This window comes from Dama dama, chromosome 4, assembly GCF_033118175.1.
Source record: "Dama dama isolate Ldn47 chromosome 4, ASM3311817v1, whole genome shotgun sequence".
In the NCBI taxonomy this organism is placed as follows: Eukaryota; Metazoa; Chordata; class Mammalia; order Artiodactyla; family Cervidae; genus Dama; species Dama dama.
Genome location: NC_083684.1, coordinates 65849072 through 65921160, shown reverse-complemented (window position 1 = coordinate 65921160; position 72089 = coordinate 65849072). Strand labels below are relative to the sequence as shown.

The window sequence follows — 72089 nt, the reverse complement described above, 5'->3', positions numbered from 1 at the left end:
ATGAATTTCAGATGCACATGAACTGGGAAATACTCAACATTAAATATCTAGTAAAAACGTTTGTTTGCTCATCTAAGTAAGACATGAGTTGAGTCATCAAATTGTGTAATGCTTTTATTGTATTACAGTAATTACTGAGAGTTCAATCCCTGCATCAGAAAGATCCCTGGAGAAGTAAATGGCAACCCACTTCAGTATTCTTGCCTGGAGAATCCCATGGACGGAGGAGCTGGCAGGCTACAGTCCATCAGTTTGCAAAGAGTCGTACATGCCTGAATTGACTTAGCACACACATAGGCACTGATAACTGACAATTTCTTCTCATAGAGAAACTAAAGGGATTTTGGATTATTAATGAATATGTTTGCTGCTACCCTGAGATGTTCTCCATAAGGAAGCAAGTGTTTTTAGAAGTTATCAGTGGTATTTATGGTCACCAGTCCAAAAAATGCTAATATAAAGGATAGTTCATGGTTGCTTAAGGAAAGTAGGATCCGTGTTTTTAGTAACAAAAGCTATGAGAAAGGAAATTGCTTTGGAATGCTCAAAGAAGTGAGTGGGAGTGAGCAGAAGCTGGAAGCAAGTTCTTAATTTCCTAGATCGAGACTCCTAACCCCTGGACCACAGGAGCCAACATTTAGGGCTACGGGCCCTAGTCTGGCCTGCCTCGTCAAGGACAAATTCAGATGATGAGGCAGAAGATAAAGAGTAAAGAAAAAAGTTTATTGAAAGGAAAAGTACATGTGGCAAGGCACATGGGCAACCTCAGGGAGAGAGAGAGACGCCTTTGGGAAGTGTAAATTCTTTACAAAGGTGCAGTTTTCTGAGTCTTCATCTTCCCTCAGGCCAATCACCTTGTTTATTCGCCCTGGTTCATTAGTCTCAGGACCCTTCCTGGAGTGTGCATGCACACCTTAGCCAAGTTGGATCTCAAAGTGAAGGCTTCTGGGAGGAGCAAGACTCATTATGGCCTGGAATAATCCTGTGAGTTTTGGCTCCAAACAGCCTTTCTGGGCGTGTATAGTGTCTCCCTTAACAAACAGGGTTTTATCCTTTCTTTGTCCTTGCCATAATTATTCCCTGAGATTAGCGAATGACTGTCTATTTACCCTGTTTTTGTTGGGTGTAAATTCCTCAACTGGAGCCCACATATCTCTTATCCCAGGGAATGCAAAGGGGAAGATGACAACATTCAAGACATTTAACATGGAGCCCATCAGTCTCCTCCCAGAAAATTACATTTTATTATATCATGAGAAATGCTGGGCTGGAAGAAGCACAAGCTGGAATCAAGATTGCTGGGAGAAATATCAATAACCTCAGATATGCAGATGACACCACCCTTATGGCAGAAAGTGAAGATGAACTAAAAACCTACTGATGAAAGTGAAAGAGGAGAGTGAGAAAGTTGGCTTAAAGCTTAACATTCAGAAAACTAATTTCATGGCATCTGGTCCCAACACCTCATGGGAAATAGATGGGGAAACAGTGGAAACAGTGGCTGACTCTATTTTTTGGGGCTCCAAAATCACTGCAGATGGTGACTGCAGCCATGAAATTAAAAGATGCTTTCTCCTTGGAAGGAAACTTATGGCCAACCTAGAGAGCATGTTAAAAAGCAGAGACATTACTTTGTCAGCAAAGGTCCATCTGGTCAAGGCCATGGTTTTTCCAGTGGTCATGTATGGATGTGAGAGTTGGATTGTGAAAAAAGCTGAGCGCCGACAAATTGATGCTTTTGAACTGTGGTGTTGGAGAAGACTCTTGAGAGTCCCTTGGATTTCAACTAGATCCAACCAGTCCATCCTAAAGAAGATCAGTGCTGGGTGTTCATTGGAAGGACTGATGCTGAAGCTGAAACTCCAGTACTTTGGCCACCTCATGCAAAGAGTTGACTCGTTGGAAAAGACCCTGATACTGGGAGGGGCTGGGGGCAGGAGGAGAAGGGGACGACAGAGCATGAGATGGCTGGATGGCACCACCGACTGATGGGCATGAGTTTGAGTAAATCCGGGAATTTGTGGTGGATAGGGAGGCCTGGCGTGCTGTGATTCATGGGGTCGCAAAGAGTCGGACACGACTAGTGACTGAACTGAGTGACTGAGGGAGAAAGAAAGTAGGTCTGACTTACAGGTGACTGTTTCTCAATGAGGACAATGATTTGATTAGGAGGAAAAAAAGAAAGCGTTTTTATTCAAAGTGGACCCCCGAGAAAAGAGGTCCCAAAAGGCAAAGTCTTTATGTGATCTGTAACAATCTGTCATTTGACTCCTGTCAGTGTTGTTGCTTGACTATGGGAAGCATGTGATGAGGTGTTTCAAAGGGATCTATTTCCTCTTTGTCCCCTTTCTGGTCTGGATTCCATTGGATGCCTGCTTTTTGGTCCACGTGTAAGAGCGCTGACACCTCCAGAGATTATTTCGGACCCAGCCTGGTTCTCTTCCTATTTGCTGCACTTGAAAGACCTCATTGGAAGAAGGGGAAAGACTGGCAGCTCTTCGATTGCATTTGGTTAAGATCCTACACAGAGCTGTCTTCAGCCTGTCTTCTTGTTCAGAGCCCTCAGCTGTTCCTGTTGTGACTTCTTTTGCCACATCCTTCAGGGGTGTGTGTAACAGGAATGCGGTTTGGATCTTCTGTGATTGTAACTCAGGAAACCTGGAAGGACAGTGGACATTGAGGTCCTCTCTTGGACAGGACCTGAATTGATGTGTTGTTGGGGCCTTGGAAACCATTTCCAGGAGTAAGACAGTTACACAGGTCAGTTCTGCATCTGATCTGAAGTTTCCTTTTTACTCTCCTGGAGTTCACTGTAGCTTTTTCTCCTCTGTTCTGCCCTGGTGGGCCCTGGTGGTTCAGAGCGTGTATGAATCTGTAAGTCTCGGTTTCAGTCCTGCTTTTGCTCATTTATTTTCATGTTCCATGGAGCTGTGTTCAGGAACCCTGTGAATCCACTGCCTTTATTTATAAAATTGAGGTAATTAGTGCTGTTAGGTGGCATAGAATGTTTCCTGTTTTACAGAAAAGGGCTGAAGTTACTGTTTTGGGTTTTTTTTTTCCTGTGCCATGAGGCAGGTGGTATCTTAGTTCCCCATTCCTGGATGGAATCTGTGCCCCCTCCAGTGTATGTACATAGTCCTAACGACTGGACCACCAAGGAATTTGCCTCAAGATTACTTTTGCTTAAAGAATGTATTTACTTCCTGTCTTGCTTATTGTGACATCTCTTTGTCTACTTTACATCTTGTATGTTTTTATTTTACTTTTCATTTTTATGAGTGTTGTCTCTGACTCTGATTAATATGTTTTCTTTTTTTTCTTCTTCTTTTTATTTCTTTTTTTTTTTTTTTATTAGTTGGAGGCTAATTACTTCACAACATTTCAGTGGGTTTTGTCATACATTGATATGAATCAGCCCTGATTAATATGTTTTCAACTAATATTGGTTTTTCTTTATACGAATACATTACATTTTTAAAGCGTTTTTTTTTTTTGTTGTTGTTTGTTTGCACTGAGTCTTTGTTGCTTCAGGGGCTTTTCACTACTTGTGGCAAGCAAAGGCGACTCTACTTGCAGTGCACGGGCTTCACATTCTAATGCCTTCTCTTGTTACAGTGTACGGGCTCTCTGCCTGTGCTCAGTAGTTGTGACTCCCGAACTCTGGAACACGGAGTTGTGGCCTACAGGCTTAGCTCCTCCAAGGTATGTGGGAACTTCCCGGATGAGGGATGGAACCCTTGTGCCCTGCGTTAATTCCCAGGTGGATTCTTTACCTCTGAGCCAGAAGGGAGGCCCCAAAGCTTGTTCCTTGACATGTATCTTGGAACCAATGAACTGAGTAAGTTAAAGTTGCTGTATAGATAGGGACTTGATGTACTGAATGACTGTCCTTTAAGTAGAGAATGTTTCATTTATGAATATTTTGTTATTTAAAGATGATGGTCTTTATGTATTACACAATGTAACTGACATGAACCACTTGTCAATGTCATAAAATGCCCATATGTTTATCTACTGATAGATTTATAAGAGGTATTTAGAAGTTTTCTTTTCTTCCCCCCATTATTGTAGGGAATTTCCTGAACAGTTGTCAACTGCTATTTATGTTTTCCATTATTCATTAAAGTGCTTCTTTTGGATTATTTACCATTACAGTGTATTGCCTGTTAATGAATGCTTGTTCAGTCGACCGTTCTGTCTGACTCTTTGTGATCTCATGTGCTGGGAGCCAACACACGAGACCCTACCCCTAACAAGGCCACAAGGGAAAAAACCTGACGGGCAAGGCGGATCAGGTTTTCAGGGGTTTTTGAAAAGGCCAGCTCACGAGATCCCACCCATGACAAGGTCACGAGGAGAAAGCCTGACAGGCAAGGCAGATCAGGTTTTCAGGGATTTCGAAAAGCTGCCCCCGGCTCTCACCTTAAAGATGCTATCTGTCTTTCTGATGCCTGCCTCAATGGACTACTCCCTAATTTCTTTGACACGGGCAGGAAGGCCTTCCCCAATCTCTTCCCAAATAAGAATCAATTTAGAACTTTAATCAATAAGTTTCCCAGGCGGTGGTATTTTATGAGATTATTCAGGGTGAAAGGAGTGTTTTAACTTAAACTCCTTTGCTGGTAGTTTGTTAGCCAAATGCATTTATGCGCTTGGTACTAATATGCATGATTGCTTATAGTATCCTAATCATAAAATAGCATAAAGAACCTGATTATATAAAAGCCCTAATAGATATAGAGCCCTTTTAAGGGGTAAAGGAGTCCTATTAGAAAACATAAGAAAAATTATTCTATAGATGGTTATTGGGTTGTGATTTGCTTGCTGTGTTTTTGCTTGCTGTATTTTTGCCTTTAATGTGCTAAGGTTGTGTTAGAGAAACCATTGTTAATATAGTTAAAGATGTAGAGAAATAAGAACTTAGCCCTAGTGTGGTAACAAAGAGATGGTTGTTAATTGTCAGTCAGGAGTGCTAGGCAGAAGCTGCCTCACCAAAGTTGCAGAGTCAGTATGGGGTAAACTTCTTAGATAAACGCAACTGACAACTTTTGCATAAAGATTCATTTTTGTATTAACAAGAATATAATTCTACTCTGTACTATTTCCCTATGACACTGTTACATTTAAGTTAAGGTCACCATAGAAACAGAAAATAGGTTTACAATCACCTGACCTGCATAAAATGTTAATAGCCCCAAGGCCAGAAGATCATGGGCTAAGAATTACTATAAAATTAAAAAGCAAAAAAACCCTGCTTTTCCTAAAAATCAAAGTGATGTAATGCTAATCCTGTGTAATCATGAGTAAGCATCTTGTACCTTGAAACCGTTCTCTGAAAGGGTATAAAGCCAGTTGTCAAAAAGTAAAACATAGACTTGGCCCTATCAAGGCTGGTCTCACATGTCTTCTCTCTCTCTCTATCTCTCGCTGACACCGTTCATCCTGAGGGTATCCCCTGGATCCTGCCGAGGCTGGATCCCGGCACTCATGGACAGTAGCCTGCTAAGCTCCTCATCCATGGAACTTTTTTCAGGCAAGAATAGTTCAGTGGGTGGCATTTCCTCCTCCAGGGGATCTTCCCCACCTAGGGGTTGAAGCTCCCTATCCTACGTCTCCTGCATTGGCAGGCTAATTCTTTACTACCAAGTCACCTACGTAGCCGTGTCTGTCCTTTACCGTTTACTTACGTATAAGTATGTATAAAGTGTGTACAATATGCTATATTTTCTCCTCAATTATGGGACAGCAGTGTGTTTACTACCAAGGAGAATGAGTTTAGAAGTCATAGTGCGAAAATACCCTTTTCTTTGAGAACTGACATGAGTTTCGAAGAAATGAATATGTTCTGACTGTATCTTTGAAGCTAGGCTACCCTAAAATTAATTTGGATGACATGTGATTGGTCTTTCATTTTTATTTTTATTTTTTATTTTTTTATTTATTTTTTTCCTCTTTCATTTTTAAACAGTTCTATTTGTTTAGCGTTTCAAATATTTTTAAGATCATGATTGGGAAGATGCGTAATTCTGTTCAGCATGGATATGCCATTTGGTATAATACCATGTATTCAGCATGAAACAATTTATTTATGAATTTCAATTGATAGAATGCATACGGTTTTTATATTTTGTAGATGTGTCTCAAATACGTATGATCAAGAAATTACAGGCAAAAGGAAACAGTGGTAAAGAAGAAATTTTTCAAAGAGTGGTGTTTCAAAGAGCCAAAAGCCATGAAATCTAAGATTTTTGCTCAGAAAGATAGAGGAAAATATGCATGATTTTGAATGTCTGTGGACAGTTGATGAAAGAAATGACAGAGGAACCTCTATATCCAACAGCAAAAATCTCACCGATAGAAGAGATCATGATAGTAGAAGTGATGCAGGAAATAAGCCTGTTGAAAGGCATGGATCAAGCTTTCAAGATCAGTTGCAGATACTGGAATCTGAAGGGACAGTTTCTGAATGTAGTCAGGTTGTGGCGAATATCAACAGTAGCACCTCAGATTTGCCACCTCTGAGAACTCGTAGTGTCCGTAAAGGCAATTCTCATAAACGTAAGAGTGCTGTTATGCATCCCTCAGAACTGGGACCAGACCAGAAAGCACACAAGAAAAAAACTTACAGTTGTAAGAAGTGTAACATGACTTTTCTTCAGGACTCAGAACTCACTAGACATCAAAGAATCCATACAGGAAGAAAAGCATATAAATGTAACATATGTTGTAAGGCTTTTAATGATAAATTGACCTTGGAGTTCATCAGAGAAATCATCCTGGAGAGAAACCATATAAATGTGATGTCTGTGGCCACTGCTTTAAGCTTCAACATCATCGGCGAGTTCATACCGGAGATAAACCATATAAATGTGATGTGTGTGGAGAGGCCTTTAGTCACAATGCAAGGCGTACAGTTCATCAGACCCTTCATAGTGGAGAGAAACCTTATACATGTGAAGTATGTGGCCGTGGCTCTACTCGAAAGTCACACCTTGGAATTCATTGGAGAGTTCATACCGGAGAGAAACCATATAAATGTGATGTATGAGGCAAGGCCTTTAGTGTAAATTCAAGGCTTGTAGTTCATCGGAGAGTTCATACTGGAGAGAAACCATGTAAAATGTGATGTGTGGCAAGGCCTTTAGTGTAAATGCAAGGCTTGTAGTTCATTGGCGAGTTCATACTGAAGAGAAACCATATAAATGTGATGTGTGTGGAAAGGCCTTTAGTTGAAAAGCAAGGCGTACAGTTCTTCAGACCCTTCATTCTGGAGCGAAACTATATACATGTGAAGTATGTGGCCGTGGCTATACTCGAAAGTCAATACTTGTAATTCATTTGAGAATGCATACCGGAGAGAAACCATATAAATGTGATCTATGTGGCAAAGCCTTTAGTCTAAATTCAAGGCTTGTAGTTCATCGGAGAGTACACACTGTAGAGAAGCCATATAAATGTGATATGTGTGGAAAGGCCTTTGGTCGAAATTCAGGCCTTGTAGTTCATCAGAGAGTTCATACTGGAGAGAAACCGTGTAAATGTGATGTATGTGGACAGGCCTTTAGTAGAAATTCAGTCCTTGCAATTCATCAGAGAATTCATACTGGAGAGAATCCTTATAAATATCACAATTGGGATAAACATTTTAGTGCACAGTCATCCTTAAATTGCCATCAGGCAGTTCATACAGGAGGAAAAGTATAGAAAGGTAATTTATGTGGTAAAGTCTTCAGTTCCAGGTCTTTGCAGTTCATGGAAACATATTGGAGAGAAGCCATAAAAATAATGAACTATGTGGCAAGGCCTTTAGTCAAACTGCAAACCTTGCATTTCATCAGAGAATTAATACAGGAGGGAAACCGTGTAAATCTGTTGTGTGTGGCTGATGCTTTACTGGAAACGCACAGCTTGGAATTCATCAGAGAATTCATACTGGAGAGAAACCATATAAATGTGATCTCAGTGGCAAGGCCTTTAAACGCAAACCTCGCAGTTTGTTGGAGAATTCATACTGGAGAGAAACCTTACAAACGTAACCATTCTGACAAACGTTTTACTGCACAGCTAGCCTCACCATTGTGCAGTTCATACAGGATAGACAGCATAGAAATGTCACGTATGTGGGCAGTGCTTGAAATGACCATCTAAGAAATCAGATAATTCATAGTGGAGGAAAATGTTACAAAGACAGCAATGATGAGAAACATTTCAGTGCAGATGTAATGAGTGTAGCAAAGCCTTTAGTCAGAGTTCAGGCCTTATAATTAATCAAAGAATTCATACTGTAGAAACCATACCAATGAAAGAAATCTGGTATAGCTTCTAGTGCATGTTCAGCCTCAACTGACCGTTGGGCAGCTCATATAGGAGGGAAGCCACATAAAGGGAATTTATATGACAAACCCTTCAGTCATAAAATATATCAACTTTTTGACCCTCAGAAAAGTCAAACTAGAGGAAACCGCAGGAATGTGGTTGGTGGGGCAAAGCTTTGGTTCTGTGTTCAGACGTAACTAACCATCATGTAGTTAATTCTGAATGGAAATCTTACCCACATATTGTGTGGGGTAAGTCTTTTGGAAGGCATTCAGTTATTTACAAAACATGAGAAAATTCATACTGATGAGAATCCATACAATTTATAGCACAGTCTGTCCCTCCAATCTTAACATTAAGATTGGAGGAAATCATGTAAATATACTGTGTGTGGCCAGGGCTTCAATAACAGGTCTCACCTTTCCCATCAGCAGAGAATTCATAATGCAGAGACACAAATGTAAGAGTGTGGCAAATCCTTCAGGTGGCATTCATGCCTCAAAAGACATCAGTTGATGGACTGGAGAGACCATCCGAATGTAATCAGTGTGTCCAAGCTTTTGTCAGGTGTTTACACCATAGGCTTCTTGAGAATATTCACACTGGATAGAAACTATGTTGCCGGTGTCCAGCCCCAGCAGGATCAAGGGGTAACCTCAGGATGAAGGGTCTCGGCGAGAGACAGAGAGAGAAAGAGAGAGGGAGCTACCAGACTGGGGGTGTGCAGCAGAGTCTGGCCATGCTTTATTTTTTACTGTAGCTTTTTTTTTTTTTTTTTTTACTGTAGCTTTTATACCCTTAATTCGTACATTTCTAAGAGGAAGATAGTTTAACATGACATCAGCTTGTCCTTCACGAAACCAGGCTGTATTCTGCATGTTTTTGTTTATGAGATTCTTGTACATTATCTTCTGGCCTTGGGGGTCTATTAACATTTTATGCAAGTCAGGTGAATGTAAACCTATTTTCCATTTCTGTGGTGATCTTAACAGAAAAGTTACAGTCTCATATGGCAACAGTACAGCATGTCACAACATAGTAGAAGTTTAACCTTGTTAACACAAAAGTCAATTCTTCTGCAGAAGTTGTCAGTTGAATTCATCTAAGAGGTTTACCCCACACAGACTCAGTTTCAGCATCAGTTTCACTGTGAATATTCACGGTTGGTCTCCTTTCAGATTGACTGGCTTGATATCCTTGCTCTCCCAGGGACTCTCAAGACTGATCTCCAGCACCACAATCCAAAAGCATTGATTTTTCTATGCTCAGCCTTCTTTATGGACCAACTCTGACATCACTTTTTAAATCACATCGGGGGGGGGAGGAGTCAAGATGGCGGAGGAATAGGACGGGGAGACCACTTTCTCTCCTACAAATTCATCAAAAGAATAACTGAACACAGAGCAAACTTCACAAAACAACTTCTGATTGCTAGCTGAGATCATCAGGCGCCCAGAAAAGCAACCCATTGTCTTCTAAAGGCAGTAGGACAAAATATAAAAGATAAAAAGAGAGACAAAAGAGCTAAGGACGGAGATCCGCCCCGGGAAGGGAGTCTTAATAGAGGAAGTTTCCAGACACCAGGAAACCCTCGCACTGGTGGCTCGGGGGGAAGTGTTTGAATCTTGGAGGGCAACCTGATTGGGAGGGGAACAATAAATATAACCCACAGATAACAAGCCTAAAAGCAACTCCCAGCAGAAAAGTACCCCAGATGCCCGCATCCGCCACCAGCAAGTGGGGGCGGAACGGAGAGGAGCGGGCGGCATTGCTTAGGGTAAGGACCAGGCCAGAGTGCCCTGAGGACAATCGGAGGGAGCTTTTGTGAGTTACCAACTGAAACTGTGGGATAGCAAAAGAGAGAGAGAAAATTAACCGGCCCGAACACACTGCCGGCCGTGCGCAGAACAAAGGGACCGAGCAAGTCCAGAGAAGAGCTCCCAGGCTTCGGACCGGCCCAGCCCCACCGGAGGCTGGAGGCAGGGGGGAAGGGAAAGGGGCAGGCTCGGCCCCAAGGACCGCATCCCCTATCGCACTGCAAACAGACCTCCAGTTTCTAATCAAAGACCTCCTGAGATTCTGGATGGTCGGTGTCCGCCAGGAGGGTTGCGGCGAGACAGAGAGCGCAGGCACCCGATCCGCGCGGGCGGGGGCTGGGGCTGGGGACGTGGAGGGCAGAAGGCGCACGCACCCGACTGGCACCGGTGGAAACTGAGGCTGGGACCGCGGAAGGGAGCAGGCGCGCCGCACCCGGGGGACAGTGCGTCCGTCAAGCCCCTGGCTTCCTGAACCGCTCTGACGGGGAAGACACAAAAAGCAGGCGCAGCTTTGTGTTCCGCGCTTTTGTGGAACACCCGAGGGCTGGAACCGCGCGCAGCGCAGGGCACGCTCCATATAGAGCAGCCGGGAGCCCGAGCAGCGCAGACGGAGAAAGCAACGCCAGCCCCTCCCCGCAGCGCGACGGGACTAGCTACCTGAATAAGAGACCACCTCCGCCCGCCTGTGTCAGGGCAGAAATGAGGCACTGAAGAGACCGGCAAACAGAAGCCAAATAAACAAAGGGAACCGCTTCAGAAGGGACTGGTGCAACAAATTAAAATCCCTGTAGAAAACACCGACTACACCAGAAGGGGCCTGTAGATACGGAGAAGTGTAAGCTGGAATGAGGAGCTATCTGAAACTGAGCCGAACCCACACTGACCGCAACAGCTCCAGAGAAATTCCTAGATATATTTTTACTTTTTTTTTTTTAAGTAAGGAAAAAAAATTTTTTTTCTTTTTTATTTTTTCTCTTTTATTTTCTTTTAAAATTCCCTATTACTCCCCCATTACTCCTGAACTTTCATTTTCATAGATTTTTATGATTTTTTTTAATTAGGGAAAATTATTTTTCTTTTTTTTTCTTCTTTTTTTTTTCCTTTTTCTCTTCTATTTTCTATTTTTCTTTTTCTCTTATTTCTTTCTAAAGTCCTCTGTTACTCCTCTACTACTCCTTAATTTTCATTTTCAATACACTATAACCTTACAAAAAAATAAAAGAAGAGAAGCCCTATTTTTAAACTGAGCTTCATATATATTTCTAATTTTTTGTGTGTGTTTTGGTTTTTGTTTTTAATATAGTATTTTTAAGAGTCTAACCTCTACTCTAGATTTTTAATTTTTGTTTTTCAGTATATGATATAAATTGTGAACATTTAAGAATCCAATATTCAGTTCTGATTTTTATTCAGGAGTATGTTGATTATTCTCTCCCAATCTTGACTCTCTGTTTTCTACCTCAGAACACCTCTATTTCCTCCTTTCCCCTTCTCTTCCCAATCCAATTCTGTGAATCTTTGTGGGTGTCTGGGCTACAGAGAACACTCTAGGAACAGACGACTGTGTAGATCTGTCTCTCTCCTCTTGAGTCCCCCTTTTTCTCCTCCTGCTCATCTCTATCTCCCTCCTCCCTCTCCTCTTCTTCATGTAACTCTGTGAACCTCTCTGGGTGTCCCTAACGGGGGAGAATCTTTTCGCCATTAACCTAGGAGTTTTATTATCAGTGCTGTATAGTTGGAGAAGTCATGAGACTACTGGAAGAATAAAATTGAAATCCAGAGGCAGGAGACTTAAGCCCAAAACCTGAGAACACCAGAAAACTCCTGACTACATGGAACTTTAAGTAATAAGTGACTGTCCAAAAGCCTCCATACCTACACTGAAACCAACCACCACCCAAGAACCAATAAGTTTTAGAGCAAAACATACCACGCAAATTCTCCAGCAACGCAGGAACATAGCCCTGAACGTCAACATACAGGCTGCCCAAGGTCACACCTAACACATAGACCCATCTCAAAACTCATTACTGGGCACTCCATTGCTCTCCAGAGAGAAGAAATCAAGTTCCATGCACCAGAACACTGACGCAAGCTTCCCTGACCAGAAAACCTTGACAAGCCAATCGTCCAACCCCACCCACTGGGTAAAACCTCCACAATAAAAAGGAACCACAGACCTCCAGAATAGAGAAAGCCCACTCCAGACACAGCAATCTAAACAAGATGAAAAGGCAGAGAAATACCCAATAGGTAAAGGAACATGAAAAATGCCCACCAAGTCAAACAAAAGAGGAGGAGATAGGGAATCTACCTGAAAATGAATTTAGAATAATGATAATAAAAATGATCCAAAATCTTGAAAACAAAATGGAGTTACAGATAAATAGCCGTGAGACAAAGATTGAAAAGATACAAGAAATGTTTAATAAAGACCTAGAAGAAGTAAAAAAGAGTCAATTAAAAATGAATAATGCAATGAATGAGATCAAAAACACTCTGGAGGGAACCAAGAGTAGAATAACGGAGGCAGAAGATAGGATAAGTGAGGTAGAAGATAAAATGGTAGAAATAAATGAAGCAGAGAGGAAAAAAGAAAAAAGAATCAAAAGAAATGAGGACAACCTCAGGGACCTCTGGGACACTGTGAAATGCCCCAACATTCGAATCATAGGAGTCCCAGAAGAAGAAGACAAAAAGAAAGGCCATGAGAAGATACTCGAGGAGATAATAGCTGAAAACTTCCCTAAAATGGGGAAGGAAATAGCCACCCAAGCCCAAGAAACCCAGAAAGTCCGCAACAGGATAAACCCAAGGCGAAACACCCCAAGACACATGTTAATCAAATTAACAAAGATCAAACACAAAGAACAAATATTAAAAGCAGCAAGGGAGAAACAACAAATAACACAAAGGGATTCCCATAAGGATAACAGCTGATCTATCAATAGAAACCCTCCAGGCCAGAAGGGAATGGCAGGACATACTGAAGGTAATGAAAGAGAATAACCTACAACCTAGATTACTGTACCCAGCAAGGATCTCATTCAGATAAGAAGGAGAATTCAAAAGCTTTACAGACAAGCAAAAGCTGAGAGAATTCAGCACCACCAAACCAGCTCTTCAACAAATCCTAAAGGATCTTCTCTAGACAGGAGATGCAGAAAGGTTGTATAAACGTGAACCCAAAACAACAAAGTAAATGGCAACGGGACCACACCTATCAATAATTACCTTAAATGTAAATGGGTTGATTGCCCCAACCAAAAGACAAAGACTGGCTGAATGGATACAAAAACAAGACCCCTATATATGCTGTCTACAAGAGACCCACTTCAAAACAAGGGACACATACAGACTAAAAGTGAAGGGCTGGAAAAAAATATTTCACGCAAATGGAGACCAAAAGGAAGCAGGAGTCACAATACTCACATCAGATAAAATAGACTTTCAAATAAAGGATGTGAAAAGAGACAAAGAAGGACACTACATAATGATCAAAGGATCAATCCAAGAAGAAGATATAACAATTATAAATATATATGCACCCAACATAGGAGCACCGCAATATGTACGGCAAACGCTAACGAGTATGAAAGAAGAAATTAACAGTAACACAATAATAGTGGGAGACTTTAATACCCTACTCACAACTATGGATAGATCAACTAAACAGAAAATTAACAAGGAAACACAAACCTTAAATGACACAATGGACCAGCTAGACCTAATTGATATCTATAGGACATTTCACCCCAAAACAATCAACTTCATCTTTTTCTCAAGTGCACACGGAACCTTCTCCAGAATAGATCACATCCTGGGCCATAAATCTGGTCTTGGAAAATTCAAAAAAGTTGAAATCATTCCAGTCATCTTTTCTGACCACAGTGCAGTAAGATTAGACCTCAATTACATGAAAAAAATTGTTAAAAATTCAAACATATGGAGGCTAAATAACACGATTCTGAATAACCAAGAAATCATAGAAGAAATCAAAAAAGAAATCAAAATATGTATAGGAATGAATGAAAATGAAAACACAACAACCCAAAACCTATGGGACACTGTAAAAGCAGTGCTAAGCAGTTCATAGCATTACAGGCTTACATCAAGAAACAAGAAAAAAGCCAAATAAATAACCTAACTCTACACCTAAAGCAATTAGAGAAGGAAGAAAAGAAGAACCCCAGGGTTAGCAGAAGGAAAGAAATCTTAAAAATTAGGGCAGAAATAAATGCAAAAGAAACTAAAGAGACCATAGCAAAAATCACCAAAGCTAAAAGCTGGTTATTTGAAAAAATAAACAAAATTGACAAACCATTAGCAAGACTCATTAAGAGACAAAGAGAGAAGAACCAAATTAACAAAATTAGAAATGAACATGGAGAGATCACAACAGACAACACTGAAATACAAAGGATCATAAGAGACTACTACCAGCAGCTCTATGCCAATAAAATGGACAACTTGGAAGAAATGGACAAATTCTTAGAAAAGTATAACTTTCCAAAACTGAACCAGGAAGAAATAGAAGATCTTAACAGAGCCATCACAAGCAAGGAAATCGAAACTGTAATCAGAAATCTTCCAGCAAACAAAAGCGCAGGACTAGATGGCTTCACAGCTGAATTCTACCAAAAATTTAGAGAAGAGCTAACACCTATCTTACTCAAACTCTTCCAGGAAATTGCAGAAGAAGGTAAGCTTCCAAACTCATTCTATGAGGCCACCATCACCCTAATTCCAAAACCAGACAAAGATGCCACAAAAAAAGAAAACTACAGGCCAATATCACTGATGAACATAGATGCAAAAATCCTTAACAAAATTCTAGCAAACAGAATCCAACAACATATTAAAAAAAATCATACACCATGACCAAGTGGGCTTTATCCCAGGAATGCAAGGATTCTTTAATATCCACAAATCAATCAATGTAATACACCACATTAACAAATTGAAAGAGAAAAACCATATGATGATCTCAATAGATGCAGAGAAAGCCTTTGACAAAATTCAACACTCATTTATGATTAAAACTCTCCAGAAAGCAGGAATAGAAGGAACATACCTCAACATAATAAAAGCTATATATGACAAACCCACAGCAAGCATCACCCTCAATGGTGAAAAATTGAAAGCATTTCCCCTGAAATCAGGAACAAGACAAGGGTGCCCACTCTCACCACTACTATTCAACATAGTGTTGGAAGTTTTGGCCACAGCAATCAGAGCAGAAAAAGAAGTAAAAGGAATTCAGATAGGAAAAGAAGTGAAACTCTCGCTGTTTGCAGATGACATGATCCTCTACATAGAAAACCCTAAAGACTATTCCAGAAAATTACTAGAGCTAATCAATGAATATAGTAAAGTTGCAGGATATAAAATTAACACACAGAAATCCCTTGCATTCCTATACACTAACAATGAAAAAACAGAAAGAGAAATTAAGGAAACAATACCATTCACCATTGCAACAAAAAGAATAAAATACTTAGGAGTATATCTACCTAAAGAAACAAAAGACCTATACATAGAAAACTATAAAACACTGATGAAAGAAATCAAAGAGGACACAAACAGATGGAAAAACATACCGTGTTCATGGATTGGAAGAATCAATATTGTCAAAATGGCTATTCTACCCAAAGCAATCTATAGATTCAATGCAATCCCTATCAAGCTACCAACGGTATTTTTCACAGAACTAGAACAAATAATTTCACAATTTGTATGGAAATACAAAAAACCTCGAATAGCCAAAGTAATCTTGAGAAAGAAGAATGGAACTGGAGGAATCAACCTGCCTGACTTCAGACTCTACTACAAAGCCACAGTCATCAAGACAGTATGGTACTGGCACAAAGACAGAAATATAGATCAATGGAACAGAATAGAAAGCCCAGAGATAAATCCACGAACTTATGGACACCTTATGTTTGACAAAGGAGGCAAGGATGTACAATAGAAAAAAGACAACCTCTTTTTTTTTTTTTTCTAATTTAAAGAAAGGTAAGCGCTTACAAATCAGATAATTCTAAATTAAACAATAAATTCCAGGTTCATGTGAACTGGTAAACATTCAGTATTAAATACCTGATATTAATGCTTGTTTGTTGACCTATCTAATATAGACATGTCTTAGAGTAATTAATATTAAGTAGAACATTTTCATTGTACCTAGGTTTAATATAAGTTAAATATTATCATATCTGTTACAAGTTTGTCACCAATGACATTACCTCGAGTGAAGAAACTTCTAAAAAAAAAAAAGTAAATGAGATATGAGCTTTTAGATAAGCGCTTTACGAATAATTATCTTTAGAAATATCTGCCTAAAATAGTCTCTCCAGATGGACATAACTTGAATTTCTAAGGATTGTGCTAAACGAAGTGTTGGAAGTCTATTGAATAGTTAGATCATTTCCAAATAAAATAAGATTTTGAAACATTTACTACTAAACACTAATTTCCTTTTACAGAGAAACAAAGAGATTTGGGACTATAAAGGAATAATGTTTGGTGCCATCCTAAAATGTTCTAAGAAAGCAAGGGTTTTAGAAATTATCACTGGTATTTATGCTCACCAATCTATAAAATGCTAATATAAACGTTCTTGGTTGCTAAAGGAAAGTACAAAGTGTGTTTTCAGAAAAGAAAAAAAAAAAAAGAAAATAAAAAAGGTATGAAAAATTACTAAAAAGGGTTATCCATGATCAGGATTTTCTAAACTTGGATTACAGTTAGATAAATGGATTATGTTAGGAATGATAGGAATGACACAGCATCAGAAAACTGGTTAGAGCCAACTAGGTCCAAGATGGCAGAGCTGACTTTCACTAGACCCTGAGCCTTGGTATTTATGCCCATTGTGACCTATCAAGAAGCTAAATGATACACCCATCAACATTGGCTAAATCTGACCAAACGATCTGCTGCTGCTGATGCTAAGTCGCTTCAGTCGTGTCTGACTCCGTGCGACCCCATAGACGGCAGCCCACAAGGCTCCCCCATCCCTGGGATTCTCCAGGCAAGAATGGAATGGGTTGCCATTTCCTTCTCCAATGCGTGAAAAGTGAAAGTGACATTGCTCAATCATGTCTGACTCTTAGCGACCCCATGGACTGAGCCTACCAGGCTCCTCCGTCCATGGGATTTTCCAGGCAAGAGTAATGGAGTGGGGTGCCATTGCCCTCTCCAGAAGACAACCTCTTTAACAAGTGGTGCTAGGAAAACTGGTCAACCACTTGTAAAAGAATGAAACTAGAACACTTTCTAACACCATACACAAAAATAAACTCAAAATGGATTAAAGATCTAAATGTCAGACCAGAAACTGTAAATCTCCTAGAGGAGAACATAGGCAAAACACTCTCCGACATAAATCACAGCAAGATCCTCTATGACCCACCTCCCAGAATATTGGAAATAAAAGCAAAAATAAACAAATGGGACCTAATGAAACTTAAAAGCTTTTGCACAACAAAGGAAACTATAAGTAAGGTGAAAAGACAGCCCTCAGATTGGGAGAAAATAATAGCAAATGAAGAAACAGACAAAGGATTAATCTCAAAAATATGCAAGCAACTCCTGAAGCTCAATTCCAGAAAAATAAATGACCCAATCAAAAAATGGGCCAAAGAACTAAACAGACATTTCTCCAAAGAAGACATACAGATGGCTAACAAACACATGAAAAGATGCTCAACATCACTCATTACAAGAGAAATGCAAATCAAAACAATGAGGTACCATTACATGCCAGTCAGGATGGCTGCTATCCAAAAGTCTACAAGCAATAAATGCTGGAGAGGATGTGGAGAAAAGGGAACCCTCTTACACTGTTGGTGGGAATGCAAACTAGTACAGCCACTATGGAAAACAGTGTGGAGATTTCTTAAAAAACTGGAAATAGAACTGCCATATGACCCAGCAATCCCACTTCTGGGCATATACACTGAGGAAACCAGATCTGAAAGAGACACGTGCACCCCAATGTTCATCGCAGCACTGTTTATAATAGCCAGGACATGGAAGCAACCTAGATGCCCATCAGCAGACGAATGGATAAGGAAGCTGTGGTACATATACACCATGGAATATTACTCAGCCGTTAAAAAGAATTCATTTGAATCAGTTCTAATGAGATGGACGAAACTGGAGCCCATTATACAGAGTGAAGTAAGCCAGAAAGATAAAGAACAGTACAGCATACTAACACATATATATGGAATTTAGAAAGATGGTAATGATAACCCTATATGTAAAACAGAAAAAGAGACACAGAAGTACAGAACAGACTTTTGAACTCTGTGGGAGAAGGTGAGGGTGGGATGTTTCAAAAGAACAGCATGTATATTATCTATAGTGAAACAGACCACCAGCCCAGGTGGGATGCATGAGACAAGTGCTCGGGCCTGGTGCACTGGGAAGACCCAGAGGAATCGGGTGGAGAGGGAGGTGGGAGGGGGGGATCGGATGGGGAATACATGTAACTCCATGGCTGATTCATGTCAATGTATGACAAAACCCACTGAAATGTTGTGAAGTAATTAGCCTCCAACAAATAAAGAAAAAAATAAAAAAATAAATCGCATCACTAGCTGACTACTGGAAAACCCATAGTTTGTCTATAGGGGCCTTTGTTGGCAACGTGATTTCTTTGCTTTTTAATACTCCATGTAGTTCTATCATAACTTTCCTTCCAAGGAGCAGTTGTTTTTTTATTTCCGGGCTGCAGTCCAGTAAACTCCGGGAATTGGTGATGGACAGGGAGGCCTGGCGTGCTGCGATTTATGGAGTCGCAAAGAGTCAGACACGACTGAGCGACTGAACTGAACTGAACTGACAGTATTGAAGTATTTCCTCCACCCGCTGCGCCGCGCCGCCCCGCCGCCCCGCCCCGCGCCGCCGCCCCGCCCCGCCGCGCCGCCCCGCCCCGCCCCTCCGCGCCGCACCGGGTCGCCCCGCCCCGCCGCAGAACGTCGCTCCGCTCCGCCCCGCCCCTCTCGCCGCGCCTAGACGACCCGCCAGGCGCGCAGCGAGGTTCCGCCTCACCTTTCAAAGGCCCTATGCTGGTCGCGCTTCTCTCCACCACCCACCCTCTGACGGCCTGGCCCCGCCTCCAGCCGTTCATCTATTTGCTGCGCGTGCGCGCACCGTGACTCACGTGGAAGCCGAGAGCGGCGAGTGGAACTCCCAGCTTAGCGTGAGTTTCCGTCTTTTGGAGTCGCACCTGCCTCTCGCAGTCTCCTTTTCTTTGTACCCCGGGTCTGAAGGTCGCTACTGACTCTAAATCCCCGCTCCCGCCCCACCACCCCCAGTAAATTCAGACGTCTCCGTAAGCGGCGAAGGGGCGCCTGTCTTTTGCTTTGAAGTCCGCACTGAAGCCGGTTCCAGCTTTTGGAACGCTGAAACGTTGCGTTTCGCACCTTTTTCCGACTTAAAACCGTTTACTGACCTCACTGATTCCTCTACCTTTTCTGCACCACATACAATTCTATTAGGCGAGGTGGTTTATTCGCTCCACGTTCTTCAGCCTCTCCTTCTCGGGCCCTGGAGGCCTCGCCGGCCGGCCCGCTCCCACAGACGCCGCGTTCTCTCCCCGGTCCTGGGGTTCTGGAGAGCCCGCCCCGCTCCTTAGACCCCAGTCCCTCCCAACCCTTTGTCCTTAAGTCTCCGCAGGCCGGTCCTTCTGCCGTTCAGAGTGACTTTTCCCCTGATCCCTGGTGGCGGGAGGTGACCTGAGCCAGCCACGTCACACCCATGGTTCTTCGGCCCCACATACCAGCCGCCGGAATTTGGCTCTTGCGGGAGGGCCTTTCTTATTCAGTCTCCTACCCTGTAGGAGTAGTGGGCGGAAGGCTGGATCAGGAGAAGCAGAGACAGCGACTCCTAGAGAAATGGAAAATTGAGAAAAGCATGTGGGACAAGTGATGGCAGTGAAGAGGATTGTGAGGAACTTGGAAGAGACAGCTTCATGGAAGAGAATGAGCCTTGTAGGGAGCGGGTGCGGCAAGGAGAGAAATTCAGAAAAAAGCAGGATCTCCGGAGAGTAAACGGTGAGCAAGATAGGGAGGTGTGGTTGTTCATTCCGACTCTTTGCGAGCCCTGTATCTCCCAGAGTTTTCTCAAATCCATGTCCGCTTAGTCCAGGGATGGTATCTCACCATCTCATCCTCTGCCGCCCCCTTCTGTAGCCTTCAAGGGAGAGGGGCTGTAAATCAGGGGTCCCAAAGAGGGCGACAGTGGAGAGGCAGTTCACAGAGACAGCCCGCGAAGGCGATACAAGAGTTGGGCCCAGAGCAAGAATATCCTGCTGCGAGAGAAAGGGGACTCCTAGTGATTGGAGGAGCTGAGAAAAAAAGCGAGCTGAAAGGAAGCATAGCCACTTGGGAGTGCCAGAGAGTTGGGAGGAAGGGAGGGCAGAGATGGAGGAAGAAAGGCAGAAATGCAGGGAAATTGAGGTTCACCAGGGAGGTTGGAGAGAAAGCAACTTGCAGGCGAACAGATGGCAGAGAGAGGCGGGATGGGAGGCAGGGAAGAAGTAGAGTGGAGGAAGGGACAGCAGGAGAGCAGAGATGAGAGCAGAGAAAGGGAGATGTAGAAAGAAGTAGGGAAACAGATCAACCAAATGAAGTGGAAACAGCTAGTGTGCAGGTGATGGTGGGGACTAGATCCAGAGAGTGCTGAAGCAGTTGGCTCAGAATTATTAAGTCGTCATACATTGATTTTGGGCTTTAAAATCTAATGCAGATCTTGCTTCTTTAAATTGTACAGATAAGAATGAGAATTGCAAAGCTTCTGTCTGTGAGGCATGTGTATTTCGTAATTATTTGTATTAAAAGAGCATGCATGTGTAGAGCCTGTTGAGGTGGGGACTGGGGCAGTGACTTGATTTTCTCAGGTGTGGGTCACCCCCTTCCCTATTCCTGGTGAGGAGTAGAGGTATGTGAGAGAAAAAATGGGGCAAGAACTGACTGACTCTTTGAAAAGTTGCCTTTTCAAGCAACTTTCACCATGTTCTTTGTGATGGTTTTACTTTTGGCTTTCTGCTTTCTTTGCATTTAATTTTCTTGTAGCTTGGGATAAAGATTTGTTCAATCAATGGCGACCTTGTAAACAATTATGGAGATTTGTCTCACTTGGGACAACTTGGATGAATGTAGAGAATATTACGGTAAGTGAGTTAAGACAGACAGGGAAAGACTGATATTATATGTCCTTCTATTATATCGAATGGAAAAAAAATGAAACTCACTAGCACCAGAGGGTAGGATGGTGGTCGCTGGAAGGTCAGGAAGATAGGGAGATGTTGGTCAAAAGCTACAGACTTTGAGTTGTAAAATGAGTGCGTCCTGGGGAGGTATGCGCAGCATGCTGACCATAGTTAATCCTGTTCTGTTACTGCATGCTGGGAATTTGTCAGGAGAGTAGGTCGTCAGTGTTGTCACCACACACAGAACATGGGAATTTGGTAATGGATGCGTCCATTAGTGGTTTGTGATAAATATTTCACAGTGTTCACATGTGTCACATGGTCACAGGGTGTATGGTATCTATACACATACTCCTTTGGTTTGTCGGTTCTCCCCCATCAGACCCGCTCCTCAGGATCTCGTGTGGGGCCTCACCCCAGGAATGTGCACAGAGCCTCAGATGATTCTGATCTGGATCCTGCATTGAGCACCAGGACTCTTAGCCTCCACTTCTGAGATTGAGATCAGTCCCTGGGGGCGGGGAGGGTACTGTGTTCTGAGTGGGGCTGAACCCCGCCTGCTGTGTGACCTGAAGGGGATCTTGGGGTGAGTGGAGGTGCCCCCTGCTGCTGTGTGCATGAGGCCTCACCAGGAGCGGAGTGTGATCCAAGGAAAGTGTGGGAAAGTCCCGTGTTGGACTGTGTGTGGGAGTTGATTGTCCTGAGTCCCTCCTGAGACAGTGGGCACAGAGGACTGTGTTCCTCCTGGTGAGGGCTTCCCTGGGTGTGTGGTTGGGGCTCAGGAAAGGGATGTGTTGACTCTAAGCTTTAAACAGCATGTTTTCAACTTTCATGATAGAACTGTGAAGACTCATGGACGAAGAAGCCCAGGAGAGGAAAGAACAGGAGTCAGGCATGGCTGTTTCTCAGGTAAGGTCATATTCTCAGTGCATTCTCACACTGCCTTCCTGAAATGCCCTTCCCTGGACTCGCCAATCGTGTCTGACTGTGGAGTGTCCTGTCTGACTCCTGTACATGCACACTCACCCGGCGCCTTCCCTCAGGGCCTGTATCTCCACTTAGATCCCGTCTCCCCATGACCCAGTGACCTGGCCCTTGTGAGGAGGCTCCCCTGGACACTGTCCTGGGCAGGTCTTTTCACCCATGGGCCTCACTGCTTTTGGGCAGCAGGGACTGTTTAGGGCCCATCTGGATGCTCTGTCTGCTCTCTGTCAACCAGGGTAACCTGTATGTGGACCTCAGGTATTAACATGTACAGTACAGGGTAAAATCTGCAACAGAGGCCAATGAGTGGAAATCAGTTCTGACTTTTTATAGTACATTTAAAACTAAATGAGCACCTCCTTGAAAAGTTAAGTGTTTGGGAAGGGAATGGAGCGTTCAGAAAGAGATGTCAGGGATAGGGAGTGTTTTGTTACACCATCTAATTTAAACTGTAAAATCAGGCTTACTGATTTTTTTTCTTTTTTTTTTTTTTTGACCACATGATGCAGCTTTCAGGGTCTTAGTTTGCTGCATAGGGATCGAACATGAAACCCTTCAGTGGAAGTGAGGGATCTTAACCACTGGACCATGAGGGAATTTTCCAACTTTACTAATCTTGATTCAGTATTTTCTTAATGGAATAAAATAATAATTTTGGATTTTGTTAATAAGTACATACCTAAAATTAAGGATAAAAATCACATTCTGTTTTTTAAAATATATTTATTTCCTGTACTGTATCTTCATTGCTTCAGTGTCTTTTCCCTGGTTCTGGCGAGTAGTGGCCACATGGTTGCGGTGCGCACGCTTCTCATTGCAATGGCTTCTCTTCTCTTGCAGCCGAGGCTCTAGAGCGCGCCGGCTTCAGTAGTTTCACCTAGTGTGCTCTAGAGCTCTGGCTCAGGAATTGAGACTCATGGGCTTAGTTGCCTTCAGCATGTGGGCTCTCAGACCAGGCAACAACCCACATCTCTTGCATTGCCCAGTGGATTCTTGACCACTTACTGTAGAGAGACCCAGATATTTTTAAATACAGGTATTTTATGAAGATTGGAGGAAATCTTCTGTATGTTATTTTCTGCTTGTATTACTTTTAAGTTTTTTTGAACTAGAATAAGATAATGTTGAGGACTTCCCTGGTGGTACAGTGGCTAAGAATGTGCCTGCCAATGTAGGGTGCACGGGTTCCATCCCAGGTCCAGGAAGATGTCCAGAGCAACTAAGCCCATGGGCCACAACTACTGAGCCTGTGCTCTAGAGCCTGGGAGCCATAACTGCAGAAGCCCACACTCTAGAGCCTGTGCTCTAAAACAAGAGAAGCCACTGCAGTGAGAAGCCCCGGCACTTCAGCTGCAACTTGAGAAAGCCCACTCAGAGCAACGAAGACCCAACATAAGCAAAATAAATAAGCTTTAAAAAAGAAATAGAATGTTGACAAAGTTACTGAATGAAGAAGTAACATGAAAGAAGAGAATGGGAACCCACTGCAGTATTCTTGCCTGGATAATTCCATGGATAGAGGAGTTGGTGGGCTGCCATCAGCAGGGTTGCAGTCTGGCATGAGTAAGCAGGTAAAGACAACTTCCACACACAGCAGATTGAGCTCTGGAAAATAAATCTAAGCATCTAACTTTCCTCTTGCAGATTCTTCAGACACTTCCGGTATCTTTTGGATTAAAGTTCTCAATCCATAGATCTTGCATAAATAAGCCGCTACCTGGCATCACCCCATCTACATTCCCTGTGTCCCAGTCAGATTTTCTGTTCAGTAATATCTTCCTGCCTCAGAGCTGGCACTCAGGCTGTCCTTTGTCCTTGCAACACTCTTCCATTTCCCATCTTGCCAATCCTAAGTGTTTCTTCCTCTCACAGACCTTCTGTGATTTCTCAATGTAGGTGAAGACTTTCTGTTTAATCTTGTCTTGGCACTGGGCCTGTGTCAGGCATTTATTTCGATAGTAGCGTTAAACGTGTGGATTGGCTGGCTGGCTGCCAGATTGTAAGCTCCGTCATGTTCACTGCTGTATTTCAAGTTTGAGTTGCAAAGCTAACACTGAGTGAATTTTGATAGAATGAAAGAAAAAAAATAAAGATAACTCCTCTTGTTTCAAGAAATTGTGTGTTTACACATGCATGCATGAATGCATGGATATGTAAGTCCATGGTTTTATTACAAAAACATCATCTTATAAATAATGGTGTATGCTTTGTAGCAGTTTCAGTTGTGTCCTAAGTGTATTTCATGGCGTTAATTTTTTTCTGAATCATCACATGAATGATGTAAGTTGTGGTAAGTTTTTGACATTGTGTGGGTTGCGATGGGAGAGGATGTGACCCTGTATCATGCCCATTTATGCTGTTCTGTTTTATTTCAGCTTCCTTGAACTTGTTTAAAGTATTCTCAGGGAACACTCTGAATGCTCTTTCCTTCTCTGGTAGTTAACTGGTTGATTCTTTAGGTTCAGTTGTCTTCCCAATCACCTGAGCTCAGGTGCTGTTGCCTCATTTCTTAATGTTTGATCTGTGTGATTTCTTAGAGTGATACAGTTTTCTCCCCAGTAAGCTGGACACAGATCTTTCTCTAACGTGCTGTATGTTGATGACAAGTTCATCCGTGTGACGTCTTTAGAGTAACGCTTAGTGAGTAGGACGTGCTGACACACCTGTTGTCATCATCACAGTGTGTGTGTTCTTTTTAAAGTCACTGTGGACTTTGTCGTCTGAAGAGACCAGTCTTGCTGTAACTCATCTAGATAGTGAGACTGTGTCACTCTGTGTGTTGAATGTAACACTTCTGCATACACAACCCAGTGTTGGTTTTAATATGTGTATTTTTGATGTATTGTCCACATACATGACAAATTCATGTTGATTGCAGGATATTACAATCTTAGAAAAAAGAGGAAATTAGATTAGAGACCAACAGTTTGCTTCAAGCAGCTTTTAATGGATCTATCAGAATATTACTTCAACTGAATTGAGCTTTACCCCTCTCACCTCTTCTCATTTTGTGTGAAACAAAGAACCCTCCTCAGGGCCCGTTGGTGAAATGTGTTTTCATTTCAGGCACAGTTGACCTTCAAGGATCTGTTCATAGATTTCACTCCCAAGGAGTGGGAATGCCTGGACCCTGCCCAGAGGACCTTGTACAAGGACGTGATGGTGGAGACCCTCAGGAACCTGCTGTCTGTAGGTGAGGATCACTTCCCCTTAAGTGGGGATCTGCCCTGGGGTACCTTGGCATGTTCCCTCTGTACCTTTTGAGATCCCCTGTTTTTCTTGATTAAACTCAAAACCTTGTGGACTCGCACATATAAAGCTTCGTGATTGGCATCAGGAGTTTAAACTTGTCTTTCCTTCTGGTGACCTGCCAATGTGTGATACACAAGGAGTTTTTTCAGAACTTGAGCATTTATAGAGCTGATTTCAAACTTTGAAATATCCAGTTGCCTGTTTTCTAGCCCTGTGTTCTTGGTTCAGTAGTTCTTAGATAGGAACTAGATACCTGCTGCATATTGTGCTGTATGTTATACTGTTCCCTGTGCATTCAAAAAGAGGCAGATAGTAAATTTATTTGTGAAGTATTTTCCTGTTGGTTTATAATGTCCTCACTCCTTGGCTGACAAAAGAGCTGGATTCTACACCTACCAGTGCAGGAGACACAGGTTTGATCCTTGCTCTGGGAAGATCCCACATGTCACAGAGCAGCTATACCTGTGTGTCTCGATATGGATATGTAACTCCATGGTTTTATTACAAAAACATCATCTCATAAATAATGGTGTATGCTTTGTAGCAGTTTCAGTTCTGTCTTAAGTGTATTTCATGGCGGTAAGTTTTTTCTGCATCATCATATGAATGATGTAAATTGTAGCAAGATAATCGACATTGTGTGGGTTGCGATGGGAGAGGGTGTGACCCTGTCTGATGACATTTATGCTGTTCTGTTGTATTTCAGCTTCCTTGAACTTGTTTCAGATACTGTCAGGGCATGCTCTGTGGATGCTCTTTCCTTCTCTGGTAGTTAACTAGTTGATTCTTCAGGTTCAGTTGTCACTCCCAACCACCTGAGCTCACGTGCTGTTGCCTCATTTCTTAACTGTTTGATCTGAGCGATTTCTTTTTTTTTTTTGAGTCATTTCTTAGAGTGACAGAATTTGCTCTTGCCACAGCAAGTAAGGAGCACAAGCACTGCAACTGCAGCCTAGCCCCTACTTGCTGAACTTGGAGAGACGACCAAGCAGCAGCGAACACTCCCCTGAGCCAGAAGAAATGAATACACCAATGTATTAAGAATAACAGATACATTTATTAAGGAAAAGAGAGGTTGTTTTCTGGAAGAAGCCACAGTATGTGGCATTACTTGTGAGTAGGAATTTCTGTTTCTGATCTGAACGTTATCTCCACTCTTGTGGCACAAGGAGGAAGACCCCTGGATTGTGGAGAGTGAGGTGCTAATAGCAGAAATCCAGATGAGTGGGAAAGTATCAACAGTGTGATCACAGGTCAACTGTCACAAGGACAGAGAGGAAGCCGCACCATCCATGGGGTTTGGGAAACTCTCCAAGGGGGAGAGTTCTGTGAGAAAACAGATGTTTAATGTTTGTGAATCTCACAGGAGGCTTTTCTTCTCCCTAACTGACGGCTCTGTTCTTCGACCTGCGAAATGTACAGCACCCTCCAGTGGAGCTGTAGCGCCCACAGAGATGAAGGCGAGGTCTTTGTTTTTGGCCTGTCCTGGGTCTTTTGTGCTGTGCGGACTTCTGTCTGCTGGAGATGAGTGAGGGCTACTCTGTAGTTGGGGGGAAAACAGTTTCTCTTTGTGGTGGTTTCTTTAGTTGTGAAGCACAGGCCCTGGGCACATGGGCGTGAGTAGTTTTGCCATACAAGCTCACTATCTGTAGTTCATCAACTTATTCTCCGTGACATGTGAGATCTTCCCAGAACAAGAATCGAACCCGTGCCTCCCGCATTACTAAGCAGATTCTTACCATGGAGCCACCTGGGTGTTAGGGAAATTAAATAGTCTTGTTTAGGCTTCAAAATAAAGCAGTGCATTCCTCTGACCTTGCTTCTAACCTGCCTGGAAACTGCCCTGAGTGTGAATGTCCTGACTGTCTTCTGTGAGTGCAAGGCTTGCAGCAGCATAGATAAGATAGGGGACAAATCTTGAGATTGTTCAGCCTTTGCAGGGGCCCTTGCCAACCAAGCCCCAGGCTTAGCACCATCCAAGTTGACTCCTGGATCCTGCTCTCTGCCTACCGTGACGTAAATAAAGGTTAACTAAAAACTGTCTAAAGAGAAGTTCCAACTGGAAGAAGAAATACGTGATTTGTGAGAATGATTATCCATATTACAATGTCACATTATATTTTGGCTGATCAAATCTTTACTTTTTAAGTTGACTCTCTTTAGCCGGCCCACAGCTCCAATAGTGTCCCCCCCTGCCCTTTCTCTCTCCATTCTCTGTCCTGTTGTGGCCTTTGACCCCTGCCAACCCCTCCTTCTCTCTCTCCATCAGCTGGTCCCCTTCTGATGGCCCCTGTCTCTCAGTAGGAAGGGGAGCCCAGGTTTCCCCACTCTAGCAAATTTGTTTGCCCCTTTAGAGTCTTCTGATCCAAGACCCCATCTTCCTGGAGGGACATTCCAAGATTTTTATCAGTCTTTCTGGCCCTGTTATCACAGTCAATTTCACCACTATGCGATTTGTATTTTAGCCATAAAGGTATGACTACAGAAAGGAAAGATAACTTGTTTGATACAGGATGGCAATGATATTGTTTAGACTCTGGAGAGAACTGGTTAAGATGAATTTTTTTTTTCCTTCGAAAGTGCAAAACCGTTTCTTTTTACATGTGGAATTAAAAACAGCAAGCTTGTTAAAAAGGCCTGCCCCCCAAAAAGCTTAAAGTTAACCTTTGCCAGGGCTTCCCAGATGACTCTAGTGGTAAAGAACCTGCCAGCCCTAGGGAGAGACATAGGAGACGTGGATTTGACCCTTGGTAGGGAAGATCCCCTGGAGGAGTGAATGGCAACCCACTCCAGTATTCTTGCCTGGAGAGTCCCACCATGGACAGAGGAGCCTGGTGGGCTAGAGTCCATGGGGTTGCAGGGAGTTGGACAGGCATTAAGCGACCCTGCATAGCATGCAACCTTTGCCATGTCCTTGAGACATGTAACCTATTTTCCCAGAGATTTCAGTCTTGGGCAAATTAGAATTTTAAACCATGGTGCGGGTGCTGGGAAGAAAAGGGTGAAAGAGACATTTTAAATCTCAAGCAGGAAAGTACGAGAGCTCTCATGTCTGTTGATCTGCAAGTATGTTTGTCTCAGTGTGTGTCTTTATTTTTGGATAATATTGCTGAGGTTAATTTGTAAATGAGCTCTAATTCAATTGTTTGTAAGAAAAAAAAAAAAGGACAAATCAAACCATTTCAAGAGAATTTAACTTAAGTGAATTTCAGGTTCATGTGAACTGAGAAATATTCAATATTAAATATCTAGTATTAATGTTTGTTTGCTAATCTAATTAAGACATGTCTTGAGTCTTCAACATTGTCTAATAGTTTTATTGTGCCTAGGTTTACATTAAGTAAGTTAGTGAACAGTTAAAGTAACTGCAGTGAAGAAACTTTTAAGGAAAGAATGCAAATGCGATTGGAGCTTTTAGATAAACTCTGTTAGGAAAGATTATACTTTAGAAATATCTGTCTGAAATAGTCTCTCCAGATTTGAATAACCTGAATTTTTAGGGTTCTGCTAAACTAAGTGATGAAAGTTCATTGAATATATAGGTCATTTCCAAATAAAGTAAGATTCTGAAACACAGATTACTGAAAACTCATTTCCTCTTACAGACAAACTGAAGAGATTTTGGACTTTTAATGAATACGTTTGGTGCCACCCTGAGATGTTCTCTATAAGAAAGCAGATATTCTTAGACATTATCACTGGTATTTATGTTCACCAGTCTACAAAATGCTAATATAATGGACTGCTCATGGTTGCTTAAGGAAAGTAAGATGTGTGTTTTTAGTAAGAAAGGGATGAGAAATGTGGGCCGATCACCTTGCTTTGTCCACCCTGGTTAATTTGTCTCAGGACCCTCCCCTTCCCTACACAGGTACACCCTGGATCTTGAAGTAAAGGCTTCTCAGAGGAGCAAAACTCATTTTTCCTGGAATGATCCTCTGACTTTTACCTCCAAGGAGCCTTTCTGCATTTGTGTACTGTATTTCTTATCAGACAGGGTTTTTCCTTTCTTTGTCCTTGCCATGATTATTCCCCTGAATTAAGAGACAAACTGGCTGTTTATCCTGTTTTGTTGGCTGTAAATTCCTCAACCTGAGCCCACCTATCTCTTATCTCAGGGCATGCAAAGAGGAGGGTAGCTGATTGTAGATGTCCAACCTGCACCCCATCCAACTCCTACCTCAAAATTACATTTTATTAAGGAAAATGGAAAGTACTTCTGACTTACAGGTGGCTGTTTCTAAATGAACAAAGTGTTTTGTTTTTTTTTAAAGAAAAGAGAGAGGTTTCATGGAAAGTGGACTCCAAGAAAAGAGGTCCCAAAAGGCAAGGTCTTTATATTTTCTGCAACAATCTGTCATTTGACTCCTGTCAATTTTGTTGCTTGAATTTGGGTAGCATGTGATGAGGTGTTTCAAAGGGATTTACTTCCCCTTGTTCCCCTCCTGTGGTAATTCGTGCTGTTAGGTGGCATAGACTGTTGTGTGTTTTATAGAAAATATCAGAAATTACTTTTTTTTTTTTTTGCTGTGCCACATGGTACTCTGGTTCTTAGTTGCTGATTCATGGAGAGATTTTGTGCCCCCTACAGTGGAAGCACATAGTCCTAACTACTGGACCACCAGGGAGTTTGCCTCAAAGGTTACTTTTGCTTAAAAGATAAGTAAGTTTTCAAATTACATTCCTTTATCTTCATAACAGTATGTTTAAAAATTTATTAAAATTTATTTGTTTTTATTTTCACTGGGTCTTTGTTGCTTCGGGGACTTTTCTCTACTTGCAGCGAGCAAGGGCTACCCTCTAGTTACAGTGCCTGTACTTCTCATTCTAGTGGATTCTCTTGTTGCAATGCATGGTCTCTGTGTGTTTGCTCAGTAGTTGTGACTCCCCAGCTCTAGAGCACAGAATCATCACCTGTGGCCTGCAGGCTTAATTGTTCTCAGGCATGTGGGAATTTCCCGGATCAGGGATCAAACCTGTGTGCCCTGCACTAGCAGCTGGATTCTTTACCTCTGAGCCAGAAGGAAAGCCCCAAAGATTGTTCCTTTACATGTATGTTGGAGCCAATGAACTGGGTGAGTTTAAGTTACTGTGTAGATATGGAGTTGATGTATTGAATGATTATTGCATAAGTAGAGAATGTTTCTCATATTTTTTGTTTTTTAAAAATGATGGTCTTTTTGTATTACACAATATAACTGACATTAACCACTTGTTAATGTCATAAAATGCTTATATATCTATCTACTGATAGATTTCTAAGAGGTATTTAGAAAAGTGTTTATTTTTTAATTTTTAAAATTATTTTAGGGAATTCTCTGACAGTCCAGTGGATAGGATTCAGTAGTTTCACTGCAGGAAGCCTGGAGTTAATCCATGGTCAGGGAACCAAGATCTCATAAGCCACATGGTCCAACAACAACAATTATATATATAGTTTACAGAATTTTTTATTTTCTCAATGCAGTATTTGTTGAACAGTTTCTAACTGCCTTTTTTGTTTTTACATTATTCATTAGAATGCTTCTTTGGCATTGTTTACCATTCCAGTGTATTGCCTCTTTGATGCTTGTTTGCTCAGTTGCTCAGTCCAATCTGACTCCTTGTGATCTCATGGACTGTAGCCCACCAAGCTTTCCTTTCCAAGGAAGTTTTTTCAGGCAAGAATAGTGCAGTGGGTTGTGATTTCCTGCTCCAGGGGATCTTTCCGACCCAGGGATTGTAGCCCCCTGTGCCGCGTCTTCTGCATTAGCAGGCAGTTTCTTTACCACTGAGTCACCTCTCTAGTCCTGTATATTCTTCACCATTTAAACATGTATAAGGATGCATAAAGTGTGTACAATATAACATTATTTTCTCCTCAATTATGAGAGAGCAATGTGTTTAGGACAAAGTAGGATGAGCTTTGAGGTCATGGTGGGAAAATATGTTTTCTTTGTGAACTGACATGAGTTTGCATAAAATGAATGTTTTCTGATTGTGTTTGAAACTACACTACCCTGAAATTAATTTGAATTGCATATGATCACTCCTTTTTAAAGAGTTCTATTCCTTTAGTGTTCTATAGTTTTAAGATCAGCATTGTGAAGATTCATAATTATTTTCAGGACAAATATGACTCATGGTATAATGTCATGTGTTTGACAAGAAATAATTTATGTATGAATTGTTACTAATAGAATACCTGTGGTTCTTTATGTCTTGTAGATATGTCTCATATAGATAAGATCAAGAAATTACAGGCAAAAGTAAACAGTGGTAAAGGGGAGATTTTTCAAAGAGTGATGTTTGGAAGAGCTGAAAACCTTGAAATCAAAGATTTTCACCTGAGGGACATCCAGGAAAATGTACATGACTTTGATTGTCTGTGGACAGATGATGAAAGAAATGACAAAGGAATGTCTACATCCCATAACAAAAACCTCACTGATGGAAGACATCATCCTAGTAGAAGTGATGTAGGAAAGAGACCTTTTGAGAGGCACGGATCAAGCTTTCAGAATAAATTGCAGGTGGTACAATCTGAAGGGATAATTTCTGAATGTAGTCAAGTTGTGACAAATGTCAGGGCCACAGGTTTACCACCTCAGAGAACTCGTAATATCTGCAAAGGCTTTTCTCATAAACATGAGGATGCTCTTATGCATCCTTTAGAACTGTTACCAGACCATGAAACACAAAAGAAAAGACCTTACAAATGTAATGAGTGTGACATAACCTTTCTTCAGGACTCAGAACTCACTGGACATCAAAGAATCCATATAGGAGGAAAACCATATAAATGCGACATGCGTGGCAAGGCTTTTAATCAAACTACAAAACTTGCAGTTCATTGGAGAATTCATACTAGAGAGAAACCATATAAATGTGATGTGTGTGGCAAGGCGTTTGCTCATACTGGACATCTTGCTGTTCATCAGAGAGTTCATACTGGAGAGAAACCATATAAATGTGATGTATGTGGCAAAGGCTTTAGTGAAACTTCAAGCCTTGCAGTTCATCGGAGAGTTCATACTGGAGAGAAGCCATGTAAATGTCATGTATGTGGCAAGTCCTTTAGTTCAAATTCAAGCCTTGTAGTTCATTGGAGAATTCATACTGGAGAGAAACCATATAAATGTGATGTATGTGGCAAGGCCTTTAATCAGTCTACACATTTTGCAGTTCATCGGAGAATTCATACTGGAGAGAAACCATATAAATGTGATGTATGTGGCAAAGGCTTTAGTGAAACTTCAAGCCATGCAGTTCATCAGAGAGTTCATACTGGAGAGAAGCCATATAAATGTCATGTATGTGGCAAGTCCTTTACTTCAAAATCAAGCCTTGCAGTTCATCGGAGAATTCATACTGGAGAGAAACCCCATAAATGTGATGTATGTGACAAGGCATTTACTCATACAGGAGATCTTGTTGTTCATCAGAGAGTTCATACTGGAGAGAAACCATATAAATGTGATGTATGTGGCAAAGGCTTTAGTGAAACTTCAAGCCTTGCAGTTCATCGGAGAGTTCATACTGGAGAGAAGCCATATAAATGTCATGTATGTGGCAAGTCCTTTACTTCAAATTCAAACCTTGTAGTTCATTGGAGAATTCATACTGGAGAGAAACCATATAAATGTGATGTATGTGGCAAGGCTTTTAATCAGTCTCCACATCTTGCAGTTCATCGGAGAATTCATACTCGAGAAAAACCATATAAATGTGATGTATGTGGCAAAGGCTTTAGTGAAACTTCAAGGCTTGCAATTCATCGGAGAATTCATACTCGGGAGAAACCATATAAATGTGATGTGTGTGGCAAGGCGTATGCTCATACTGGACATCTTGCTGTTCATCAGAGAGTTCATACTGGAGAGAAACCATATAAATGTGATGTATGTGGCAAAGGCTTTAGTGAAACTTCAAGCCTTGCAGTTCATCAGAGAGTTCATACTGGAGAGAAACCATATAAATGTGATGTATGTGGCAAGGCCTTTAATCGGTCTACACATCTTGCAGTTCATCAGAGAATTCATACTGGAGAGAAACCGTATAAATGTGATGTGTGTGGCAAAGGCTTTAGTGAAAATTCAAGGCTTGCAATTCATCGGAGAATTCATACTGGAGAGAAGCCATATAAGTGTTATGTATGTGGCAAGTCCTTTCGTTCAAGTTCAAGCCTTGCAGTTCATCGGAGAGTTCATACTGGAGAGAAACCATATAAATGTGATGTATGTGGCAAAGGCTTTAGTATAAGTTCAAGCCTTGCAGTTCATTGGAGAATTCATACTGGAGAGAAGCCATATAAATGTGATGTGTGTGGCAAGGCGTTTACTCGTACTGGACATCTTGCTGTTCATCAGAGAGTTCATACTGGAGAGAAACCATATAAATGCGATGTATGTGGTAAAGGATTTAGTATAAGTTCAAGCCTTGCAGTTCATCAGAGAATTCATACTGGAGAGAAGCCATATAAATGTGATGTGTGTGGCAAGGCGTTTACTCGTACTGGACATCTTGCTGTTCATCAGAGAGTTCATACTGGAGAGAAAGCATATAAATGCTATGTATGTGGCAAAGGCTTTAGTGAAACTTCAACACTTGCAGTTCATCAGAAAATTCATACTGGAGAGAAACCATATAAATGTGGTGTGTGTGATCACTGCTTTCAAGAAAGTACACACCTTGAAAATCATCAGAGAATTCATACCGGAGTGAAGCCATATAAATGTGATGTTTCGGGAAAGGACTTTAGTCAAACTGCAAGCCTTGCAGTTCATCAGAGAATTCATTCTGGAGAGAAGCCATACAAATGCAATGTATGTGACAAGGCGTTTTGTCATACTGGAAGCCTTACTGTTCATCAGAGACTTCATACTGGAGTGAAACCGTATAAATGTGATGTGTGTGGCAGGACTTTTAGAGTAAATTCACACCTTGCTGTTCATTTGCGAGTACATACTGGAGAGAAACAATATAAATATGATGTATGTGGCAAGGCCTTTAATGAAGCTGCAAAGCTTGCAGTTCATTGGAGATTCCATATGGGAGAGAAACCATATAAATGTGATATATGTGGCAGAGCCTTTAGTCAAACTGCAAGCCTTGCAGTTCATCGGAGAATTCATACTGGAGAGACACCATATAAATGTGATGTGTGTGGCAAGGTGTTTACTCGTACTGGACATCTTGCTGTTCATCAGAGAGTTCATACTGGAGAGAAACCATATAAATGTGATGTATGTGGCAAAGGCTTTAGTGAAACTTCAAGCCTTGCAGTTCATCGGAGAGTTCATACTGGAGAGAAGCCATATAAATGTCATGTATGTGGCAAGTCCTTTACTTCAAATTCAAACCTTGTAGTTCATTGGAGAATTCATACTGGAGAGAAACCATATAAATGTGATGTATGTGGCAAGGCTTTTAATCAGTCTCCACATCTTGCAGTTCATCGGAGAATTCATACTCGAGAGAAACCATATAAATGTGATGCATGTGGCAAAGGCTTTAGTGAAACTTCAAGGCTTGCAATTCATCGGAGAATTCATACTGGAGAGACACCATATAAATGTGATGTGTGTGGCAAGGCGTATGCTCATACTGGACATCTTGCTGTTCATCAGAGAGTTCATACTGGAGAGAAACCATATAAATGTGATGTATGTGGCAAAGGCTTTAGTGAAACTTCAAGCCTTGCAGTTCATCAGAGAGTTCATACTGGAGAGAAACCATATAAATGTGATGTATGTGGCAAGGCCTTTAATCGGTCTACACATCTTGCAGTTCATCAGAGAATTCATACTGGAGAGAAACCGTATAAATGTGATGTATGTGGCAAAGGCTTTAGTGAAAATTCAAGGCTTGCAATTCATCGGAGAATTCATACTGGAGAGAAGCCATATAAGTGTCATGTATGGGGCAAGTCCTTTCGTTCAAGTTCAAGCCTTGCAGTTCATCGGAGAGTTCATACTGGAGAGAAACCATATAAATGTGATGTATGTGGCAAAGGCTTTAGTATAACTTCAAGCCTTGCAGTTCATCGGAGAATTCATACCGGAGAGAAGCCATATAAATGTGATGTGTGTGGCAAAGGCTTTAGTATAAGTTCAAGCCTTGCAGTTCATCGGAGAATTCATACTGGAGAGAAGCCATATAAATGTGATGTGTGTGGCAAGGCGTTTACTCGTACTGGACATCTTGCTGTTCATCAGAGAGTTCATACTGGAGAGAAACCATATAAATGCGATGTATGTGGTAAAGGATTTAGTATAAGTTCAAGCCTTGCAGTTCATCAGAGAATTCATACTGGAGAGAAGCCATATAAATGTGATGTGTGTGGCAAGGCGTTTACTCGTACTGGACATCTTGCTGTTCATCAGAGAGTTCATACTGGAGAGAAAGCATATAAATGCTATGTATGTGGCAAAGGCTTTAGTGAAACTTCAACACTTGCAGTTCATCAGAAAATTCATACTGGAGAGAAACCATATAAATGTGGTGTGTGTGATCACTGCTTTCAAGAAAGTACACACCTTGAAAATCATCAGAGAATTCATACCGGAGTGAAGCCATATAAATGTGATGTTTCGGGAAAGGACTTTAGTCAAACTGCAAGCCTTGCAGTTCATCAGAGAATTCATTCTGGAGAGAAGCCATACAAATGCAATGTATGTGACAAGGCGTTTTGTCATACTGGAAGCCTTACTGTTCATCAGAGACTTCATACTGGAGTGAAACCGTATAAATGTGATGTGTGTGGCAGGACATTTAGAGTAAATTCACACCTTGCTGTTCATTTGCGAGTACATACTGGAGAGAAACAATATAAATGTGATGTATGTGGCAAAGCCTTTAATGAAGCTGCGAAGCTTGCAGTTCATTGGAGATTCCATATGGGAGAGAAACCATATAAATGTGATATATGTGGCAGAGCCTTTAGTCAAACTGCAAGCCTTGCAGTTCATCGGAGAATTCATACTGGAGAGACACCATATAAATGTGATGTGTGTGGCAAGGTGTTTACTCGTACTGGACATCTTGCTGTTCATCAGAGAGTTCATACTGGAGAGAAGCCATATAAATGTCATGTATGTGGCAAGTCCTTTAGTTCAAATTCAAGCCTTGCAGTTCATCGGAGAGTTCATACTGGAGAGAAACCATATAAATGTGATGTGTGTGGCAAGGCATTTACTCATACAGGAGATCTTGCTGTTCATCAGAGAGTTCATACTGGAGAGAAACCATATAAATGTGATGTATGTGGCAAAGGCTTTAGTGAAACTTCAAGCCTTGCAGTTCATCGGAGAGTTCATACTGGAGAGAAGCCATATAAATGTCATGTATGTGGCAAGTCCTTTACTTCAAATTCAAACCTTGTAGTTCATTGGAGAATTCATACTGGAGAGAAACCATATAAATGTGATGTATGTGGCAAGGCTTTTAATCAGTCTCCACATCTTGCAGTTCATCGGAGAATTCATACTCGAGAGAAACCATATAAATGTGATGCATGTGGCAAAGGCTTTAGTGAAACTTCAAGGCTTGCAATTCATCAGAGAATTCATACTGGAGAGACACCATATAAATGTGATGTGTGTGGCAAGGCGTATGCTCATACTGGACATCTTGCTGTTCATCAGAGAGTTCATACTGGAGAGAAACCATATAAATGTGATGTATGTGGCAAGGCCTTTAATCGGTCTACACATCTTGCAGTTCATCAGAGAATTCATACTGGAGAGAAACCGTATAAATGTGATGTATGTGGCAAAGGCTTTAGTGAAAATTCAAGGCTTGCAATTCATCGGAGAATTCATACTGGAGAGAAGCCATATAAGTGTCATGTATGTGGCAAGTCCTTTCGTTCAAGTTCAAGCCTTGCAGTTCATCGGAGAGTTCATACTGGAGAGAAACCATATAAATGTGATGTATGTGGCAAAGGCTTTAGTATAACTTCAAGCCTTGCAGTTCATCGGAGAATTCATACCGGAGAGAAGCCATATAAATGTGATGTGTGTGGCAAAGGCTTTAGTATAAGTTCAAGCCTTGCAGTTCATCGGAGAATTCATACTGGAGAGAAGCCATATAAATGTGATGTGTGTGGCAAGGCGTTTACTCATACTGGACATCTTGCTGTTCATCAGAGAGTTCATACTGGAGAGAAACCATATAAATGCGATGTATGTGGCAAAGGCTTTAGTATAAGTTCAAGCCTTGCAGTTCATCGGAGAATTCATACTGGAGAGAAGCCATATAAATGTGATGTGTGTGGCAAGGCGTTTACTCGTACTGGACATCTTGCTGTTCATCAGAGAGTTCATACTGGAGAGAAATCTTAAAAATGTGATGTGTGGCGGCAAGGACTTTAATCAGACTGCAAAACTTGTTCTTCATCGGAGAATTCATACTGGAGAGAAACCATATATATATGGTGTATGTGGCAAGGCGTTTGTACTGTTAACCTTGGTATTCATCAGAGAGTTCATACGGGAGAGAAACCAGATAAATGAGGTATATGTGGCAGGGCTTTCAGTGTGAATGCAAACTTTGCAGTTCATCAGAATTCATACTGGAGAGAACCTTAGAAATATAAGAATTGTGACAAACCATTTAGGCACAGTCATCCATAACATCATCAGGCAGTTCAGACAGGAGAGAAACCATATAAATATGTATATGGCCGGTGCTTTACTTGAAATGACGAACTTAGAATCCATCGGAGAATTCATACTAAAGAGAAACATTAGAAATGTGACAGTTGTGAGAAACATTTTATTAAAAAACATTTTGTTTTGTTAGTATATATTACTACAGTTTATTAAATAATGACACAAGATTTATGCCACATTTTCCAACAGTGTTTAAATAAATAGTTCAAAATATAAAGGCTTATGAAAACTTTTATAGTCTTTATATAACAATAAACACTATTTCTGGTGTATGAATAAATACAGAAAAGAGAAGCCATTCTTTATATCACAATCAGCCAAACTTAGCCATCAATGATTACACAAATCCACAAGCAAACAAACAAAAAAATAACCCAATTTCTTCATTTGGGTTATGAAAGCTAAAAATCCCTTTGCTACATTTAACAATACCTAAGGGAATGGAGGGAGGGAACTTATACTCACAGCCTGGAGACAAGGGGACCAAATCTCCCAGTCCTTCAAGTTCTTCCTTGGTTAGAAGCTTCAACAACTGCATAACTCTTTCAGGGAAGAGGAAAAAAAAAAAAAACAGGTTAAGACTCGGTTCTATAAGGTATTTATAATAAGTCTGCACTGAAGAAATACAACATTTTTGTCTTAAAAATGTGCTTACCTTTTACATAGAGGTTTGGTTTTCTTTTCATCCTGGTATGAACATGAACATATTGGAATAAACTGATATAATGAGTAGTGCATGACATTCAATCTTTTCACAGTCTTCAAAATGAACTCACTTCTACTGTTTTAGGAATTATCTGTACACTTATGTTTTCTACACTAAGGGAAAAAACCAAAGAGTGGCTCATAAAAAGTCATCCTTTAAACTCAAGGAACCCAAAAGTGAAAGCCTTTCTATATAAAGCCCTTACATCAGTGGAATGTTCTGGTAAGAAGCGAAGTCTCCTCTCTAAATATATGGTTTAGTACAAGGGACGAGGCCTGAAGAAGTTCAACTCCCTATTATCACACCCAGAGCTGGTCAGTGAGAACTAGACTTCCATCTGAATCTTGAAGTGATCAACACCTACTTGCCCCTCCGACCTCTTCCTTTCCTGTCTTAGCTCTTCCTTTTGGAACAGAAATCCTGCTTCACAAAATCTTGTTTTCAAAGTCAGCATTAATATAGAAGGCAAGGTGAGAGAGGCCGGGAGAAAAACTGCCCAATCCCCAAGAAAAATCTGCATGCCTTCTATTCTGCTTCGAAGAAGGAAGCAGTCCAGGGGCTGGATGGACTGGGAACCTGCATATACCACAAAGGTGCCTGTTCTGGAGCCCCAGTAAGTACGTATTTACTGTTACTCTGTGAGAAACATTTTAGTGCAAATGTCATGAGTGGTATAAAGCCTTTAATCAGTGTTCAGGCCTTATAATTCAGAGTTCATATTGTATAGAAAACATACAAGTGAAATGAATGTGGCAGAGTTTCTAGTGCATGTTCAGCATGAACTGCCCATTAGGCATTTCATAGAGGAGAGGAACCACATACATGTTATTCATGTGGCAAACCCTTCAGTCACAAGGAATGACGTTGCAGATCATCTGAGAATCGATACTGCAGTGAAAACTTACACATGTAGAGAATGCAGTAAAATACATCAACTTTTTGACCCTCAGAAAATTCAGCCTGAAGGAAAACTACACAAATGTGTTAAGTGTGGGAAAGCTTTGATTCTGTGTTCAGCCCTAAGTCACCATCAGTAAATTTTTTTTTTTTTTTACAATATTGTGATGGTTTTTGCTGTACATCTTGAATAGGCCATAGGCGTACATACATCCCTTCCTTCCTGAACCCACCTCTCTTGTCACTGTATCCCTCCAGATTGTCACAGAGCACTTGCTCACACATTAAACTCCCACTGGCTCTTTTACATATGGTAATATATATATTTCAGTGCTAATCTCTTAAATACTGCCATCCTATTTCTTTTGTATATTTCAATAGTTTTTCCTTAGTGTTACATTTTTTATCCACATGTTATGACCCAGATCTAATTTAATTTACATTTCTCTCCTGCCTTCCACTAACAAATACGTCTGTGGGTTATTTTTAGACTTTTGTAACATTGTAATGCACGTAGACAATGACAAGGAACATAGCAGGTGCCCTGTAAATGTAAAGAAAGACAGTTCCTTTAAGACTTGAGAGTTCAGTTAGATAGTACACATAGAAATATTTATAGTGCCACGTTGATAATTTTCGTGAAAACAAATTCTAGTGTCTTAAGGCTTTATATTTGACAATGTGCTTTGTTGTCCACAAGTGACAGATCTTTCAGAAACAGACAACAAAGACATGAGAGAAAATATATTCCAATTTTTCAACAAGAAGTAAATTGCCTCATCACTGTCAAGTGATCATATAGAAATTTGACATTCCATTACATTGAAGTATTGGCTTAAGTATTATATATTATGATGTAAACAAGTTTTTCTCATATAAGGTTTTGAAGCTTTGTCATCATAGGCATGGAACGGAAACTTTTATAAAGAAGAATACATTTCTTATTAAAAGTTTTCTCTCAGTTCAGTTTAGTTCACTCGCTCAGTCATTGCCGACTCTTTGCAATCTCATGAATCACACCACGCCACGCCTCCCTGTCCATCACAATACTCCCAGAGTTTACTCAAACTCATGTCTATCAAGTCGGTGATGCCATCCAGCCATCTCATCCTCTGTCGTCCCCTTCTCCTACCCCCAAGCCCTCCCAGCATCAAGGTCTTTTCCAATGAGTCAACTCTTCACATGAGGTGGCCAAAGTATTGGAGTTTCTGCTTCAGCGTCAATCCTTCCAATGAACACCCAGGACTGATCTCCTTTAGGATGGACTGGTTGGATCTCCTTGCAGTCCAAGGGACTCTCAAGTCTTCTCCAACACCACAGTTGAAAAGCATCAGTTCTTCGTCGCTCAGCTTTCTTCACAGTCCAACTCTCACATCCATACATGACCACTGGAAAAACCATAGCCTTGACTAGACGGACCTTTGTTGGCAAAGTAATGTCTCTGCTTTTTAATATGCTATCTAGATTGGTCATAACTTTCCTTCCAAGGAGTAAGTGTCTTTTTTTTTTTTTTTTGGAGTAAGCGTCATAACTTCATGGCTGCAATCACCATCTGAAGTGATTTTGGAGCCCCCCAAAATAAAGTCTGACACTGTTTCCAATGTTTCCCCATCTAGTTCCCATGAAGTTATGGGACCGGATGCCATGATCTTCGTTTTCTGAATGTTGAGCTTTAAGCCAACTTTTTCACTCTCCCCTTTCACTTTCATGAAGAGGCTTTTTAGTTCCTCTTCACTTTCTGCCATAAGGGTGGTGTCATCTGCATATCTGAGGTTATTGATATTTCTCGTGGCATTCTTAATTACAGCTTGTGCTTCTTCCAGCCCAGCGTTTCTCATGATGTACTCTGCATATAAGTTAAATAAGCAGGGTGAAAATATACAGCCTTGACGTACTCCTTTTCCTATTTGGAACCAGTCTGTTTGTCCCTTAATAATCTTTAAAATTTATCTTTGGCTCTGCTGAGTCTTCATTGTGCTGGCTTCTTTGTCTTTTTGCAGCAATCGGGCTGTGAATTCTCCACAGAAACTTGGCTGGGGTATGGTTGGAGACTGGCATTTTGAAGGTTCTTTTGGTCGGTCCAGAGGACTCAGTGTCTGTCTGTTCTATGGGCTGAGCTGAGCCTCTTTGCTGCACGTGGGCTTTCTCTAGCTGCAGCAGCAGAAGCGCCTTTCTGGTTACTTGTGTGCAGGCTTCTCAGTGCTGGGGCTGCTGCGGTTGCAGAGCACAGGCTTTGGGGCACAGGCTCAGTACTTGTGTTGCTCGGCTTAGTTGCTGCGAGCCACGTGGCATCCTCCCACACCAGGGATCAAACCCGGGTCCTGTGCATTGGCAGGTAGATTATTTAGCGCTGCACCACCAGGGAGGTTCTACTCGGTGTCTTTTAACTGGGCGCTATGCATGTTAATACACTGCCAAACAAAATTGGGGTCATCAACCAATAACTGGGACACCTGAAAACCAGGAGAGACTCCCCCAAAGTTATCTGGACTTGCTGAAGACATGGATGGACCCAAGAGACCCTTCCTGAACTCCCAAGGCCAGAATGTCCAAAGCACAGTATGGTGCCTGCTTTTCTCAATCCTGCATTCCCCTCAGGGTGCACTCAGGGCCCCTGCAGTGACTAATAAGCTTGATCCTTGGAGAAGTGGAATGTCAAGACATTTTTCTCAGAAGTGTTTGTATGAAGTAGCCCTTTCTAAGAGTTTTGTGTTTCAAATTCTAGCTTGTCATCACTACACAAAACCAGTCCCTGTTTACTTAAACTGTTTAAATTAATTCTAATTGCAGGAATATTCCTGGGTTCAGCTAGCACCCCACTTCCAGCCCCACCCCACCAGCACCCCACATCAACCCCCACCCAACCCCAGCCTGGCAAGCAGACCAGGTTTCAGTTCCCAGTCGTCTGAAATCACTTCAGCCTCATCAGCAGGACTCTAAGTACAGTTTGGTTCCGTCTCTCAGTCATGTCCGACTCTGTGACCCCATGGACTGCAGCACGCCAGGCCTCCCTGTCCATCACCAACTCCCAGAGTTTACTCAAACTCATTGTGTCGGTGATGCCATCCAACCATCTCATCCTCTGTCATCGGATATGCAGGACTTCAAATGTTATGCCAATAGCTTCTTTCTTTCCATTGTGATTATCCCACAGAATTTTAAGGTTTTATTAAAAATGTTTACAGTTACTTAAACTAATGAGCAATCAATGCTGCAACACAAGACGTGAGAGACTCTCAAGTACTGCTTAACTCTGACAAGACACCTCTGGAACCAAAAAGAGGAACAAGCAGGTAGGCTTTCGCGCGCCCCGGTCCGGGCCGCTGGACCCCGCCCCTCACGCGTCCTACGGAGGCGTGTGTCCTAGGCTCCGCCCCTCATTCTCCCTTTCCTCTGGAACCTACTGCTTGGGAGTCTCTGGTGTCTTCACTCGAAGGATGTTTGTTTACAGCAATTCCTGAAGCCCAGACTTGGTAGGTGCGGTCTCCCCGGGAATAGTGAGATACAGTTTTTTTCCTTTTTAGTCTTGTTAAGCTCCGCCCATAGGGTCTCCTCTACTCTGTATCTGTGGTCTCCGGTGACTTCGGACCTTCCTAATCCTTAAACCTTTCCTCCTCAAGTAAATTCAGTTGTTGCCTTGAGAGGCCCGTGGTCTAATTTCCTTTCAGTGTAAACTCCTGAGGAAAACATATATCGTCCAAGATATATATAGTAATTTATAGGGGGAAAGTCATTATAATTGATGCATGGCACTTGATAATTTTGTAAAAATACCAAAACACTTGTTCAGGAACTAGCTGAGAATTTAATCTTTGCAACTGGTGGTGGAGCTGGAGTTCTTTCTCGAGTGTTAGGGAGTCCTATTACTGTCCTTTTCTGGTTTATATGACCAGGGTCATAAATTGACTACAGAGACTCTTCATTTTAGGAGGTTATTTTTAGTGATGCTGGTTATGTGTATGAGCTCTAGAATCAGAGAAAAACATAAAATGGTCTCTATGCTCAGAGATTTCCGAGGCTTTGAGACCCCATGGAGTGTAGCCCGCCAGGCTCCTGTGTCCATGGAATTTCCCAGGCAAGAATACTGGAGTGGGATGCCATTTCCTAATCCTGGGGATCTTCTGACTCAGGTATAAAACCCCCATCTCTTGCATCTCCATTGGCAGGAGTATTCTTTACCACTGAGCCACCTGGGAAGCCTCTTTGGTCTGATACTAGTGTTTAATTTGAATTAAAGAAGTAAGTTTTGGTTAGTAGTTTTCCAGTCAGTGAGTCCCAGTGTGGATAATGCTAATTTATGGACTGCTGACAAGTACAGTGGAAAGTGGTGTATATAGTGGGAAAACATCTTAAGAGATCCAATAATCTGAAGGCATTTGAGGGGTAATTTTAGATTTTGTGCCTCAAGGTTGACTGTCAGTGCTACACTAAACCTAAGATGATTATGTGGGGCAGGTGGACAAGGAGCAGTTAGCTTCAAGTAATGAGGCCTGGTTATTTGTGGGAATGTTGTTGGTGGAATATTGTCAGAGATAAAGAATTGGTTGAAAATGCTTCTAGCTAACAGACCTTTGATAGAGTTGAGTAGATTTGGGTTGTCTTCATTAATTAAAATTAGTCGGAGAAGGGAGGTTGTCCTAGAATTGTGAAGTCAGTGACATGAGTGTTGTACAGAGCTGTGTCGGATGTAGAGACAGGGTTATTAATAGGCTCAGGTCTTGGTGTGCAACTTGTGGGCTGATTGGACAATAAGATCTTAAGAATAGAATCCTGTGAGGATTGTTTTTCATGTTAATGGGAGACTCAGAATGAGGGCTGTATTGAGGAAACGCATTGCTTTCAGCAGTTTATCTACTCAGAGTGGGGGATAACTGATTTTACTGTGGTTAGAGTGGCCAGAAGCTTTGGAATCTAAGGGGCTATGAAGGAGGCCTCCTTTCCGAAAGAGCTGGGGTATCTTCCAATTAGCTCAGTCAGGGACAATAGGTGGCAGTGAGATTGGGGCCTTTCTCAATGACTTCTCAACTGAGCCCAATCGAGCCAAATCTCAAGGACCTTTAAAACTTTAGGATATCCCCAGTTCCTGGCATGTTTTCCCAGGAGGGCCAGTTTCTTGGTCTCCATACTGAGTGCCCAGTGCCTTCGCATTTGTGGCTTGTGTGTTTCTCTGTGATGTGCAGGCCCAGTGGTCTCTGCTGTTTAGCCCTGTTGCTCAACAGAGCACAGAAAAGCGGTGACAAAATGTGGAGAAGTGGAGAGGAAGCTATCGGGGGTCTAGGAGAGGTGTGAGAGGAGGCAAGTTTCGGCCTCTGGATGAGCCCTCTGAATGGTGTAGGCATGTTGCAAGCATAGTGGTGTGACCCAGTTCAAGCTCGCTCTGCTGCCTGTGAGAGAGGCCAGTGCTTCCAGGAGACGACTTCTTGAGGCAAACAATGGGACTTCATTTTGAAAACCAGCCAACCAAGAAGATGGCTAACTAATATCTCAAAATTGCCAACTTGTTGGTGTCTGGATGTCAGATTCTTTTATGAAAGTAGAGAAAGAAGCAGTGAGGAAATAAAGTCAGAAGGGAGGATCCGGAGGGAGAGGCAGTGGGGAAGTAAGGTCAAAAGGGCCATCCGTCTTGCAGTACATCTCAGGGACAGCCAGCCTTCTGTGTTCATCTCTTCTGTCCTGCAACCATTCACAGGTTGGGAGGTGAGAGTATCTCCCTGTGAGCTCAACAAAGGCACTTTAGTTTAACAGTCAGGCCAAGAGGTAGGGTCCTCTGAGGCCAGCCATTATGGATGATTACAACAACCACAGCAGTGAGAAGCAAGGCAAAGAAACCGTTCCAACTGGGAATCACAGTTGGTCTTCCCTGCAACAGTTGTGCGATCATGTTGTGTGGAACTGTTGACAAGGGTGGTCTCAGCTTTGACTGGAGGACCTGGATGTGGGCTCATAGCTAACTGTGGGTTGCCTGGAAGGGTGGGCATGCCACAGTGTCTTAGCTCAGTTTCCCTGGGACACAGATGCTGTGACTGAAGTTTGTGTGCGTTGGTTGATTGGGAAAGTCATGATCACACCTGAGAAGGAAAGAAGAAAGTGGAATTGGGAAGAGGACTGTTACCCTGCATTGTGTTAGAATCAAGGCCTGAGCTGAGCCCACAGGGAGGGATGGGTGCATTGGTCCTGGAGGTGGGATCCAGACGGTTCCCCACAGCATTGACTCCATGGAGTGGATTTTGTGATGTTTTTTGTAAGAGCAAGAATCATTATGCAATCTGTAAAATAACTGTTGCTAAAATCCCCAAGGGGTTCCCTCACAGCTCAGTTGGTAAAGAATCCTGCCTGCAATGAGGGAGACCTGGATTCGATCCCAATACCTCACCATCTGAGCTGTCTCTTGAGAAACCTGTATGCAGGTCAGGAAGCAACGGTTAGAACTGGACATGGAACAACAGACTGGTTCCAAATAGGAAAAGTACGTCAAGGCTGTATATTGTCAACCTGCTTACATAACTTATATGCAGAGTACATCATGAGAAACCTCAGAGACATTACTTGGCCAACAAAGATCCATCTAGTCAAGGCTATGGTTTTTCCAGTAGTCATGTATAGATGTGAGTCTTTGACGATGAGGAAAGCTGAGCACCGAAAAATTGATGCTTTTCAACTGTGGTGTTGGAGAAGACTCTTGGGAGTTCCTTGGACTGAAAGGAGGTCCAACCAGTCCATCCTAAACGAGATCAGTCCTGGGTGTTCATTGGAAGGACTGATGCTCAAGCTGAATGTCCAATGCTTTGGCTACCTCATGCAAAGAGTTGACTCATTGGAAAAGACCCGAATGCTCGGAGGGCTTGGGGGCAGGAGGAGAAGGGGACAACAGAGGATGAGATGGCTGGATGGCATCAGCGACTGGATGGACATGGGTTTGGGTAGAGTCTGGGAGTTTGTGATGGACAGGGAGGCGTGGCGTGGTGTGATTCATGAGGTTGCAAAGAGTCGGACACGACTGACCGACTGACCTGAACTGAACTGACTGATTGCTCTTCAGATTCCTTGATGTTAGTATAGGTTGCTCAGGGAACTCTTATTGTTGGACTTTTATGCTCTGTTACTTAACTGTTCGATTCCTTAGGTTCAAAGGAATTTGACTTGACTTTACTCCCTCCTCTTTTAGTATAAAAGGGGACTGAGTTCCAACTCGGGTAAGATGGTTTTCGGGGTACAAGTCCACCATATTTTCGGTTTGCTGACTTTCTAAATAAAGTTGCTATTCCTGCCCCAACGACTCGTCTCTCAATTATTGGCCTGTTGTGTGGAGAGCAGTAGAAGCTTAGAATGTGTCCTAAAGGAACAATACGGTTTTCATCAATTTGTAAAGATGTATTGCTCTTTTTGACCACATGATGCAAAGAGCGGACTCAATGGAAAAGACCCTGATGCTGGGAAAGATTGTGGGCAGGAGAAGAGGGCGACAGAGGATGAGATGGGTGGATGGCATTACCCACTCAGTGAACACAAGTTGGAGAAAACCCTGGGAGATAGTGAAGGACAGGGAAGCCTGGCGTGCTGCAGTTCATGGAGTTGTAAAGAGTCAGATTCGACTTAGCAACTGATGAGTGAAAATTGCTCTTTTTAAAGCAATGGTTAGTAAAATTTGTCAATTTGAAATAGAAAAAGCAAAAGGTACTGACGGAAGATATCACATACCTTAGTCCTCCAGTCTCATACTGTAGGTTTTGACCTTGTGTCTCTGGAACTGAGCCGTGTGGAGTTTGCCCTTCCAGGTGAATGAGGAACAAAGAGGAAAAATGTTATACAGGATGCCACTGTAAAATGGAACGTTTTCCCCAGGGATAGTTTTGTATTTCTTATTTTAGTTTGCTGTACAGAGAGAAATCCAGAAAAGTCTCTTGTTTTCTTAAGATGCTTAAATTATTCTAATGGGAGGAAATGTTTTGCATTCAATTACCGTCCAACAGGAACTTTTTGGAGACCCAGGTTCCCAACCCCTGAATTGCCAGGAGCAGGACAGGCAAGAACCTGCTGACAAAACCATTTATTTATTTATTTATTGCACTTGAAAATATGTGGGTTATTTTCAAATACCTGTTGGTATTGATTTCTCACATAGTTTCACAGTATTAAGAGAACAGGCCCTGTATGATTTCAATACCCTTTATTTAGGCCATGCAACTTTTGCACCTTGTTTTACGTCATGTTCCAGTGTCTCCTGGTTAATAGTCTATGGGAACTTGAATAAAATTTGTATCCTGCTGTTGTGTGAAATTGTATAAGTCTTGATTATGTTGAATTGGTTCACAGTTGTTTTCAGGTCTTCTATATCCTACTTTCCTGTCTATTTATTAATTTTTGAGAGTTTAATACTGAAATTCCACCTAAAAATCTTAATTTGTCTACTTAAAAAATTATATAGTGGAACTGCAACTATTTTCAAAGCCTCATGTAAATGTGTCATACTTTAATAATTTCAAAAAATTTTAAAAAGGAAAATAAAATCTTTATTGAAACTTTTCTACTTGTTAGGAGGAAATATCCTAGTTTCCAACATAACTGGTCTACCAAGTTAGAAGCTTTTGCCTTGAAAGTGTAAGGAGGTAACACAGCGACCTGGCAAGGCCGGCCGCCTCTGCCAGCGTGGCGGCGTGGAGTCCCGCCGAAGCAGCGCCTCTGGTCCCCGGAGCCCGCCACCTTCCTCTTCTCCACTGTGTCCACTGCATGATTTCCTCGCATTCCGAGGGGGAGCGCAAAGTGACCCAAATCCTCAAAATTTCCAGGAGGCTGTGGGGGAATGTATAAAATTCAAATTAAATCGGAAGAATTGAAGGAGAAGAAAACTGTCCACTAGCCAACAGGCACTAACAGAAGAAATCAAAGGTATGCACGGATTGCAGGCTTTTCAGTCTGTCCCCAAACACTGACCATACCCTGGCTGCTTAGATGTTGTTGGTAAAACAGTGGATGACTCTTGCTAACAGGGGCTTCCCTTGTGGCTCAGCTGGTAAAGAACCCGCCTGCAATGCGGGAGACCTGGGTTAGATCTCTGGCTTGGGAAGATCCCACGCAGAAGGGAAAGACTACCCACTCCAGTATTCTGGCCTGGAGAATTCCACGGACTGTACAGATCATGGGGTCGCAGAGTCGGACACGGCTGAGCGACTTTCACTACTACCACCGTTCTTTCCTCAACGTATGACAAGAAGTTTATTTTCTTCATAGACATTTCCATATTGTAATTATAGAAGAATATGCTATGTATTTAGATGTTAAAGGCAACAGATTAAAAAAATCAGGCTGTAATTTATGGGGCCTCACAGGACTGGTAAGGACCTCCCTGCCCCTTGCCCCGCCTTGCTCTCGCTCTGCTGACCTGCACGCTCCTCGCCGCGCCCCTCGCCTGCAGCGATCCGCCCCGCCCCTCGCCTGCAGCGATCCGCCCCGCCCCTCGCCTGCTGCGATCCGCCCCGCCCCTCGCCTGCAGCGATCCGCCCAGCTCCCGACCCGGAAGCACCGCCTCGGAATCCGCGCGTGCTTCCTGCGGAAGCGGAAGGCTGAGAGAGAAGGTAACAGGTCGGCCATTGAGTTTTTTTCTCCTAGTGTAAATGTGTGCCGCGCGCTTCGCCGTCCAACCCGCCCTCGCCATGTCCATCTTCAGGGTCCTGGTGGTTCTCCGCAAGTAATATCTCAATACCCCGCCCTCCGCCCCAAATAAACCGAGAGGTCGCCGTTGCAGGTCGAGTATTCGAAATCGCTGTGAGTCTTATCCTTGCCGTTTGGTTTTCGGTCTGCGACCCGGGAGACACCGCCTTTCGGGATATTTTCCTGCTTTAAGCTTAACCGTTAGTACCTACGCCTGTGCCTTGTAAAGTCCCCGGGCGCGAGGTGGATTCGGGCACGCCCACCTCCACCGCCTCACCCTGGAGGTCGGCCCACCTCCACCGCCTCACCGTCGGCCCCTGGAGGTCGCGTCGACAGCCCGGCTCCCGGAGAAGCCGCGTCCTCTACCCGGTCCTGGGATTCTGGAGAGCCCGCCCGGCCCCCGAGACCCTCTCGCTCCCAACCTGTCTGCCCTCGCGTCTCCTCAGGCCTATCGTTCTGCCCCGCAGGCGTCCCTAGTCAGTCCGTTTTCCTTAGCCCTGGGCTGGACGTGTGACACCCAGTGTTTTTCCGTCACGAGTCCGTCTCGTTGGAACATGTGCTCTTTTGATAGGCGGGCGTTTCATTTACTCATCATTTCTGTAGATACATGGGCGAGGGGGATCAGAGGAAGCAGTTGACTGAGAGTGAAAGGCAAACTCAGAAGTGGAAAACGAGAGAACCGACAGGGTCGCCCAGGATGGCTGAGGCAGTTGAAAGGGATGGCAAAATGAAATAGATTTAGCCCTTAAAGTAGCGGGTGGGTGAAAGAGAAATGGACAAAGGCGTGGGATCTCCAGGAGTTGGAGACAAGGAGAAAGCGGCCCTGCGCCTGGGGTAGGAGGGCTGACAGGGGTGATCCTAGGAGAGAAACAGGGCTAGGTGCTGAGTAGAAGAGAAGAGGAAGTAAGCATAGACACCTGGAGTGCCCCAGAGTGGGAGTGTAAGAGGGAGAGAAGCGGTGTGACTAGAAGGCAGAGTGGGAGCAGAGTTGGAGAAAGAGATGTATAGATGTTTAGGACAATTGGAAGGGTGGGGGTGGGGAGAAGAGCAGCAAGAGGAGAAACAAGTTGCAGAGGGGGCAGGACAGGTGTGAGGGAAGAAATAGGACGGCAGAAATCCCACCTGAGACAGTGGACGTTAAAGGACTGTTCCACATAGTGAGGTCTTCCTGTTTTTGTGGTTGCGGCAAACGGAGGGGGGATGTTGATCCTAAGCCTTAAGCAGCCTGTTTTCCACTTGCAAGATCAACTTCTAAAAGCTTACATTGTCTGAGGAAGAAGCTGGGAAGAGGAGGAAAAAAGGAAAGAAAACAGGAATGGCTCTTTCTCAGGTAAAGTCATATTTTCAGTTGATTCTGTCTGTCCTTCCTGAAATGCCCTTCTTTGGACTTACTAATTATCTCTGACCCTGAAGTATCCTTCCTGACACCTGTACATGCACACTCACCAGGGAACTTCCCTCAGGGCCTGTCGTCTCCACTTAGATCCTGTCTCCCCAAGACCCAGTGGCCTGGACCTTGTGTGGAGGGCACCATCCTGGGCAGGGCTTCACACCCACGGGTTTGAGAAGGAGTCTCAGTGCTCTTGGGCAGCAGGGATTGCCTAGGGCTCTTCTGGGTGTGCAGTCTGCTCTCTGTCAACCAGGATTAAGAAGCTGTGCAGGGAAGTCAGGTGTTAACATGCACAGTACATGGTAAAATCTGGAAGTAGACCTAAAAAGGGAAATTTGTTTTAAGGTAATTGAAGCTAAGTGAGTGAGGCACTGACTTCAAAATCTTGATTGGAAATGGGAAGGAAAGTTCAGAATCAGGTATCAGTGATAGAGGGTGTGCTATTCCATCATCTGTTTGAAACTGTGACATGAGTCTCAATCTCTGAGAGTTGGAAATTCACTTTCATTGCCTTCATTCTTCAGATTTTGTCTTTTCACTGTGTTCATTTTGTGGTTTGGCATAGAGATGTTTATGCTTTTGATGCAGGTGATGTTTCCTCTTCATTGTTTAACCCATAGATTCACCATTTTTTATGGCAACTGTCTTTTTTCCACTGGGTTTTCTTAGCATTCTTGTCATTAGATATTAAATACATGTAAATGGTTATTTCTGAGTATTCTTTTCTCTTCCCTTGGTATATAAATCCTTGTTTATACCAGTACTACCCCATCTGGATTATATTGTGATATGGCTTGAAATTTTGAAAATCGTGGCCTTCATCTTTCTTCTTTCTACTTACTGAAGAGTATTTTTTCAGTTTGTGGTCCTTGAGAGTCACTATGACTTCTTGCAAGTTTTTTTCTGTTTCTGCAAACAGTTCAGTTCAGTTCAGTTCAGTTGCTCAGTCGTGTCCGACTCCCTGCAACACATGAATCGCAGCACGCCAGGCCTCCCTGTCCATCACCAACTCCCGGAGTTTACTCAGACTCAAGTCCATTGAGTCGGTGATGCCATCCAGCCATCTCATCCTCTGTCGTCCCCTTCTCCCCGCCCTCAATCCCTCCCAGCATCAGGGTCTTTTCCAGTGAGTCAACTCTTTGCATGACCTGGCCAAAATATTGGAGTTTCAGCTTCACCGTCAGTCCTTCCAATGAAGACCCAGGACTGATCTCCTTTAGGATGGACTGGTTGGATCTCCTTGCAGCCCAAGGGACTCTCAAGAGTCTTCTCCAACACCACAGTTGAAAAGCATCAATTCTTCGGCGCTCAGCTTTCTTTGCCGTCCAACTCTCACATCCATACGTTACCACTGGAAAAACCATAGCCTTGACTAGACGGACCTTTGTTGGCAAGGTAATGTCTCTGCTTTTAAATATGCTGTCTTAGTTGGTTATAACTTTCCTTCCAAGGAGTAAGTGTCTTTGAATTTCATGGCTGCAGTCACCATCTGAAGTGATTTTGCAGCCCAGAAAAATAAAGTCTGACACTGTTTCCACTGTTTCCCCATCTGTGTGCCATGAAGTGATGGGACCAGATGCCATGATCTTAGTTTTCTGAATGTTGAACTTTAAGCTAACTTTTTCACTCTCTTTCTTTACTTTCATCAAGAGGCTTTTTAGTTCCTCTTCACTTTCTGCCATAAGGGTGGTTTCATCTGCATATCTGAGGTTATTGATATTTCTCTCAGCAATCTTGATTCCAGCTTCTGCTTCTTCCAGCCCAGCATTTCTCATGATGTACTCTGCATATAAATTAAATAAGCAGGGTGACAATATACAAACACTTCTATTGTAATTTTCATAATGAATTCATTAAATCTGTGGAACACTTTGGGTAACTTGGAAATTTAAAGAGTACTGAGATTTCCAGTCCAGGACTCCTAGATTTATTTCTTTTGTTTTGGATTTCTTTTAGAAGCGGTTAAGTAGTTTTCAGTGTATATGTTTTACCTCCTTGGTGAATTATTCCTAAATATTTCATCCATTTTCAATACAATAGTAAATAAAATTGTTCTGTGATTTTCTTTTGACATTTTTCATTGTGTAGAGAAATGCAGCTGATTTGCATGTTGACTTGTATCCTGCCAGTGTGCTAAAATTGTTATTTGATGTGACAGGGTTTTTTTTGTGTCTGTGTGGAATCTTTACACTTTATACATAAAAGACCTTGTCCTCTAGGAAAGAAGGTAACTTTCTAATTTTTCAGTTTGGGCAGCTTTGATTTCTTTTTCTTGTCTAATTGCTCTTGTTGGGGGTTTCAGTCCTTTGTTGAACAGTGGTGCAGAGTGGGCGTCCTTGCCTTCTTCCTGATTTCAGAAGAAAAGTTTTCAGTCTTTCACCATTGAGAACAATGTGTGCTCTTTTCATACATGGTATATTTTACTTTGAGATACTTTATCTTTTCTAGTTTGTGTATATATATTTAAAGATTGTTGAATTTTGTAAAATGCTTTTTTTCTATATCAGTTGAGGTGGTTATGTGTTGTTTTTTCCCTTTATTCTGTTAATGTGATGTATACATTGAATTTTGTTTGCTGAGTCCTCTTTGCCTTATATGAATAAAATTCATGTGGTCATGAAGTCAGATCTTTTTAATGTGGTGTTGAAGTTGGTTTGCTGGCGTTTTGTTAAGGATTTTGCATAATAGTCATCAGGGAGTATTGGATTTTATTTTTTTGTTCTTTTGTCTGCTTGGGTCAATTTCAGAATCATGTTGGCTCCATTCAGTGAGTTTGTCAGTGTTGCATCTTCAACTCTTTGTAATATTTTTGGCAGGATTAGAGGTCCTTCTTTTGTAAAGGTTTAGTATAATTTCACAGATGGCATCTGAGCCTAGTTTTTTCTTAGTTTGAGGATTTTAATTACTGCTTGAATCTTTCTAGTTATAATATGGTTCCCATTTTTATTTGCTTTATGATTAAGGATTAGATAGTATGTTTCTACAAATTTACCTGTTTATTTTATGATGTGTCATTTGTAGGTATTATTACTTAGGAATTTTTTATTGAAGTATGTTGATTTACAATGTTCAGTTCATTTTGGGTATACAGCAAACTGATTCAGTTTTATTTACATATATTCTTTGACACATCCTTTTCACTTACAGGTTATTTCAAACTATGAAGTATAGTTCCCTGTGCTATGTAGTAGGTCCTTGTTGGGTATCTGTTTTATACCTAGGAGTGTGTCTGTATTAATCCCAAATCCTGATTATCCCTCCTACCTTCTGCTTTGGTCACCTGTGTGTGTGTTTTATATGTCTCTGGGTCTGTTTGTGTTTCGTGTGTAAGTTCAATTGGATTTTTTTTTTTATTTCACAGATAAGTGATAATTTATTTTTCTCTGTCTGGCTTATTCACTTAGTATGATAATCTCTCAGTCAGTTCAGTCGCTTAGTCGTGTCCAACTCTTTATGACCCCGTGAGCCACGGCACACCAGGCCTCGCAATCCGTCACCAACTCCCAGAGTCCACCCAAACCTATGTCCATCGAGTCGATGATACCATCCAACCATCTCATCCTCTGTCGCCCCTTCTCCTCCTGCCCCCAATCCGTCCCAGCATCAGGGTCTTTTCCAGTGAGTCAGCTCTTCGCATGAGGTGGCCAAAGTATTGGAGTTTCAGCTTCAACATCAGTCCTTCCAGTGAGCACTGAGGACTGATCTCTTTTAGGATCGACTGGTTGGATCTCCTTGCAGTCCAAGGGACTCTCAAGAGGCTTCTCCAACACCACAGTTCAAAAACATCAATTCTTCAGTGCTCAGCTTTCTTTGTAGTCCAACTCTCACATCCATACATGACCACTGGAAAAACCATAGCCTTGACTAGATGGACCCTTGTTGGCAAAGTAATGTCTCTGCTTTTCAATATGCTATCTAGGTTGGTCATAACATGATAATCTCTAGTTCCATGCTGCTGCTGCTAAGTCAAGTCAGTCTTGTCCGACTCTGTGCGACCCCATAGACGGCAACCCACCAGGCTCCCCCATCCCTGGGATTCTCCAGGCAAGAACACTGGAGTGGGCTGCCATTTCCTTCTCCAGTGCATGAAAGTGAAGTTGCTCAGTCATGTCCGACTCTTTGCGTTCTTATGGACTGTAGCCCACGAGGCTCCTCCGTCCATGGGATTTGCCAGGCAAGAGTATTGGAGTGGGTTGCGATTGCCACCTCCTCTAGTTCCATGCATGTAGCTGCAAATGGCGTTCTTTCATTCCTTTTTTTTTTTTTTTTTTATGCAGGAGTTAATATTTCATTCGGGCGTCCCTGATAGCTCATTTGGTAAAGAATCTGCCTGCAATGCAGGGGACCTGGGTTTGATCCCTGGGTTGGGAAAATCCCCTGGAGAAGGGAAAGGCTACCCACTCCAGTATTCTGGCCTGGAGAATTCCGTGGACTGTATAGTCTGTGGCATCACAAAGAGTCGGATTGTCTGATATTCTTGTATATATGTACCACATATTCTTTTTCCATTCCTCTGTTGCTGGGCATTTAGATTGTTTCCATGCCGTGCCTATTGTAAATAGTGCTGCAGTGAACATTAGGGTGCACTGTCTTTTTGAATTATGGTTTTCTTCAGATAAATGCCCAGGAGTGGGTTTGCAGGATCTGAATCTTTCTTATTTTAATTCTTTTGTTCTGCCAAAGCTGAATTTAGTTTGTTCTCCTTCTCCTTCCTTACGATGTAAAAATAGTTTCTGATTGGACTTCTTTTTTCTTTTTGTGGTAACCATTTAGCCACGTGCGTGTGTGTGTGTGCTCTATGATGTCTGACCCTTTGCATCCCATGGACTGTAGCCCATCCAGCTCTTCTGTTCATGGGATTTCCCAAGAAAGAATACTTAAGTGAGTCGTCATTTCCTTCTCCAGGGATCTTCCCAACCCAGGGATCAAACCTAAATCTCCTGGGTCTCCTGCCTTGGCAAGCATGTTGTTTACCACTGAACCACCTGAGAAGTTTCTTAGCCATGTAGACTTCTGTTTTATTATAACCTTCACTGCATGTTATAAATTCTGGAATGTTGTACTTTCAGTTTCATGTAGATGTTCAAAAATTTTCTTGATTTCTTTGAGGCATAAGTGTCATTACTTAGCTTCTTGACTTAAAGTATTCAAATAGTTTCAGTCATTGCTATTTCTATCATTATCATAATTGATGATTTTGATTTTTCTTTAAAGCCATTGCTGGACTTTGTCATCTCTGAAGCCACAACTCAGAGTGCAACTCATTTAGATATTGAATATCTCCCAATGTGTAGAACATAGTATGTGACACTTCTGCATAGACAACCTTTTGTTATTAGATATTTTTCATGGATTCTTCACAAAAAGTGAAAAAAACATATTTATTGAAAGATATATTTATGAAAATGCATAAGAAGGGACACAATGTGTGTTAGTCTCTCTGCTTAGTTGTGTTCAACTCTTTGTTACCCCATGGACTGTAGCCCGCCAGTTCCTCTGTCCATGGAATTCTCCAGGCGAGAATATTGGAACAGGTAGCCATTCCCTTCTCCAGGAGATCTTCCTGACCCAGGGATTGAACCCAGGTCTCCTGTACTGCAGGTAGATTCTTTACCTTCTGAGCCACCAGGGAAACCTTCCAAATACCTTAACACAACTCTTTCAGAACATATCCGAATAAATCCTTACCCCTGTCATCATCTTTTCACTTTTTATGAAGATAAGAACTCTTGTCATGATCCATTGGTGAAACATATTCTCATTTCAGGGATGGTTAACCTTCAAGGATGTGGTGATTAAATTCTCTCAGGAGAAGTGGGAATGCCTGGACCCTGTTCAGAGGGCCTTGTACAGGGACATGATGCTGGAGACCTAGAAGAACGTGCTCTCTGTGGGTGAGGATAGCTTCTCTTTGGATGTTGGAATCTCCCCTTGTGTATTTTGCATTTTTCCCTATGTGTGTCTTGGGAGGCCTGTTTTCATTGCATGATCTTAGAGCCCTGTTGACACAGACATGATGTGGCATCACAAATTTAAAATGACCCTTTTTTCCAATGATCTGCCCACTTCATGTTACATCAGAGATTTTCCCAGAGCTTAATTATGTATAAAACTGAATGCCAAGTTTTAAAAAATATCCAATTTTCTGTTTTCTGTCCTTTGGTTTTGACTCACTATTTCTTGGAAGGGTGTTAGATACATATATTACACTCTTCCCTGTGTATATAGAAGGAGGCAAAGCAGTGGAAGAATTTGTGGAATATTTTTCGAGACCCACCTGTACTGTTCTCACTCCTCAGCTGAACAAAGAGCTGTGGTTTTTCCAAAATCACTTTACATTTTCCAAAATCATTTTACATTTCTTTGTTCTGATAAGCAGGATTTTCTATGATAAGCAGGATTTTCTATTTCTGATCTAAACATCATCTCCATGTTGGAGCAAGAGAAAGAGCCTAGTATTGTGATGAGTGGTGTGAAAATAGCAAAACAAAACAAAACAAAAACCCGAAATGGACGGGAATGTATCAAAAGTGTGAACAGAGATCAGATCTCAGGACAGAGAGGAAAGCACATTAATAGTGGTTGGAAACCTCTTGTAATGGTACTTAGAGATGATAGTTTACGGTGAATGATGTCAGATTCGTGATCTCTGAAGAAGAAGATACAGCTTTGGGACCGGGGACTAGGCTTGATTACTCAAGAGCTTTTGTGTAGCAGAGTTTTATTAAAGTATGAAAGGGGACAGAGAAAGCTTCTGACATAGACATCAGAAGGGGGAGAATGCCCCCTCTCACTAGACTTAGCAAGGGAGCTATATACTTTTTCAATTAGTTATTACAGTAAGTAAAAAGAATGTCTCAAGGTTGTAAAGGTCTTACCAGACCCACTCCCACAATTTACATTTTAAGATGACAGGATTAGTCAGAAGGTTCTCAAGAAGGAGAAACATGTCCTCAAGCAGAATACGTTGTTGTTATATAATCTTAGTACAGAGTTTAGGCTGAGTTGTTTTGTTGTGTAATCATCAGCTCTGGGCTTAAAGAAGAAAACCTTTGTCCTTTTCTCCTCCTTGAGAATTCCAGACCCCTATCTCCTCCTCGAGAGCCCCAGACCCCTTTCTCCTCCTCGGGTACCCCAGACTTATCAACCTACCTAGGAATTGACTCTCTCAGATCTTTGGCAAAAGAGAAGTTTGTTTATTAAACTCTCAGAGGAAACTTAACTTTTCCCGAGTTATCAGTCTGTCCTTCAACATGTATCATGTATTCTTTCACCCTCCAGTGGTGCTGCAGCTCCATCAGACACAAAGGCAAGGTTTCTATCAAGATCCATAACCCTCGCCATCTCCCTGCTGTGAGCTGGTTGTGGCTTGAGTTTGAGGAGCATGAGGTGGGCTGCCTTACTGGGTTCTCTTGCCCCCTCTTCTCTCTTTGTGGGCTTGGATCTATTGGCTACTCAATTCTTAGTCCATACAGATCAGAGCTGATGCCCCAAGCGTCTAACCCCTGATCCTGTGCTGCTTTCAACACAGTTGTCATATTTGGAAGATATAATCGGAAAGTGGGAAAACACTGGCTGCTCTTTAATTTTATCTGGCACCTCAGAACCTGTATGGAACTGTCTCAGTCCCTGTCTGCTTCTTGAGATCCCTCAGCCATTTCTGCTGTTCTCCTTTTGCGGCCATACCATGTCAGGGTGTGTGGAGTAGCTTGGTGGATTGGATCATCTGTGACTGTTACTTAGGAAACCTGTGAGGACAGCAGTCCAACAAAGGGAACATGTGTGAATCTTTCAGGCTTTTAGCTTGGCATCTCTGGGTGGACCAAGTAGTCCCATCTCAAGGTCTTATGATGTTAGACCCCCACATCTTGTAGTTTTCCGCTCTTGTACTGGTCTATTTAGTCTGGGAGTGTAGACTCTTCCTGACTTTGCTTTCTCCTTAGTTTGTATAATTTTTCCTTCTAAATTTGATTTTGAAGTGTGTGGTTCTAGTGTCTGAAGTCATGTCCAGTTTCTTTGCTGTGGTAATCCGCCTGTGTTTAAGGGGCAGCTCCTCATGGACTCTCTGTGTTGTGGGTTTACTGGGTAAGAGAAAAATTTTTTTTTTTTTTTAAGAGAAAATTTTTAAAGGAGAATACTTTCCCTTATTGGTTGTAATATTTTCCTGCTGCATACAGAATTGCCACTTGAAGCTTCTTAGTATAGTGGTCAGCATGTTCTGTGATATGAGAAAATATCTGAAGACCTTGACCTGTACATCTTTTTCTGGCTTTGAGTGATGTAAGAAAAGCCTGTGTGAAGGGCACTGTGATAGTATTGTTCACATGTACCATCACCATCCCCTTTGAGCCTCACCAAGAGGTGTAGGAACTTCTCCTAACAATGGTATTGTCCAGGTTCACACCCTCATGTTTGTGAGGCTGTTGACTAAACTATTGCTGATGCTGCATGCTTGTCACCTGTGTGCTATTGATCATTCTGCCTCCACACTTAATTTTGTAGCAACTTAATGATAGAGCTTATATAGTGGATTGATAACTTCAGTGATGAACCATCATTTTTTTCCACGGCATTGCTACTTTCCTTTCTTTATATTTTTATGCATTATAAATGATTGTCTCTTATTTTTATCATTAAGTTTCTATTTTATGTTACTCTTTGTATTTTATTTGCAATACATGGGGTGGTTGGTTGAGAAAGTTCCCCCACCCCTATGGTGGAATTGGTGATCAGTACTTTTTAAAGGTCTTTATGTATTCTTGATGTTAAACTATTACTGAATATATGATTGGCAAGTTTTTTTGTGTTATAGTGTACTTTGTTTTTTCATTGCTGAGGATGGTTTACTGCACAGTATTTGATAATTAGGATGTGTGCAATTTATCTCTTTATTTTGTTGGCATCATCTTTTGGTGTTGTACCTGATAAATCATTAGTGAATCCACTGTCAAGAATCATTTTCTGTTCATTTACTTATAGAAGCCTTATACACTAGGGACTGAGTTTTAGGTCTTTGAAGCATTTTGAGTTAATTTTTGTCTATAGTGTATAATAATGCCCCAGCTAAATTCTATATGTGAATATCCAGTTTTCACAACACCTTTTGTTCCGTAGTGCCCTTCCCCCATCACTTGGTCTTGACACTGTTGTGGAACATCCTGTGACCTCACAGGCAGAAGTGGTTTTCGGAATCCGTTGTGCCCCAGGTGTCTGTCTTCACATCAGCACCATACTGCTTTGGTTAGTGTAGTTTCAGAATCAGGTTTGAAATGAAGAAATGTGAGATGTCTGACTTTGCTTTTCAGTTTGTTTTTGCTATTCATTGTCTTCTGTGATTCCATAGGAATTGTAGGATTCATTCATCTGTTTCTTAAGCAAAGCAGTGTTGGGATTTCACTAGGGATTGTTTTGAATCTTTTGTTAACTTTGACTAGTATTGACATCTTGACAATATCAACTTTATATCCGTGAAGCATGGGTATTGACATTTATTTGATTCTTCTCTAATATTTTTCAGAAGTCTTTAGTTTGCAGGATAAAAATTCTTCCCTTCTTCTATAGTGTTATGATTAAGTATTCTTTTTTAATTTTCTTGTCAATTGAATTACTTTGATTGTTCATTTTTAATGTTTAGAAACCTAGTTGGGTTTGCATGCTGATGTTGTATCTTGTAATTTCTTTGAAGTCTTTAATTATTTCTATGCTTTTTTTTTAGTTGTTAATGTTGCAAAATGCCTATTATGGGTGTGTCATTTTGTAGGACATATTTAGAAAGATATTTTGTTTCATAAAAACTGTACTATTGAATTTTTTCTCTATGGTATATATATTATAATTTGTAAATAGCAACATATTATTAGATAAACTCATTTTGGATTTTTTAGCATTACAATATATTTATTGTGTGTTCATTAGCATTTATTTGTGTACAGTAAGTATGCAGAATATATCTATTGTAGAATACATTTTTCTTCTCAATTATGAGACTGCGGTATGTTTATTGTTAATTCGTAGATGCTTTGAAGTCATGGTGGAAAAATTGTGTTTTTTTTGGTGACCTGACATGTTTTTCTAGTATTAGTGTTTTTGTCATAGGCTGCTTGCAAGTATTCTTCCCTGAAATCAATTTGGATTATCTTTTACAACTGTTATTTTTAGTAAACAAGTTTATTGCTCTAGTGTTTCTCAGAATTTTAAGTTCATATTTGGAAAGTTTCAAAATGTTTTGAAAATGAAAAACATTGCATAGTTGGAAAAAGTTTTATAACTGTGATATAAGTATTACTTTTGGTGTAATAGATACTGAGACACTTATTGATGAATTTTAGTGAATGGATTCTTTATGTCTTGTACATATCTATCCAATACACGTGGTCAACCAATTACAAACCAAAGCAGACAGTGATACAGGAGAAGTATTCCACACAGCAATCTTGGGAAAACTTAAAAGTCATGAAATCAAACATTTTTACCTCAGGGAAATCCAGGAAGACATGTATGACTTTGAGTGTCGTTGCAGAAGTGGTGGAAGAAGAGCTGAAAGCCTTGAAATCAAAGATTTTCACCTCAGAAAGATCTAGGAAAATATACATGACTTTGATTGTCTGTGGGTGGATGATGAAAGAAATGACAAAGGAATGTCTACAACCCATAACAAAAACCTCACTGATGGAAGAAATCTTCATAGTAGAATTGATGCAGGAAATAGACCTTTTGAAAGGCACTGATCAAGCTTTCAGGATAAATTGCAGATGGTACAATCTGAAGGGATAATTTTTGAATGTAGTCAAGTTGTGACAAACGTCAGTGCCTCAGGTTTACCACCTTAGAGAACTCGTAATGTCTGCAAAAGCTTTTCTCATAAACATGAGAAAGCTGTTATGCATCCTTCAGAACTGTTACCAGACCATGAAACACAAAAGAAAAGATCTTACAAATATAATGAGTGTGACATAACCTTTCTTCAGGACGCAGAACTCACTGGACATCAAAGAATCCATACAGGAGGAAAACCATATAAATGCGACATGTGTAGCAAGGCTTTTAACCAAACTAGAAAACTAGGAATTCATTGGAGAATTCATACTGGAGAGAAGCCATATAAATGGGATGTATGTGGCAAGGCTTTTAATCAGACTGCAAAACTTGGACTTCATTGGAGAATTCATACTGGAGTGAAACCTTATAAATGTGGTGTGTTTGGCAAAGCTTTTAGTCGTACTGGAAACCTTGCTGTTCATTGGAGAGATCATACTGGAGAGAAACTATATAAATGTGATGTATGTGGCAAGGCGTTTGTTTGTACTGGAAACCTTGGTATTCATCAGATAGTTCATACTGGTGAGAAACCATATAAATGAGGTATATGTGGCAGGGCTTTCAGTGTGAATGCAAACCTTGCAGTTCATCAGAGAATTCATACTGGAGAGAACCTTACAAATATAAAAATTGTGACAAACCATTTAGGCACAGTCATCATCCATAACTCATCATCAAACAGTTCAGACAGGAGAGAAACCCCATATAAATATGATGTATATGGCTGGTGCTTTACTTGAAATGATGAACTTAGAAACCATCAGAGAATTCACACTAGAGAGAAACATTAGAAATATGATAGTTGTAAGAAACATTTTAGTGCAAATGTCGTGAGTGGTACAAAGCCTTTAGTCAGTGTTCAGGCCTTATAATTCAGAGAATCCATGCTGTATAGAAAATATACAAGTGAAATGAATGTGGCAGAGTTTCTAGTGCGTGTTCAGCATGAACTGCCCATTGGGCAGTTCATACAGGAGAGGAACCACATACATGTTATTTATGTGGCAAACCCTTCAGTCGCAAGGAATGATGCTGCAGATCATCTGAGAATCCATATTGCAGTGAAAACTTACACATGTAGAGAATGCAATAAAATATATCAACTTTTTGACCATCAGAAAATTCAAACTGGAGGAAAACTACACAAATGTGTTAGGTGTGGGAAAGCTTTGATTCTGTGTTCAGGCCTAACTCACCATCGGTTAATTTTTTTTTTTTTTTTTTTTGCAATATTGTGATGGTTTTTGCTGTACATTAACATGAATAGGCCATAGGCATGCATATGTCCCCTCTCTCCTGAACCCACCTCTCTCGCCACCGTATCCCTCCAGATTGTCCCAGAGCACTCTTTCATACATCAAACTCTACTGACTCTTTTACGTATGGTAATATATATGTTTCAGTGCTAATCTCTTAAATCCTGCCATCCTCTATGTTTTGTTTTTTTCAATAGCTTTTCCTTAGCATTATTTTTCCTATCCACATATTATGACCCAGATTTAATGTTTAATTTACAATTCTTTCCTGTCTTACACTCACAAATACATATGTCAGTGGGTTATTTTGAGACTTTTGTAACATTAAAATGCACATAGACAATGACGGGGGACATAGTAGGTGCCCTGTGCATGTAAAGAAAGACAGTTCCTTTAGGACTTGAGTTCAGTCAGATAATACACATAGAAATATTTATAAATAGTGCCAAGTTGATAATTTTGGTGAAAATCAATTCTAATGACTTCTTAAGGCTTTATATTTTACAACGTGCTTTGATGTCCACAACTGACAGATCTTTCAGAAACAGACAACAAAGAAATGAGAGAAAATATATTACAGTTTTTCAACAAGAAGTAAATTGCCTAATTACCATCAAGTGATCATATAGTAATCTACTCAGAGTGGGGGATACAGATTTTTACTCTGGTTAGAGTGGCCAGAAGCTTTGGAATCTAAGGGGCTATGAGGGAGGCCCGCCCTCCTTAAAGAGCTGGGGTATCTTCCAGTTAGCTCAGTCAGGGACAGCAGGCGGCAGTGAGATTGGGGCCTTTCTCTATGACTTCTTCACTGAGCTCAATCGAGCCAAATCTCAAGGACCTTTAAAACTTTGTGATATCCCCAGTTCCTGGCATGTTCTCCCAGGAGGGCCAGTTTCTTGGTCTCCATACTGAGCACCCAGTGCCCTTGCATTTGAGGCTTGTGTGTTTCTCTGTGATGCGCAGGCCCACTGGTCTCTGATGTTTAGCCCTGTTGGTCAACAGGGCTAAACAGGCACAGAAAAGTGGTGACAAAATGTGGATAAGTGGAGAGGAAGCTATCAAGGGTCTAGGAGAGGTGTGAGAGGAGGCAAGTTTCGGCCTCTGGATGAGCCCTCTGAATGGTGTATGTGTGTGTTGCAAGCACAGTGGTGTGACCCAGTTCAAGCTCACTCTGCTTCCTGCGAGAGAGGCCAGTGCTTCGGGGAGACGACTTCTTGAGGCAAACAATGGGACTTCATTTTGAAAACCAGCTGACTAAGAAGATGGCTAACTAATATTTCAAAATAGACATCTTGTTGGTGTCTGGATGTCAGATTCTTTTATGAAAGTAGAGAAAGAAGCAGTGAGGAAATAAAGTCAGAAGGGAGGATGGAGAGGGAGAGGCAGTGGGGAAGTAAGGTCAAAAGGGCCATCTGTCTTGCAGTACATCTCAGGGACAGCCAGCCTTCTGTGTTCATCTCTTCTGTCCTGCAACCATTCACAGGTTGGGAGGTCAGAGTATCTCCCTGTGAGCTCACCAAAGGCACTTTAGTTGAACAGTCAGGCCAAGAGGTAGGGTCCTCTGAGGCCAGCCATTATGGATGATTACAACAACCACAGCAGTGAGAAGCAAGGCAAAGAAACCGTTCCAACTTGGAATCACAGTTGGCTCTTCACGGCAACAGTTGTGGGATCACATTGTGTGGAACTGTTGACAAGGGTGGTCTCAGCTTTGACTGGAGGACCTGGACGTGGGCTCATGGCTAACTGTGGGTTGCCTGGAAGGGTGGGCATGCCATAGTGTCCTAGTTCAGTTACCCTGGACACAGATGCTGAGACTGAGGTTTGCAAGCGTTGGTTGATTGGGAAAGTCATGATCACACCTGTGGAAGAAGGAAGAAAGTGGAATTGGGAAGAGGACTGTTACCCTGCAGTGTGTTAGAATCAAGGCCTGAACTGAACCCACAGGGAGGGAGGGGTGCATTGGTCCTGGAGATGGGATCCAGACGGTTCCCCACAGCATCGACTCCATGGAGTGGATTTTGTGATGTCTTTTGGAGGAGCAAAAATCATTATGCAACCTGTAGAATAACTGTTGGTAAAATCCCGGAGATGATTTTGTTGCTTACTTTTAGTATTTTCTGTTATTTTCAGTTGTAATGAAGAAGGTTTCCGGTGCATTTGGAAGGGAAAAAAGACCTTGGAGTGTATCTTTGGAAGATGTTGAAGTCTCACTGGGGCATGTGCATCAGCCTACACATCTGCTTTTTATTATTAGACTTTGGAGATGACAGCTTTTGGGCTGGCTGAGGTCACTGTGACTGATAAAAGCTGTCTTGAATCCGGTTTGCTCCTTGGGCGCCTTCATGTGTACTATTTCATCATAAATGCATGAGTTGTTAAACCTTGGAATCTTTCTGGGGATTGCGTAGCACGATGGATGGATTATTACTGAATGTGTGGAGAGTATGTTGAACCAGATGAAATTTCATAAGGGTCTTTCAACCTAGAAGGAAAATGGTGCTAAACTTTGATGGCAGAGGGCTTTCATTAGGGAGGGGCTGTGATATCTCACGATGTAAGGAAGGATCGGGCTCCCCAGGTGGTGCTAGTGATAAAGAATCACCTGCCAATGCAGGAGACATAAGAAGCTCAGTTTGATCCTTGAGTTGGGAGGAGGGCATGGCAACCTACTCCATGGGCAGAGGAGTCTGGTGGACTACAGTCCATAGGATCGCAGAGTCAGACATGACTGAAGCGACTTAGCTCACAGGCACAGGGACGGATTATTCGCAGACTCCGAGGACCATCAGCTCCATAGCAATCTGTAGTACAAAGCCTTATTCTGGAGATGATGCACCTGCTATTTCTTGCTGCCAGTGCAGGGGGTTCTCTCCATGTCTTTCCAAATCACATGCATGTGCCACATACTTGCGCAGTACAGATAAACAGGAATTCTTGTGAATGGTTGGTGGGAATGTAAACAGTATGGAGGATCATCAAATATTAAAAAGAGAACATGCAAGGATCTCAGAGCCTCACTTCTGATTATATACCCAAAGGAAGCAGAATGAGTATATTTTATTAAAATACTTATTTATTTGACTCTAATGGGCCTTAGTTGTGGATCACGAGATCTGTTTTGCATCAAGCAGGACCTCTCACCGTGGCCCTGGGGGCGCTGGAGGATGCCGGCTCTGCCTTTGCGGTACCTGGGCTTAGTTGCTCTGCTGCGTGTGGGATCTTATATCCCCAACCAAGGATTGAACAAAGACTGAGTCCCCTTTGTGGCAAGGCAGATTCTTAACCTGGAATTCCTGTGACCACCAGGAATGTCCTGTGAAAAATCAGTATTCTGAAGGAGTTACCTGTATTCGTATAACCAGTATTTCTTTATTCACAACAATCGTTTTTCTTCAAACAACACAGTTTTCTCCATTTCAGTTCTTCATAACATAACTAGTAATGCCCCAAAGGCTCTCAAGGTTGAAAGAATCTATTAGAGTTTCTTTGCATGGTGAAATCAAAGAATAGTTAATTTGGAGGTTGTAGACTAATAATTTGCACTTGAGTTATTCTCTCCATACTCTGTCCATAGTGGAGCTTTTATAGACTCTGGCCCCCTAAAACCTACTCCCGTGTTTATGGATGTTCCCATATGATATTTCCCAATGTCCTCTTTTGTTCCCAAATAAAACCAATAGTATGCACCTGATTTACATGAAGTGAAAATAGGAAAATAACCATGCAAAATATTAGGAAATAAACTTCAGAACTAAGGTTAAACATGGTATCTCTTTTTGACCTTGGAGAATTCTGAGGTAATTTCTTTTTGATTACTTATTTATTACTGGCTGAACAGTTGTGGCTCAGGGGCTTAGTGGCTCCACAGCAGGTGGGAATTTCTGGACCAGGCATTGACCCCTCGTCTCCTGCATTGGCAGGCCGAGTCCTTCTCACTGAGTCACCAGGGAAGTCCCAGAAATAATTGGGAATGCACACTACATGGTGGCATTTTTTGTTTGTTTGATAAACTGGAAATTTCATACATTCGATCCCCAGCATTTTTGTTCTTGTTACTTTGAAGTCACCGAAAGCACCGAAACCAAACCCAAAGTTTGGTCGTGATACTGGGAGAGATGATGTGTTATGAGAATGTTTGTTAACTGATGAAGCTTTCTAGTCGGAGCACTATAGACTTCCAACCTGATGGGAATTTCTCAGCCTGCCCAGATAGGCATCATAGAAAGCAGTTGGTTTTAAAGTCTAAAGGTATCAGTAGTCAAACATCAGAAAAACCACAGTGAGACTGTTTAACAGAACACTGAATGTTTACTCATGCTATGAATGTTACATTCCTTTTCCTGCCATACAGATGTGTTCCATTGTCCTATATGGTTGTTGAGGATGGTAGTAAATTACTATTTACCTGTTTTACTAAACAGAAAAATTACTATTTACTATCTGTTGCCTAAGACATTTTTACACTAGCCTAGTGAACAGTAATGTTTGGAAATATTTAATATTAATAAATACTAAATAGAAGTCCAGTTTTCCAAAGGATATGAAAATGTTGATGTAACATTAGAAAATTAATAAGTGTGCTCCATAGTTCCTTGTCAGCTATAGTAGAATTTCCTTTTTGTTGAGTTTTTAATACTGTGATGGTGTTTGCCATACCTCAGCATGAATCGGCCATAGGCATTCGTGTGTCCCCTCCCTCCTCCCCCACGCTATCCCTCCAAGCTGTCACAGAGCAGTGGCTCTGGATGCGCAGTCACATATCAGACTCCCACTGGCTATCTATTTTGCATATGGCAATAGATATGTTTCAATGCGATTCTCTCAAATCATGCTACCCTATTTCTTTTGTATTTTCAAGTTTTTCCTTAACGTTCTTTTTTCTGTCCACATGTTGTGACCGAGATTTAAAGTTTAATTTACATTTCTTCTCTGCCTTCCACTAACAAATACATAAGTCAGTGGATTATTTTGAGACTTTTGTCATGTGAAAATGCACATAAGACAATGACAGGGAACACAGTAGCTGCCCTATAAACATGAAGAAAGTTCCTTCAGGACTTGAGTTCAGTCAGTTAATACACATAGAAATATTTATAAATAGTGCAAAGTTGGTGATAATTTTGGTGAAAATAAGTTGGAATGTCTTCTCAAGGTGTTATTTTCTAGTCTCCTTTGTTGTTCACATCTGACAGAGCTTTTGGAAACAGACAGCAAAGAAAAGAGAGGATATATAGTTCTTAAAAGAATAAAAACTGCCTAATTACCGTCAAATGAACATCTAGTAATTTTTGACATTCCATTACGTTGAGGAAGTATTCACTTGTATATTATGACGTAAACACGTTTTTCTCAAAAGCATTTGAGTCTCTGTCATCCTAAGCATGGAACAGAAACAGTTTCTATAAAGAAGAACGTAGTTCTCATTACAGGAAATATTTTCTCTCTTCTTTAATAACTTAAGTTTTATCTTTGGCTGTGCTGGGTCTTCACTGTGCCCCTGGCTTTTCTCTCCTTGTGGTGACGAGGAGCTATAAATTCTGTACATAAAATACAGAAACGTGGCTGGTGTTTGGTTGGAGACTGGCATTCTGAATCTCCTAGTTTTGGTCGGTCCAGATCACTCAATGTCTTTTTTTTCTTTCGGCTGTGCTGAGCCTTTTTTGCTGCACGTGGGCTTTCTCTAGTTGCAGCAAGCAGGAACCACTGATTGCTGCGCTGGCTTCTCACTGCTGTAGCTACTCTTGTTGCAGAGCACAAGCTTTAGAGCACCCGCTCAGTACTTGTGTTGCTCGGGCTTAGTTGCTCCAAGGCACATGGTATCCTCCCAGACCAGGGATCAAACCTGTGCCCCAGGAATGGGATGATGGATTCTTTATCACTGGACCACCAGGGAAGTGTCAGTGAGTGGCTTTCAACTGAGCAAATCCCACTGTCTTTCAGCCAGGATCCTCCTGTGTCTTTTAACCATTAATACCCTGCCAAATAAAATTTGGGGTCATCACCCCATAACTGGGAGATGTGAAAACCAGGAGAGACTCCCCTAAACTTACCTGGACTTCCTGAGGAGGAGGATGGGCCCAAGAGGCTGTTGCTGATTTACCAAGGCTACTATGTCTGAAGCTCAGAACGGTACCTGTTTTTCTCCAGCCTGCATTCCCCTCAGGGTGCATTGTCGTTGGGCCGCTGCAGTGACTAATAAGCTTGATCTTTGAAGAAGTGGAATGTCAAGATAGTTTTCTTCTTACAGGAGTTACTATGAGGTGTTACTAAGAGCTGTGTGTTTCACATTGCAGCTTGTCACCCCTACACAAAGCCAGTTCTTGTTTACTTAAACTTCTTAAATTAATTCTAATTACAGGAATATTTCTGGGTCCAGCCACCACCGCACATCAACCCCCACCCACCCCTCCCCACACCACACCCAGCGACCACACCAGGTTTCAGTTCCCAGACTGAAGTGCTTCAGCCTCATCAGCAGGAATCATGTTAAGAGGATAATTCCAACGCAATTATCCCACAGAATTTTAAGTTTTTACTTTAAAACTGTTACAGTTATTAGAATCAATGATGCAACACAAGACGGGAAATACCCTCAGGTACTTCTAAACCCTGACAAGATACCTGGGACCCATAGGAAGAACACAGCAGGTGTCCGCTCGGCCCCGCCCCTCACACGCCCAGGCGCAGGCGTGTGTCCTACGCCCCGCCCCTCCCTGTTCTGGTACCAGTGGCTGAGGAGTTTCAGTCTCCGCTTAGATGCAAGCCATTCTGCAGCAGATTCCTGATGCCCAGACTTGGTAGGTGCGGCCGACCATTGGGAACCTGAGGTAGTTGTTTGTTTTTGTTTTTGTTGTTAAGCTGCGCCCGTGGGGTCCCCTCTCCTCCCTATCCGTGGTCTCCAGTCACTTCGCACCTCCCTATTCCCCGACCCCTTCCTCCAGCCGAAATAAATTAAGTCGTTGGTGTGAGAAACCCAGCGTCTCATTTCCTCTCGAGGTAAGATCCTGAGGTAACACATACAGTGTACGAAATACGTAGTAATTTATAAGGAAAAGGTCATTTTAATTTTGACATGGCACTTGATAATTTTATAAGTATCAAATCACGTGTTCAGGAACTAGTTCAGAATTTCAGCTTTGGGACTGGTGCTGGAGCTGGAGTTCGTTCTTGAGTGTTAGAGAGGCGTATTACTGTCCTTTTCTGTTTTATATGACCATGGTAGTAAATTGACTACTATTCATTTCAGGAGGTTATTTTCAGTGATGCTGGTTAGTTGTATGAGCATTAGAATCAAAGAGAAATATAAAATGTTCGCAATGCTCAGTCAGATGTCTTTGAGCTCCCCACGGACTGTAGCCTGCCAGGCTCCTGTGTCCGTGGGATTTCCCAGGCAAGAATACTGGAGTGGGTCGCCGTCAAGTCGCTCAGTCCTCTCGGACTCTTGGCAACCCTATGGACTGCAGCAGGCAGGGATCCCTTCCCTTCACCATCTCCAGGACTTGCTCAAACTCCTGTCCATTGAGTCCGTGATGACATGCAACCATCTCATCCTCTTTTCCGCCTGCCTTCCATCTTTCCCAGCATCAGGGTCTTTTCCAATGGAAAGAAACATTAGAGATGTAATGAGTGTGATAAATTCTTCAGTGTACTTTCAAGCCTAACTTGCCATCAGATGATGTACCGAGGTGAGAGCCCTTGAAAATACAACTGAGGTTGCAGTGCTTTCGGCAGTGGTTCATATCTTATGCTTCATGAGAATATTCACACTGGATCGAGCGCAGATGATACTGAATGTGGTCAGGCCGTTGAAAATCTACTTATTCTAAAAGAGTTCATCACCAGTGCCAGGAATGTGAGCAACCTTTTCTCATTGGTGCCCCTTGCACCAGTAGTCAAGTTGTACTGCACCAAACAGTACTAATGTACTGAAGTTTGAATAGCTTTTAGGTTGTTCCTTAGATTTACCAAATACTTCATGATTTAAATTGCAGGGGATATGGCAAAGCTTCATGTTATTGTTCATTTATCACTAGATGGCAGAATATTTATCGTGAAGAGAAAGCACACAGATGTAAAATGTGTCGCAAGACTTTTACCCAAAGATCACAAGTTGGGGAACATACTGGAGCCACACATCCCAAATGCAGTAACTGTGGGAAAACCTTTACATTGAGTTCAGGTATTAGGACTTGAGCAATCTGATCATGAGAATGTTCAGTTTCTGACCGTGGAGCCTAGCCATGATGAAAGCTCAGTTTATGAGAGTCTTTGGGATGGACTGGATACAGATCCCAAGTGCCAAGTCCTAGTCATGGGAGCTTCTGATCATGCTGAGGATTTTGACTCAGCTGTGAGGAAAAGAATGCCTACGAGATTTCATATCAAACAGCCTGCTCTGAAACAAACCTAAGTGTGGGAGTTGGCTACTAGAAGTGTATCTAAGAAGATATTGCTATTTTGACATGTGTTTTTGAAAATTAGTGTAATCTGCCATTTTTAAATATTCTGAAAATGTTGATTTGATCCCATGATTTGATGGGAGTATGGAGTTCATCCATAAATCCCAAATCTTCGGAAGACTGTATTTTTCAGACTTTGTTACCCACATTTGAGAGAACGTTGTTGTTCAGTTGTACAGTCATGTCCGACTCTTTGCAACCCCATGGATGGCAGTATGCCAGGCTTCCCTGTCCTTCATCATCTCCCAGAGCTTGCTCAACCTCATGTCCATTGAGATGATGATGCTATTCAACCATCTCATCCTCTGTTGTCCCTTCCTTCTCCCACTTTCAATCTTTCCCAGCATCAGGGTCTTTTTTAATGAGTCAGCTCTTCACATCAGGTGATCAAAGTATTGGAGCTTCAGCTTCAACATCAACCCTTCCAGTGAATATTCAGGATTGATCTCCTTTAGGATTGACTGGTTTGATCTCCTTGCAGTCCAAGGGACTCTCCAGAGTCTTCTCCAACACCGCAGTTCAAAAGCATCAGTTCTTTACCACTCAGCCTTCTTTATGGTCCAGGTCTCATATCCATACATGACTACTGGAAAAACCGTCGCTTTACTATACAGACCTTTGGGCAAAGTAATGTCTCTCCTTTTTAATATGCTCTCTAGATTTGTCACA

The 72089-nt window shown here is 41.9% G+C and overlaps 1 protein-coding gene and 1 pseudogene across 1 annotated transcript; both read left to right on the top strand.

The window, feature by feature from the left end:
• Positions 1-21097: 21097 nt before the first annotated feature.
• LOC133054803 (zinc finger protein 208-like) lies at positions 21098-37995 on the top strand. Its single transcript, XM_061140122.1, has 5 exons — positions 21098-21315; positions 22193-22263; positions 25405-25531; positions 31798-32144; positions 32223-37995. The coding sequence occupies exons 2-5, from the start codon at positions 22207-22209 to the stop codon at positions 37911-37913; spliced, it is 6222 nt and encodes a 2073-aa protein (XP_060996105.1). The 5' UTR covers positions 21098-21315; positions 22193-22206; the 3' UTR covers positions 37914-37995.
• A 6772-nt stretch (positions 37996-44767) lies between these two features.
• Positions 44768-48776, top strand: LOC133055176 (bolA-like protein 3; annotated as a pseudogene).
• The last annotated feature ends 23313 nt before the right edge of the window (positions 48777-72089 follow it).

Coding starts and splice junctions, on each gene's coding strand:
- LOC133054803 (XM_061140122.1), top strand. CDS start 22,207: ATGGACGAAGAAGCCCAGGAGAGGAAAGAACAGGAGTCAGGCATGGCT. Junction 22,264..25,404: donor CAGGCATGGCTGTTTCTCAG/GTAAGGTCATAT, acceptor TTTTCATTTCAG/GCACAGTTGACCTTCAAGGA. Junction 25,532..31,797: donor CAGGAACCTGCTGTCTGTAG/GTGAGGATCACT, acceptor TATGTCTTGTAG/ATATGTCTCATATAGATAAG.